Genomic DNA, 60,948 nt, shown 5'->3' on the forward strand with positions numbered 1-60,948 from the left:
TTCATGATCAGAAAAAATAAAAATAGCTTTGCTAGATGCGACAGAGGTAACGCATGTCTAGTAATGGCCTTTGCTACTGAACGTACAACTTGTATTTAAGATAGGCAAATATCAACCAACTAGCTAGAGACCTTCGTAACATGCATGGCAATATAAGTACTTACTTATCTTGATAAAGGTTTATTCAAATTAATTTAATAGTAGTCGGGTTTGCAATATATTATGTAAAAAATTTATCTACAAATATGAATTATTCGAGTAGTTTAATTTAGGATTTTCAAATATTATCTAGCGAAAATAAAATCATAAAATTCACTATAAAGAATTTTTAAGACCTCAAAATTCTAGGGGGCCTAAAGCAAAAATTTCATAATTAGCCTTTCTATGAGTTGCCCCTATTACGAGCCGATATACACAAACTATGTATTGATCATACATTATAATACATACATGCATACATATTTAATAGAAATGTGAAGCGGAAGACGATCAAGGGCAATTCAATAATTTTACTCAGTCCACGTCTTCCATCAAGTTGCACGCTATTGAATTTACATATTGCCATGTGTGTATCATCACGTTGGAGCAAATGAAGTTTGTGCACATTTCTGAAAATGTGGGCCCAACTTAGTAGCATCAAGAATCTTGACCACTTAATATTTCTTTCTTTCTTTCTAGGCTTAAGTCCTTAATTTTTCTTTTTCTTTTTAGGCTTTAAGTCATTTGCCGCCATCTAAATTTGTCCACAGATTCCATTTAGACTCCTCAACTCAAACCTGTACCTATTGAACACCTTTACTATGTCGGATTTAAACCACTTAAACACTTTTTGCTAATATGGAAAAATGTGTGTAATGCGCACACTTTAGGCGCGTGAAAGGGCATTATTTAGCCCAAAAAATAATAATCTCTTCTCTTCATTGTGTTATCTCCCTACCACCACTCCGTCACCGATGCCGCCACCTTCTATAGCTCCTTCCCCTTCTCCAGCCATTCATCTTCTCCACGTCGCAAATATCTTAGCAGCAAAGAAATTCCATTTTTTCCGGCAAAGTTCAATCCTGACATGTACTTTTATAATATAATCTAACAATAATGAATCACATGATTAAGCAAAATAAATTGATCCGCAAAAAGAAAAGAAGAGATCTTCAACGAAAAGGAAAATCAGATAGGGGGCCTAAAATAAATTTCCGATGTAACTCTATTTTTTCCGGCAAGATCGATAGAATTCACTAGTTTTTTCTGGTGAAACTTCACTCTTGCTTCTTGTACCAATGAAAAATGAGATGGGGAGGGAAATGGGTTGGGAATGAAGCTTAATAGTTGGGAAATGAAATGAGGTAGGAAGGTGAAGTCAGGGCTGTTGCGGTTGGGGAGTTCCCGGAAGACGGTGGGGTTTGGGTGGGATGGGTGTTCTAGAAAACAGGTTTTTTTATTATTAAAATATTTTTTAATTTGTTAAATAGATTTTAAATAATTTGTCTTTTTCTTCTTCTTATAATTAATTTTTAAATATTTTTTTGACCCAAATGCCACCTGTCATTATTTATTTCGTCAACTTTGCCATGTCACCCGCGAGTGTACTACACACATTTTATACTTTTTGGTTGATTATGGGAAAGGTGCCAAAGTAGTTCAAATTTCGGAATGGTAGAGGTGTTCAATTGGAACAGGTCTAAGTTGAGATATCTAAGTAGAATCTGTGGGCAAGTTTAGGTGGCTGCAGACGACTTAAGCTTTCTTCCTAAAATTAACGTGACATCTAATTAATTGTTCAATTTTGCTACTTTCAATTAAAGTAAACAACTATAGTATTTACTAAAATATAAAATTTAGTATTTCACCATTTCAATTTCAGTGTTCTAATATTTAATTAGGCAAGAGGTATAAGAAAACAAGACAGTTTTTTAAATCTTGTGATTTGAAATTAAATATTATGTAATGTACCTAAATACTCTTTGAATATTATGATATTAAACATGCAATGTAGAATTTGAATTGAGAAGATATCAAATATAAAAACAATCAACATACTAAAAAGAAAAATAAGGTGTTTGAATTGAAATTGAAGAATTAATTTATAAATTTAAATAGAATATATATTATGAAATAATAGAAGTTTGATTTATTTACAAACTTACCAAATTAAAATTTGATAAAAGTAATAAGTGTATTTTGGGTCCAATTATGACACCGACAATATAATCTTTTTACATTTTAAAATTAATCAAATCAAAACTTAATATGTTATAATATAAAACTTAAGATGTTAAAATATATGCTTGCATTATTTTTTAAATTAGTTCATAATTCTTAATGCTAATATTGTTTTGTCTCAAATAAGAAAGGGAAAGGAATCTCTTTTTATGCAAATTGTCTCTTCTTAAAATATATTAATGAATTCCATATGGTATTATATGGACAAGTTTAGTTTTCACAAGCTTTATGTTCATAGTCAAACATAATAATATTCCTTTTACTATTTGGGCCAAGAAATTATTTGTCTTAGTTAATTTGATATATAACTATAATTCATAAACAAAGAAAACTTCAGTAAAAGAACTTAAAATTAAATCTAGATAGGATAGTCTAAAATTATGCTTATGATTTGAAATTCTATGTAATATTTTTCATTATAGTGAACTAAAATTATGCTCCTTAGTTATAAATTCAACTACTACTCAAAAAGTTGGAAAGTAAGCTATTTAGGATAATAACGGGTAATAATTCATCCTCATGAAATTATAAATTCAACTTATGAGCAAAAAATTAGAAAGAATGACATAATGGCTCATCCTCGTGAATTTATATGATCATGTTATACAATGGTAAGAAGAAATTTGAATGTTAGGTTCATAGTGCTTTATATTTAAAAAAAAAAAGAATGTTATCATAATTAATAATAGGCTTAATACATCAAGCATATTCAAATTGAGGTTGATGAGGGTAGTGCATTTTAAATGAGGTGATATATTTTAAGTAGTTAACTTATTTATTTAATTAGCATTTGAGAATACTTGCAAAAAGTTTACCAAAATTTAAGTTTGAAGTATCTAATAGGAACAATTTATCACATGTTCAGGTGCTCAATTGGAACAGATAGTGTTTTGAGTGTCTAAATGAAACTTTTTGACAAGTTTAAAAAAATGTCGGTGTATTAAGCCTTAATACTAATAATTTTTTACAAAATTGTAGGATTAATTTACTTTATTACTTTAATTATTTTAAAGTTTTGTCTAGGGCCAAAAAAGTGTGGGTTAAAATATCTACCTCAATTTGTGAATTTATATCGACATTTTTTCTTTTCATTAAATAGGAAAAATAGCAATAGAAATTATTAAATTTGCTCTATTTGTAGTTGCTATGAAATTTCGAAAAGGTCATGTTAGGCCTGTGCGAGCACGGGCTTCAATTTATCTAGTACAAATATACAGATGGTCATTTTTGGTTTAAACGGTTAGGTGCATCCTATTTAGGTTAATTATTCCTAAAAAGAAATCATAGATATGTGGCAACGCTTAACTAGGCATGGTAATCAGGGGCGGAGTCAGGGTGACGGAAGGCGGTTCACCTAAACTTCTTTCGCCGGAAAAATAACATTGTATATGTAAGGTGAAATTTGATCTTTACGAGGATATAATTCATATTGAACCCCCTAGACACAATTGAGTTGCCAAGGGGGTTTAAATTTTCAATAATTAACTAGATTAACGACCCATATTTAAAATAAACCTATTTTTTAGAAACCATCTGACTTTAACTTTTCTTAGCCAAAAATAAACCTATATTTTCTATATCACTTAAACAACCTTCCATGCTTTAATTCAGGGATTTGTTTTTCATTAAGCATATACCATATTTCTCTCTCTTCGATTAAATCACACTTCTCACTTCACCCATTCCCTATAATCTCTCTTTCTCTTTGATAATTTGTGTCACTGTCGCTAACCTCCAGTCGTGTTTTTCTATTTTCTGCCCTATTGATTTTAATTGTACAAAGATGAAGAAGATGAAGCAAAAATGGAAGATTAGCGATTTTCTCCATCAAGATTTGTCGGTCTGTCTTCCCAGTCGTTTGTTACATAATCACTGTATAAAATATATATTTTAAAACGAAACAAAAGACAGAGAAAATAAGTCATTTATGCATTGTGTAATTCGTGTATAATCAGTGTGTGTGTGTGTGTGTGTGTGTGTATTTAGTGTATATATGCATTATATACTGATTATACACTGATTTATACATGTAATTGTTGGTGAAGTCATTTATACATAGTGTAATTCATATATAATCATTGTATAATATGTATATAATTAGCGTGTATACATTATGTACTGATTGTAATTCATATATAATCATTGTATAATATGTATATAATTAGCGTGTATACATTATGTACTGATTATACATTGTATATTAATTATACATTGATTTATATATTTGTTATCCACATTAATTTTCTGAATTTTTGGTGAACATGTGTTAAAAAAAGGTGCCTTCTATCTCCTAAGTTTTTTCAACGTTGGGAACAAATCTTTTGGAGATATGAATTAAGTAATTGTTGGAGAATTTTAGGAATTAATTTTCTTGGAGATAACATAGAAAACCTCCCTGATTATAGCTACAGTCTTAAGAGATTTCCATTTTTTTTGACTTCCTGGCTTATATAATTTATGGCTAAAGTTTGTAAGGCCACTAAAAGTAAACTATACTACTGGGCTCGGCTACTTGTGTTTTTATCCCTTAAAATTTTGTAGGGCAATTCGTAGTAATGCCCTTATTTTGGGGTGGTCTTTAATTTTTACCCATCAAAATGAAAGTATTTAACTTTTGCCCTTCGGCTAAAACCTCAGGGTCCCGGGTTCGAACCCCACTGCTCAGGCAAAAATTAAAAAAAAATCGCTAGGCAGAGGTTGCCTACAAATTCTTCCCCATCGGGCATAGTTTATATGCAAAACTCTACCTTAAGGCAGAGTTTTGCAGGCAAATTATGCCTAATGGGGCAAAGTTTCCCTGCAAACTATGCCTTAATGTAGAGTTTTGCAGACAAAGTATGCCTTGAGGCAGAATTTTGAAGGCAAAGGCAGAGTTTTGAAGACAAAATTCTGCCTTGCGAATCCAAACCTCTGCCTTGCGATTTTTTTTTTTTTTACTGAGCTGAAGTTCGAACCCAGAGCTTTGGGGTATTAGGCGAATGGCAAAAATTAAAGACCACCCCAAAAGAAGGGCAATCCGTGCAAAAAAATGAATTTTGTCAAGATCACGAAAGTCGCGAGTTCAACTCTCACTCCAGTATTATTTTCACTTTTTTAGCTTTGTCTCGTTTCCCTCTTCCATGCATGGAATACCCTTTTCCAGCACTAGTCCAAGTAAGGTCCAGATACCCTTTTCTAGCATTAGTCTAACTAAGGCCCAATTGTTTTTCTTTTAAATTAAGGCCGAAAGGGCTGTTTTATTAAATTATATAAAGTAAGTACAAACAAAAACGAAATAGCGACCTATTCTAGAAGGGAAATTTGCACGATTGTCCTCATTCGGGGGGTGGTTTTTAATTTTTTCCCCTTAAATTATTGGTCTTTAATCTTTTTCTTTGCCTAAAATATCCTGAGGTATTGGGTTCGAATCTCGACTCAGTAAAAAAAAAAAAACTTACATGGCAGAGTTTCGTATAAAGTAGGCCTATTCGAGCAAAAGCTAGGCCTAAGGCCTAACTTTTGCCTTGCAAAGTTAAAAAAAAAAAAAAAAGAGCCTGCCTTAAGGCAAATTCTGCATTAAGACATACTTTTGCCCGAATAGCCCTACTTTGCTACGAAACTCTGCCTTGCGAAATTCAAGACTCTATCTTGCCATTATTTTATAAATTTTTTAATTATGCGGGAATTTAAATCCGGAATCCATAAAATTTTAGGCGAAGAGCAAAAATTAAAAACCACCAATTTGAGGGACAAAATTAAAAACCAGTGTCTTCGAAGGAAATTCGCACAAAAAAATGATGCCCAAACAAAAACACCTCCAAATCCAAAGCCATAATTAGGAAAGTAAACGTGCGAGCTGGAGGTTCCAAAACTAAGGCCCGACTACCCAACTTTTCCTCAAGGCATAGTTTAGTTATGCCTTATGGGGCAAAAATTTTCCTTAAGGAACTATGCCTTATGAGACAGACTTTTAATTAAGGCATAACCAAAAGTATGCCCCATAAGACAAAACTTTTTCTTAAGGTATAGACTTTGCCTTATAAGGCAAACTTTTAGTTATGCCTTAAGGAAACATTCCGCCTTATGTGACATACTATAAAAGTTTGCCCATTAAAAGTATGCCCCCACCGGCATAAACTTGTGAAGGAATTACCAAAGTTATGTCGGACCCGACATACTTATGCCAAGTCTGCCCATAAGGCATAAGTATGTCGGGTCCGACATAACTTTGGTAATTCCTTCACAAGTGTATGCCGGTGGGGGCATAGCGAAATTTAAACTCTGCCTTGCGACTTTTTTTTAAAATTTTGACTGTGTGGGGGTTCGAACCTGGAACCCATGGGGTTTAGCCGAAGGGCAAAATTTAAATATTTCAAATATGAGGGGCAAAATTTAAAGACCACCCCAAAAGAAGGGCAATTCTACGAATTGCCCATAGGTATTTTGTAAACAAATGTTTATTTTAATATCATAATTTTGGATTATTTTAGCATATTTAAACAAAATAGTAAATCTTATTTTTTCTGTCCCAATTTATATGACATTTTTTATTTTTTAATCAGTCTAGAAACGAATGATACTTTTTATATTTAGAAATAATTTGACTCTAAAATTTTCATTTTCCCCTTAATGAAATGAGCCACAATTTTTTTTTATGGCTTGTGTTAGACCACAAAATTTAAAGTCTTTTTTTCTTTTTTTCTAATTTCGTGTCCAGTCAAACACCCTCGTACAAATTGGAATGGAGGGAGTGTCACCTTTATTCACATATTCTCTACCTTTTCCCGAAAATTAGGTATTACATTTAGATTCTTATTGTTTTTTCCTCTTTCTTTCTCATTTCATAAACCATACTCCCTTTGTCTCAATTTATATGATACACTTTTCTTTTTTGTATGTTCCAAAACGAATGATACATTTCTATAATTAGAAAATAATTTGAATTAAAACTTTCCATTTATCCTTAATTGACTGAATTACAGCCACACAAATATATATAGCTTGTCTTAGACCATAAGTTTCAAAGTCTTCTTTTCCTTTTTAAACTCAGTGCCTAATTAAACTATGTCACATAAATTGGGACGGAGGGAGTGTTATTTTCCCCATTAAGCCCTTGACGATTTTCAAAGATAATATATGATTGAAGGGGTACTAATTTGAAAGAAAAAAAAGAAGTTCAATACATAGTAGAAAATTGCAAAGTGAAAGAGAGAAAAAAAACCGCGACAAATTTTAAGTGGACTCGATGAGTTGGGCAAAAGTAGGAAGAAATAGAGCATAGGTTAATTTTGCCTTCGTCGCCCCACCCTGTTTATCATCCTTTAGTTTTCATGTTTACTTTTTTATATTTTAAATCCCCTACTGAAAATTCTGCCTCCGGTCACTAATATAATCTAAAAAATTATAAATATTTGTATGGTTATAAATTATATAAAATTAAAATATAAAAAATTAAACCATTTTTACAAAAAAAGGTACTATAACATTCTTTACGAGACAGATGTATGATGCATAGATTACGACAGATGGTGTATTACTTTTCTTCGGACTCAACGAACCTTTCAAGTAGTCAGTCAAACTTTAGACAACTAATTAAGAATTTTGTCTGATACTATAGTATATTTAGTCGTAAAATCCCAGACATAGTCACATCCAGGTCCAAAATATTATAGAATTATTTCTGATCAGTTACAACTAGCTTGAAGCTCACCAATCTATAATGTACAATAGCTTGATGTTCCCTGAATTTCTATAATTTTTAAGTACAAATAAAATACAGAACAAGTATTTGAAGTGTTCGAATATTCTCAAAATAAAATTAATGGGATCAGACTTGTACATAGATTACTGATGGTGGGATTAGGATAACAATTCAAAGGTCTCCTTTTAAGTCCACAGTAGTAAATCATCACGTTTTGCGAATAAATACCATCACTCGCCATTCAACGTATGATTTCATGTATTCATCACGTGTTGCGAATAAAGGCGTCACGATTTGGGGTATTGCAGGAGTATTAAGGTTGAGGAGGTTAAGGGTGCTGTTCGTAGGATGCGCAGGGGAAGAGCGACCGGACCTGACGAGATTTCTGGGGAATTTTGGAAGAGTGCGGGCCCGGCAGGTTTGGAGTGGCTGACTAGGTTGTTTAATGTCATCTTTAAGACGACAATGATGCCAGAAGAATGGAGATCGAGTGTAATGGTCCCTCTATACAAGAACAAGGGAGATATCCAGAGTTGCAACAACTATAGAGGTATCAAGCTGCTAAGCCATACTATGAAAGTGTGGGAAAGGGTGGTAGAGATGAGGGGGAGGAAAGGCGTGTCTATTTCAGAGAATCAGTTCGGATTCATGCCGGGACGCTCAACTACAGAAGCCATCCATTTTGTGAGGAGACTGGTGGAGCAGTATAGGGAGAGGAAGAGGGACTTACACATGGTATTCATCGACCTAGAAAAGGCTTACGACAAAGTTCCAAGAGAGATCTTATGGAGATGCTTGGAGGCTAAAGGTGTACCTGTGGCGTACATTAGGGTGATCAAGGACATGTATGAGGGAGCCAAAATCAGGGTAAGGACAGTAGGAGGAGACTCAGAGCACTTTCCAGTTGTGATGGGGTTGCATCAAGGATCATCTCTTAGCCCGTTTTTATTTGCCTTGGTGATGGATGGATTGACGCGGCAAATTCAAGGTGAGGTGCCATGGTGTATGCTTTTCGCGGATGACATAGTCCTGATCGACGAGACTCGTAGCGGAGTTAACGCTAAGCTGGAGGATTAGAAACAAACTCTGGAGTCTAAAGGGTTTAAGCTGAGTAGGACCAAGACAGAGTACTTAGAGTGTAAGTTTAGTGAAGCACCTCAGGAGGCTGGCTTGGAAGTGAGGCTTGGTACCCAAGCCATCTAGAAGAAAAGTAGTTTCAAGTATCTTGGGTCTATTATGCAAGGCAGCGGGGAGATTGACAATGATGTCACACATCGTATTGGGGCAGGGTGGATGAAATGGAGGCTTGCTTCCGGAGTGCTATGTGACAAGAAGGTGCCACCACAACTTAAGGGCAAGTTCTACAAAGTGGTGGTTAGACCGACTATGTTGTATGGGGCGGAGTGTTGGCCAGTTAAGATTTCTCACGTTCAAAAGATGAAAGTTGCTGAGATGAGAATGTTGAGATGGATGTGTGGCCACACCAGGAGTGACAGGATTAGGAATGAGGATGGCCTCGATGGAAGACAAGATGCGAGAAGCGAGATTGAGATGGTTTGGGCATGTGAAGAGGAGAGACACAGATGCCCCAGTGCGGAGGTGTGAGAGGTTGGCCATGGATGGTTTCAGACGAGGTAGGGGTAGGCCAAAGAAGTATTGGGGAGAGGTAATTAGACACGACATGGCGCAATTACAGCTTACCGAGGACATGACCTTAGATAGGAGGGTTTGGAGGACCCACATTAGGGTAGAAGGCTAGTAGATAGTCTCATCATCCTGTCTTATTAGTAGTCGCATTATCGTAGTATAATTTCTTGTGCTCTGATTTATGCTATTATCTGTTATTTCCTGTGCTTTGATTATTCTATGTTATCTGTGTCGCTTGCGTTACTTCATTTCCATATCGCTTTGAATCTCTTAGCCTTATCTGACCACTTTTTATGTTTTTTATTGAGCCGAGGGTCTTTCGGAAACAGCCGTCCTACCTTGGTAGGAGTAAGGTCTGCGTATACTCTACCCTCCCCATACCTCACGTTGTGGGATTTCACTGGGTTGTTGTTGTTGTATCAAGGACCGCGCACTCCCCTAATTTACTTTAGGCTAATATTTAATGGATCAAAGATCTTACAGTAACATTGGCCTAATAATCCATTTTTCATTTTTTCGTTGGGTTTTTGCATCAGTGTCCATATGCATCTGATTATAGCTTATATTTAGCTTAACAGTAAAGGAGTTTTTGCTTACCAGTTCCATTTGAAAAAAATACTGATAAAAGGTTGCTGTATTTGTAATTTGTAAGCATTAGAAGACTAGAGAATAGTAATGGATAAACAAAATTTTTGTTAGGTGCTTTAGGACTACTTGTGACAAATACTCTGTATTAAGACGCTAGCTTTTGGGGCTAATTAATTTAGAATTGGAACATTAGGTTAGTCATTGCAAGAACAACTTAAATTTCACAACTGACCAAATGAAATTTATTGCAGGAATTTGAGGATGCATATGTCTCATTTTAATGTGGAGTCCGACAGTTTGAATAATTAGTTCCAGTGTTGCTAATCATTTGAAAAAACAGCCAATCACAATTAGCTTAAGTAGTCAGTCTTTACCTGACTAACCAGACACATTTTTACATGTGAATTGTGAAGTCCAATCCTGGTATGGGGCACAAATTTCGTCCATAGTACAAGCATTATAGTGGCGTTCATGATAACAATTGACAAGCAATTCATCTCTTTATTTAATTTTGAACCTTTCCATTCGCTGGTCTCACTTTGAATTTTGGCAGTTTGGCACCAAATGTCAATTGCACATTAATAGATGCAAGACCAATATAGCCAAAGCAAGCAAGTTAATCATTTATTATCTAGCCTATCTGCAGAATTTCAGAAAAAAGATAAGGAAGCTGAACAAAAAGAAACACCTTTACGACAAATTGTTCTAGAAGGAGGAATATAGGATATAGTGGCCTGGATTTTCAAACATCAAATGATTATGAGGAAGATACAATTACTTTTGCTATGCCAATATTTGGTTTGACCGTTAGGAGGCAAACGAGTTGTGTTGAATACATGTTTGGAGTTTCTATAGTAATTTTAAATACTAACTAAGGTTTATTTTCTTCAATAAAAGATACTCCAAACTTCTCCTTTGTATACATTCTTATTTGCTTAATATGAATGAGTTGACTAACCACTTGACCAGATTACTCAATTTTAAGCTATTACCTAACTCATCCCACAAAAGATTACTATTTGGTAATTAAGTGATAAATATTCTCATTTTAATTTGCTACAATTATAGGTCATATTGTTTGTATTAACGTAAACACCTAACGCAAATAGCAGGTATTTTTCCTATTGCAACTTATAAGCAGATAAACAGTACCCTTGAATCAATGCGAAAATTAATGAGCATGACTTGTCTAAATTAGCCATTCTTCACTTGTAGTCTTGGATTCATGCATTTGTTCGAATGCTATAAGTCTAACTTCCACATAGGTTTTTAAAGTTGTCAAGAAAACGCTGAATCACAATCTTAGAAGATCTTGGTAAAACCCTTTTTTCCCCTCTTAAATTCCTTTCTTTCTTTTTCATGCGGCATAAAACATATTGTTTGCTTAACCAAGAAAATTAAACAAAAGGGGAGGAAGCAGTTTTTCAGAAGGCATTTTTGCTTTAGCAGCCGAAAGCGCTTAACGGGAGATCTTTTGACTGGTGGAAGATTTGCCTTTTTAACAACAAACATTCTTGTCACTTTGGTTTAATGATCTCATTTCTCTAAAGTATATATGGAAACATGACTTTTAGCTGGCCTTCCGGTCGGCGTTTAGTCAACTTTGGTAAATAGGTTGTTGCTCAATATTCTTTCCTCCAAATCTCTATTAATAAAGTACGTACGTTTTTAGTTATCAATTGATCAGTTAACGTATTGTATTTGAATATTCGAAGCTTTCCATCAAGTTGTACTTCCAGTAATTGGTGATGGTCATCTCATGATCATTAGAATAATGATTTATGTCTTAATTAAGTTAATTCAACCCATTGCTTAATCCGCGTTAATGCAGCCTTTGTGGTTGGAGATCAAAGACAGTGAATTGGATTGAATTAATTAATTAAACTTATTGAATTAACAAAGTGAACGTGATGGACTTGTATATTTTCTTGTAACCATCACCACCTTTATAAATTGGCTAATCCTAAAGCGTAGCCCCTCTTCCTTGCACCCTGCACGTAATCTTTTTTGTATGATAGTATTAGTATTAGTAATCTTAACTCCGCCTGTGTGAGGTCGCTCACATTGCCGGTCCCAAGCCCGGATAAAGGAGGAGGGTTGCCGAGGGTCAATCGGAAACAGCCTCCCTACCCAGGTAGGGGTAAGGCTGCGTACATCTTACCCTCCCCAGACCCCACTATTGTGGGATTACACTGGGTAGTGACCAAGTATTAGTATGTCTCTCTATCAAGTTACTAGTAATATAAACGATGAGAGTTACAAAATTATAGTCTTCTTGGAATTAGTTTTTTTCCAGTATCTGTAATTTTTTTGTACTGATTTGATCTCTGTTGATTTGCTTGGTCAAAAAACGAATCCCTTAAATTAGATGGTTATAAGCCAGTTGATGACCGTTTTCATTTTGAAATAGAAGTACCATATCATACGGGCCATGATTATCAAGAGACTGATAAGGAAATTGGCCTAAATCATAATAAATATGTAAGAATTGATTGTTCATTCATTAAGTATGTGAAACAAAATTGTCAAACTGTACTAGATATTCTTCAACAATTAAAAGGCGATTCTGCAACCTACGTCTTAGCGTTCTCTGAGCCACAACAAGTTCTTGCAGTTAGTTTGATGAAATAAATTCCCATATCCCCATGTTTCACTATCCTCCAGATATCCTATAAGACTACGTACAACAAACGGCACCATAAATTAAATAATCATAACAAGAAGACTACACAAAATTTAAGTTCCCCCTACCTAAAAAAGGAAAGTAATAACAAGAAGACTGTGATAATGAAGAAAACCATTAAAAGAGTATTCCTGGTTGTTCTAGAATGTGGAGTAGTATATGCTTTCCTGTCATGGAAAATTCTAAACCCACAGGCTAAGGTAAGAAAATTATATAGTGCCACTAGAAGCTTCAAAAGCCTACATTATCATAAAAACAAAATAAAAAAAAAAATCATAGGTATGTTGCTTGACAAAAGTGTAAATCCATCGAATACTCAAGCTTGCATCTCACTCTCGGAATTTTGATTACTGCATTAGTAAGTTTGTCTAGGATCATTTGTGGACTGTTCTTTACTGTTCCTACACATTCTAGTAGGGCGAGAAAGGAAAAAGGGAAAAAGGCTTTTGCCCCGATATTCAAACTTCCCGGCCTAGGCCAATTTTATCGCTCTAAGATTTCCTTCGTCCTAGGGCACAGAAGATGCGCTGGTGAGATAATTTTGAACACCCTGGACCACATGAGCTAACTTTTTGCATATGCTCAAGGTATTCAAAAGTTAGTATATATATATATAAACACAGAAAATCTATCCTATATACACTGTAATTTTTTGCCGAGGTGTTCACCTCTACTTAAATCCGCCCCTGGCAGAAACAAATTCCAAAGTCAATCTCCGGGTTAATGGTATGTTCATTTGGATTTTCCTATTCCTTTTAACTACTCGAAAATACAAACAATAATTTGCATTTAAGTGACCCCAGAAGGGGGTGATAGCCCAAAACTTGAACTCTTCTGCCGAACATAATCAGCCAGCAAGACAATGTCATTTTGAATTATGAGACATAAATAGTGGTACTTGCAGTCGGAACACGACTATTTAAACAAATAAAGGTATTATCTATTTATCTACCAGTAAATTTCTCTTTCATTAAATTCCCGTGGTCTGCTTAATTTACTGTCCTTTTGAGGATTCTTGTCCTTCGAATATATGTCCTCCTCTGATCATTTGTTTATTTCTGAAAAGGTTGGTGGTATTTACATACATTCTAGTCCACTTAAGATAAAATTTCGTCATTCCCCTGACATCGATGTATATTAAAAGTCACCCTTCCACTCATCCAAGTTCCCACTCGAACTTTGGGGTTGTCATTCTTTCCATTTCATTATAAATTGAAGTCACCACATAACACATAGTCCACAAAACTAGAGATAACATATATTCCCCTACATCTTCCTTAGAGTACTTTAATTAATCGTTTAGCTAAATTACCAGCCATGTCTAAAGCAACTGCAAGTTTTTTCTTCATCATCCTTCTCCTCTGTTTTACCCTGTCCTATGCTGCTCGCCCTCAGCCAATTTTTCACGAGGCTAATCTCAACAAGTTTCAACACCAGGTACTGCAATAGTTTGATTGTTTGAACTGTGTAACTACCTCATTTAAAATTTGAAGTTGCTAAAACGAACACACTTTTGATCGTTTAATTACATTATGTTTCAAGAGTGACCACATTATTACTATGGGAAAACTTTTGTTTTGTCTCATGTTTATTAAATTTGTAACATATATTTATTTATTTTTGAATTAATCTCAGGATGTTGTTGAACCAAAACAAGTTGGCAAGGAAGAGAGCTGCGTAGGAGTAAAGGAAGAAGAATGTTTGGAAAGGAGGACTTTGGCGGCTCATCTTGACTATATCTATACTCAAAATCAAAACCCCTGAAAGTATTCCCAAGGACGGAAATCAGTTTGTTTTACAATGATTAATTGACTAAGTTTTCCGTTAATTATTGCCTATATGTTGGGCAAAAGTAGTGATGGGACGAGTGAGTTATCACATAATATTGCTGTCGGTGTGTTTCTTTTTGATTTTTCCTTTACGTTAATCCCATATAAAGTTCCTGGTGTGTGTAAGCTGATTACTTACTATATTTATGTATTTGACCTGAGGTATTAACTCTAGTACTACCTTGTTCACTGGTCGTTGCAATGTGATAATTTAATACCGGTTTCTTACTTAATCATCGTATTAATTAGTACGTAAATTTTGGATTAGTTGTACATGCTGCAATTAACATACTCTCTTAGTTTTATTTTATGTGAACTTAATTGACTAGATATGTAGTTTGAGAATTAAAGAAAGACTTTTATTGTGGTCATAAACATGGAAGTACGACATTTGTGTGGCTATTATAAAAGCTTCTCATCAAATATAATGTGGCAAGTTAAATTAAATATTTTCTAGAATTTGGATTGAGATCATTTTTTCAGACAAACTAAAAGAAAACAGTTTCATATAATTAAAACGGCAAAAGCTCAAATATGCCCCTGAACTATACGAAATTGCACATATTTGCCCGTCGTTAAAAGGTTGGTGCAAAGATGCCCCTAACATTTTTTTTTGGCTATATATGCCCTTGAGTTAACGGAAAATATTGGAGGGCATATTTGTTCAGTTTCGCATAGTATAAGGGCATATTTGATCCATTGAAATTCGTGAATATTATGGTACAAAATATCATTGCATTCCAAAATATAAAAAAACATTTGCAGTTACAATTCATCCACCATTGCATTACATCAAAATTATACAACTAAAAGAGCAGATGCAATTATAACCATCTTTTAAAGACTGTTTTCACAAACAAGAGCACAATTTCCCCTTTTCAAAAGATTTTTTTTACTAATGATAATACCATTTTTATTTTTCAATTTGCTGATGATCTGGATAGTTCTTTCTGGATATTTTTCGTCTTCTCAGTCCCAATATCTACACGATAATGGATGCAACAATTGTCGCAATAAAACATAAACATAAACATAAAATAGGAGATAACTTACATTAGACTTATGACACATGAAAAAATGTCTCCTGCAGTGCTAAATTTTTTTATAATAATAATAGAAAGAGTATCACATTTTAAGCATTTATACGATTTCTTACATAACATTCAATGTGGTTTGACCCTTTCACGAATTTCACGCATAATCGAAATTTAGTAGAATTATTTGAAGTCCATAAGTGAGATGGAGTGCAGTAACTCCACGTCCACAAACCCTTCCACAACTCCACATCCACAAACCCTTCCACAACTATTTAAAGAATTCGAAGCTTCCGACATTTCATAAACAAGTGAAAGAATAAGAGAGAAAAGTGAGGGGTTGTACGATAAGTGTGGAGTTTCAAAATGCAGTTGCAATAAATCATTGACTAGCATAAAGTGCACTACAAAAAAAATCTAAGAACTATTTGTGCCATAATATTCACGAATTTCAATGAATCAAATATGCTCTTATACTATGCGAAACTGAACAAATATGCCCTCCAATATTTTCCGTTAACTCAAGGGCATATATAGCCAAAAAAAATATTAGGGGCATCTTTGCACCAACTTTTTAATGACGGACAAATATGTGCAATTTCGTATAGTTCAGGGGCATATTTGAGCCTTCGCCGAAAATTGAAACAGAGGGAATGGTAGTTTACAGTTTTACACCGATATCTATGAAGAATTGCACAGTATACTCCTCAGTTGTGCAGTTATTTTTTACTACTACTTGCCCAAAAAAAAAAAAAAATAGCACCTACTGTTTGTACCAACATATATACTCTCCCGTTCATTTTTAATTGTTCGGTATTTCAAAAATAGATTTTTACTTTTATTTGTCACTTTTAGTATATTAAGAGAGGACAATTCCTTTTTTCTTGTTTTACTCATATTATTAAATGCTCACTTCAAATTATTTTTCAAATTCAATAAAAATATGCATCAATTAATATGGATACATTGATAAATTATGCACTTTATTTATTATTTTTTAATAAATATGCATAATCAAAAGTGGATAAGTAAAAGTGAACGGATGGAGTATGTCTTTTACGTAAAAGTTACTCATCATTTACCGGATGTCTGTATTAATTATTAATCAAACTCATTGCATTACTCCACGTTAGCAATGAGTTTGCGGCCACAGGAGACAAGAGAAGATCGGTAGTTGAATTAATAAAAGGAGAGCGTTGGACTTCTATTATGTTTGTGTCTAAATCCTAATATAGTGATTAATATATTATCATGATTTCAAGCAACTACCGATAAGAATGACGACTTAAAGTTTAGCATACATTTCGTTTTATTCAGAATAGTTTTCTGGTAATATTCACGATATCAAATATATCCGTGCACCAACACAACTCTTGGACTAATATTTCAATTGGGGGTCCTCCTCCTACATATTCATGATGTCGTGATTAATAATTGGCATATAAGAAAACTGGACTATATCACAATAAATATGTACGAATTCTTTGTTCATCGATAAGAATAGAAATCGAAAATGTCAACCTGTACTAAATGTTCTTCGTCCAAAACGACTATTCTATTTCTGTGAACTCATGGTCATCCGACTAAATTCAGTATATTATGTACATAATTCTTAAAATATATTTAATATTAATTGAAGGAACACATTGCCAAACTAGACAAAGTGGAGCCCTAGTTAAGTGCTGAGTTTAATCCCTTAAGGTTGTGGGATCAAACTCTACTAAATGCACTTTTGCATTTTTTTTTTAAATTTTTTTTTAAGGTGAACTCATCCTCTTGAAATCCTAGATTCGTCTCTGATTGTACGAGTTATAACAAATTAGAGATGTTGGAATTTTAGAATTATTTTAATTGATTATAGCTTGAAAAGGATAAATGAATAAAATAAAAGCCCTAGGATTAATTTTATGTGTGACAATGAGCAAGGCGCAATAACTATTGGACTGTAATGAGTAAAAATTTTCTGTGAATAAAGGCCAACTTGAATAGGTGGTAACGGTTGAGCTACTGGTATACTTCTTAATACTGAATGGGCAATTTGCAGGATTGCCCTTCACAGGAGGCGGTCTTTAATTTTTACCCCTTAAAATAGTAGTCTTTAAATTCTGCCCTTCAAGCAGAATTTCAGCTTGTGCAAATTTCTGCCTCAAGGCAGAATTTGCATGGGCCCAAATAGGCAGAATTTTGCAACCTCTGCCTCGCGAAAATTCTATCTTGCATTTTTTTTTTTTACTGAGCTGGGGTTCGAACCCACAATCTCAGGGTGTTAGGCGAGGGGCAATACTTAAAGACCCTCAATTTGAAGGCACCCCAAATGAAGGGCAATCCGCGCACAAAAAAAAAAGATACTGAATTGATCAAAATTATGATTAATCTATACTATGAGCCCATTTGGATTAGCCGGAAAAAAGTGACTTTTAAGCATAAGTGCTTAAAGTACTTTTAAGTGCTAAAAGTTTGATGCAGTCACAAGTTTGATGTCACACCCCCAACTTTACTAGGGTGTGATGGGCACCCGACCCCATATTCGGAACCGAGCGAACCCGCTGACTCTTATTACATACATAATCGCTTAAAACTCTTACGTCGATAAGAAATGGAAAACATAGTAAAGCCTTCAGAACTTTTCTTTTCATTGTACTCAAATCAAGTAAAATCTATCATCACATGAGATTCGTGATACGAAACATAATAACATATCGGCTGGTGGAGCCGCTTACAATATCGACACTCTATGCCCACGACTCTGTCTGCAAAGTCTCTAACATTACTCAGACATCATAACACATATACTCTGACTCGACAGCACTCCAGGAGCAAGTGGAGCTTGCCAACTCCGCTGGAACATCTTCTATCATAGCCTCTACTCGTCTGGGTGTACCTGCGCGGCATGAAACGCAGCCCCCGAAGAAAAGGGGTCAGTACGAGTAATGTACTAAGTATGTAAGACATGAATAATAACATATGAGGAACAAATAGCATGGATAATGACACAAAGGAAATATAGAGCATATGATGAGATGAAGGAGTAACCTGTACGTATGAATGCCTTTTGGCGATACCATGCATGCTTAGTGCTGCGGAACGTGCAGCCCAATCCATACATATCATATTTTACTTCCTTTGAAAACATTTCTTTTCATATATATATAGAAAATAGAACATGTCATAGCGCCGAACAACGTCGGCTCGCCCACATAGCGCCGAACAACGTCGGCTCGCCCATATATATCCCGCGTCCGGGATGAATACGCCAGCTGACCAGGTGGCAATGCGTCTTATAGCGCAACATATCTCCCTCCCCATATCCCCATATACATATACATATGTCCCTTTCCCCCATATTCCCCATATACATATACATATAACAGCATGCATGAGAGCCCAAAGAAAGTCATATATCTATCGGAGTGACGTAAGGTCGGTAACCTCCGATTATATTATGGAATAACCATGGCTTTATCTCACCTCGAAGGAACAATTATTATAAGGTGAAACTAGCAACGAATGGTAGCGTTAAGACTCGATGGGTACGTACATAAATCAACATATGAAGGCTCAAAAACAAGTTTCGGGTCAATCCGACTTAGTATACGAAAGTTATGAGCGTTTGAAGTTCAGAACCTGTTATGAACATTTCAGAAGCCATTTTTGGAAAATCATTCTTATCATAATCATCATAGAATATTCTCATCCTTGACATCATCATTGTCATCGTGAAACATATCCATCGTTATTGCCATAAGAGCTTATGAAATCATAAACCTTTGTTTTTGAAAAATACAGACATTTTGGAAAAACATTTATGAGTTATTGGAAAGAAAATCATACCTTGAAATCGTAAACATCTAACTTTTGAAAAACAAGTAAGATATGGAAACAATTTTAAAATCACAACATCGGGATCATGCCTTTGAAAGAAAGGGACAAGCCTTAACATACCTGTTCCGCGTCCTATTAGCTACGCTTAATTGTCCAAGCTTGCTACCGCTAGTCTACATTCAAGAAGATTGACGCAATCATTAGATTCATTACCACACACACTTGTCTTAGTCTTTCAAATAAATTCACTTATGATCTGCCGAAATTTCGGCAGCATCTCCCCTGTTTATATGCCTAGCCCAAAATTACAATTCAGCAACCAATCAACAACAACAATAATACCAACATCAACAACACTATTATTCATACCAACATATTCCATAAACATCCCACACGATGTTTTTCAACATACAACAACAACAGACACTTTCTTCCGTCCCAATCCAGGAGTATAATCTCATCAACACACCAACAATGTTAAATACCGTTTTTATATGCATAAATCAGTCCATCCACACGTCCACAACATGTTCAAAATAGCCCGTAACACAACAACTTCAACACAACACTTTATGACCTTTTCTCCATAACTATTTTCATTTTTAAAGCTTGCTAGACCTTTAAATAAACTCAACACAAGAGATGGGATGAATAACATACCTCATATTTGAAGAAACTCAGCCACATCAACCTTTTTCCAACACCAAGCGTAAGTAGAAGCAAGAATAATCACCTTTCACGGACTAGTTTGGCGTAATCTTGTTAAATTCTTGATTTATCGGACTATAATATTTGGGAGATGTTTAAGAGGCTTCTAGGAGTTTTTGGAGTGTTAATATGCTGAAAATATGAGACTTATGGGGTATTTATAACCTCCCTAGGTCGGTTTCACCGACCTCCCCATGTGGGGCCCGCGGAGTTTTTTGTTTTGTTTTTTGGCAGCTTAAGGTCTTGCTCTTAAAATGGCCATAACTTTTGATCCCGACATCGTATGAGGGCCCACGACATATGGTTGGAAAGGTAATTCAATTATCTACAACTTTCATTCTTTGAGTTTTTCCAAATTCCGAACGTATAATAGCGCTTTAGCCCCTCGAAGTCGGATCATCCGAAAACGTTTTCTTAGATCGTCCTTTTGGAGGGCTTACACTCATTTTTGGCTTATGGGTCCTTCTTAGGACTTGCTCAACTTCACATGTAATACCCATATATCTCTTCATATGTCCTTTATAAAATCCCGACATGTGGGCCCCACCTTAACTTATCGCGGTTATCTTGAAATATCCGAATGTGCAAAATACGGGATATAACATTTGATGACACCAAAAGTACTACTAGGGGAATTATTCCTCAAGTCATTCACTTCTTCAAACTCTACTAAATGCACTTTAGCATTTTTTTTTTAATTCTAATGTGAATTCATCCTCTTGAAATCCTAGATTCGTCTCTGATTGTACGAGTTATAACAAATTAGAAATGTTGGAATTTTAGATTTACTTTAATTGATTATAGTTTGAAAAGGATAAATGAATAAAATAAAAGTCCTAGGATTAATTTTATGTGTGACAATGAGCAAGGTGCAATAACTATTGGACTGTAATAAGTAAACACTTTCTGTGAATAAAGGCCAACTTGAATAGGTGGTAACAGTTGAGCTGCTGGTATACTTCTTAATACTGAATTGATCAAAATTATGATTAATCTATACTATGAGCCCGTTTGGATTAGCCGAAAAAAGTGACTTTTAAGCATAAGTGCTTAAAATACTTTTAAGTGCTAAAAGTTTGAGGCAGTCACAAGTTTGACGACACCAAAAGTACTACCAGGGAATTATTTCTCAAGTCATTCACTTCTTCAAGTTGTTGATCACTGCCCAATACCCTACTATCCAGTTTGAACAGGAATGGATTCCAATCTATTATCACATTGAGAATCTCAAACCCAAAAATCAACATCAAATGCCTCAGATAGAGTTACCCAATCCTAGAAGATTCAAACTCAACATAGATGGTTGCAGTAAAGGTGATCCTAGTAATGCAGGTGGAGGGGGTTTCTTAGGGACTCTTCTGGCTTCATAATTATGGCTTTTACCAATTACTACATCCACTGCTCCAATAATATTGCTGAAGCCAAGGCTATACTCCATGGAATTCAATGGTGCATCAACAATGGTTACTGTGAAGGAGAAGTGGAAACTGACTCCCAATTTATCATCAACATTATCTGATAACAATCAACCTAGGGAAACTCTAAGAATTAACAAAACAAAGGAAATAAAAAGGATATAGGAAATTGGGGATGAGAAAATAGAAGAATAGATACTAGACCCAATTGGTAATGAAATCTATAGGTAAACTTAGGTATATGAAACCTAAATCCTCCTAAATGAATTTCAACCAAAGAACCTAATGTCACGCCTCGAACCTGGGCCTGGACGTAACACGGCACCCGGTGCCTGACTGTATGTGACCGAGGGAACCAACTGGCTGGCTGAATCAACATGTGATACCAAAACATAACTGAATTATAAAATAAAACTAACACATGCTGATTAACTAAAAGTCTGACTGAAATATCATAATGCGGAAATACTTAGACAATCTGAAAATATCTGAAAGTAGCCAACATGGCTAAACCAAAACAACTGAACAACTGAGCATAACTGTCAACAAGACTAACATAACAAATATCTGACTGTTGTCACACCCCTTTTTTGCGCTCCCGCGCTATAACCGCGCAAGTTTTTATTATTAAAGGGTTTTTCCATTTGAAGTGACGGTTTTGAAAAGGGAATATTTTATTTACAGAGTCGCCACTTGGAATTGAGTTTTGGTGTTCCAAGCCACCTTATGAATCCCTAATCAAAAGGAAGTGACTCTTTTATTATGGTCCGCGAAAATAGAAGACCGGGTAAGGAATTCTGTTGACCGGGGAGAAGGTGTTAGGCATTCCCCGAGTCCCGTGGTTCTAGCACGGTCGCTTTATCGACTTATACTTAGCTTAAATTAATTTTTGGATATATTACGTATCTGAGCCTTGATCTGCTCGTACCTTTTATTGTTGAACTTTTTATTGGTTTTAACTCGGATGCGTAACCGCATTCCTAATCTTTTAAGCGTCTCAAAGTAAGATGCGTAGCTGCATTCTTATTCGAAACAAAATTAATTATTAAAACGATTTCGGCCAAGGTGCGTAACCGCATCCTTGAGTTTAAAAAAAAACGTCTCGAAATAAGATGCGTAACCGCATTCTTAATCGAAACAAACGTCTTAAAACGCGCCTAAAGCTCGTCTAGCGTTAAAGACAATTATTTGTCTCTAAAATCCGAGACTTAAAATTATTGATTAATTTTCACTCTTTCGACAATGAATTTTGAATAAATTCGCAACCCATCTCGCTCCCCTATAATTGGTTTTTCCGCTCTTTTCTTTTATACTTGACAACGGTATGGAAATAAATTTGCATCTCGTCTCGCTCATCCCGCACTAAAAATTAATTAAATATCGGGCCTACTATGTCATGGCTGGCCCAATTAATGATAGTAATAAAGACCCAAATTTATTCTTTTCTTATCTCAATCCGCGATCATTTAATTCTTGAACCCAATCACTGCCAATTAAAATTTGCCTAACTAAGTATATTATAATATCCTGAACTCCAGAACAAGAATTCCAAGTAAAAACAAATACTTGCAATTTACTAATAACATGATACAGCTAATCATCAAAGATCATTAAACAAGATTATATGATTCTAGCCATTTAAATAAATAGGAGGCAGTAACTAACGATGAAAATAAGAGGAAAACCGAAAACAGAGTAATGGTACTAAATAGTCCCAAATCCATTTAATTAAGATTCCCATTAATGTTTAAAGAAGCTCAAAGCCATTTATTGTTATAATAAAAAAAAAAACATTGGAACCCAAGTCATCTTATTTACAACCCAACAACCACGGTCTAATGATAAGTATAAACCATAGCTTATGCACATTATTCATCTCCAATGAATTCCTATTTTTTTCCAGCAATAAAACAACAATGATGTTTAAAATCACTACTGAAACATTCCCCCATTCATAATGAAATATTTAATCACCCAAACTAATCACGAGAATTTACAAACGAGGCAACACTCCAAGAAATCGCAGATATAAATTTAACAGGACATAAATTGAAGAGAGAACTAAAGAATTGGACCTTAATATTTATAACTTCGAAACTCTTTTGATACAGAGAAAACGAAGCAGCAAGAAAATCCTCAACAGACCATTAACGCCAATAGGAATCTCGAACAAGACCCACCACGATTTTTCAACACTTAAAAGTGAAACGATAGTGAAAATGGTGTTTTTGATGGAGCTTACATGGTGATGTATCTCTCTTCACATGGGTTGTTGTGCGTATATATTTTTTGGTTTGGGGCTGCTCTAATTTCCTACAGAAAACTTAAAGTTGCTCAATGGTTTTTCTTTTTAGCAAAGGAGATCTCTCTTTTGGGTAGGGTGTTTTTTTTAGCCAAGGAGGTGGCGGCTGATTTTTTTTTTTTTTGGAGTTAAAAGGGTGAGCTGCTTATATGGTTTTTTGGTGTACTGAGTTTTCTTAGTTTTATATCATTCTTGAGTACACGTTTTAGCTACTAAAAAGAAAAAAAGAAAGATCTCCTGCGGCCCCTCTTTTTTTCTTTTTGTTATGGTGGCTGTAGGTTCCTATATTCTAGGTCTTTTTTTTTCATTTGTTTTTGCGGCTCAATCCCCTGATTCTCTCATATGCCTCTCCTTTTTGTATCATTATCTGTATTGCCCTATATAAAAGTAATGAATCCCCTTTTGTCACGTGCTCCCTCCCTCTTTCTTTCATTTTTTTTTTGTGTGGGCCTCACCTGCAACAATAATTTATTCCCTATCACGTGAACCCCTCCCCTTTGTGATAAGGTTTGTTACCAAACTTTGTCATTTTGTGGTGAGGTGGTACAATTCTATTTGTTCATTTTTTTTTATTTTTTTTAACGTAAAAACAAAAATAAATAAATAAAATAAATAAAAACAAATATATATATATATATATATATATTTAATAACTATTTCTAGATAACTGAAAAGAAAGAAAAGAAGAAAAAAAATCTTAAAATAAATAACTGTCTAAGTAAAATTAAAACCTACAAAGCATATTTTTTGTAATTTTCTTTCTTTAAAATACAAAACTTATACTCTAAAAATAGCAAATATTTTGTTCTTTTTTTATTTTCGCAAATAAGCCTACTAAATAAAAATAGAATAAAATCGACACGTCAAGAATTAAAATTAAAAGAAATATTTAAACACTATAAGGTGAAACACACGGGGAGGGTAAAAAATCACGTGTCTACAGCTGTCCCTGTTTGATTGGGAACACGAAGAGTTTTCAAACAAACAAGTAGACAAAGAGACTAGTTTGACCCTACCGTTGTTCTAAAAGGAAGGGAAAGAAAGAAGATAATGCAACCGAGCCCTGGTTTTGGGCATCCTATATATCCCGGGTTATAAGGGAATCAGGTTACGTGTAGTTCAAGAGTAAGAAGGGAGATGAAACATATTGAGGTGAATAGTCGAGCGAGGTCCTGTCGAGGCTCCGGTCCGCGGTCCTATTATTACATCAAATGAAAGATAAAAGTTAAAATGAAAATACAAGTACAAGACCCTATCTATGCAGCTTCTCTTGAATCTTGACTTGAACCTTCATGCTTGTTTCTAAACTTTAAAATTTAAAGTCATCCCTATTCTCCAGGCGGGACTCCTACTACTTCTGACTGAACTTGAAAGCAACTCAAAGTACACCCCATTCTTCAGGCGGGCTCCTGAGCTTGAGATTGAAAAGCAGTTGAATGTTGACCCTATTATTCAGGCGGGCTCCTGAACTTGAAATTGAACGGTGGCCCTATTCTCCAGGTGGGTTCCTGAACTTGAAATTGAAAGGTGGCCCTATTCTCCAGGCGAGTTCCTGATCATCCCATTCTTCAGGCGGGTCCTGACTTGTTTCCCATTCTTCAGCCGGGTCCTGCAAATTACCAAAAACAACGAACACGAACAAAATTTCCTGTCCCAGTTCATACCAGGAAATTTTTTGGTGAGTGTTAGCAAAATTATAAACTATAAAATAATTTAATTATGGAAGTAAAATCAAATGTACTAACTAGGAAGTGCGTCCCTTAACTATACCCCATTTTCCCAGGAGGGTCTTGATAAACTAGATCCCATTTTCCAGGAGGGTCCTGATGAACTAAATCCCATTTTCCAGGAGGGTCCTGACAACTAAATCTCATTTTCCAGGAGGGTCCTGATAACTAAATCCCATTCTCCAGGAGGGTCCTGATAAACTAAATTTCATTTTCCAGGAGGGTCCTGATAACCTAAATCCCATTTTCCAGGAGGGTCCTGATAACCTAAATCTCATTTTCCAGGAGGGTCCTGATAAACTAAATCCCATTTTCCAGGAGGGTCCTGCTAAACTAAATCCCATTTTCCAGGGGGGTCCTGATAAACTAAATCCCATTTTCCAGGAGGGTCCTGATAACTAAATCCCATTTTCCAGGAGGGTCCTGATAACCTAAATCCCATTTTCTAGGAGGGTCCTGATAAACTAAATCTCATTTTCCAGGAGGGTCCTGATAAGCTAAATCCCATTTTCCAGGAGGGTCCTGCTAAACTAAATCCCATTTTCCAGGGGGGTCCTGATAAACTAAATCTCATTTTCCAGGAGGGTCCTGATAACTAAATCCCATTTTCCATAAGGGTCCTGATAACCTAAATCCCATTTTCCAAGAGGGTCCTGATAAACTAAATCCCATTTTCCAGGAGGTTCCTGATAACCTAAATCCCATTTTCCAGGAGGATCCTGATAAACTAGATCCCATTTTCCAGAAGGGTCCTGGGTTTTGTCCTCGTAATACTTGCGCCTTGCATTTTTCAGAATGTACCTGCAGGCAGCGAATAAAATTTTATGTCCCTGTTTCAAACAAAGAAAAATTTGTGAGTTTCAAAACTTTGTGGTTGGTTTGCGGCTTGTCTGTGAAAGCAACTGCTTTTTGCACTCATCTTGTTTGGCTTCGCTTTTAGACAGTTATCGCATCCTGTTGACCCACGGCATTACTGACTCAAACATGGTTTCCAAAATGTCTCAGAAGTAACTTCAACACCAGACCATACATCTCTTGTTTCATAATGTCCGTTAACTCAAACTTTATTGAACCTTGTATTTCACTGAATCCGAAACCTATTAATGGTCGACAACTGGTTGAGTACCTTACGCCGACTGAATTATGTTACCTTCATATGCTAGCCAAGATGTTTTGCTTCGCAATTGGGAAAACTGGTAGCAAGTTTTGTGATCCTTTCTTACTTATCTCACAACAGAATGACTCAAAGAAAAAGCATGAAATCCAAACGACGAAAGCAAAATAACAGATAAAGATGAAAAGAGGTTAACAGAAGGATGTCCCCTCCGAGAAAGAAAAGAATGGGGAAAACTTATCTGAATGTTGTAGCCAGCTCCAATGATATGACATGCATTTTGGCTTAATCAGTCTGATTTGTCCATCCTAATTATTCATAAACTCTTACTAACCCTTTGACTTCGAAACCGAATGTCTACACCCAACAACTGCGTCAAAATCAAGGCCTTCATACAATTAGTGGACCAACAAGTCTCACTCATGTTCAATTCTCTCAACTCACCATCGCCTTATGGTGCTCGTGAGGGTTTTCACCAATAAGACTCTCTCATTTTCATTTTTCTTCTATCTCCCTTATGTTGATGCCACAAGTGATGTCAATGATGCAAATGCCTTATAATCATAGCTTGCTCAGCCTTGACATTCTTAATGATTGATCTGAAGGTCTTTTATTTGGTTGTAACGTGGCTTTTGGATAGGGTTGGAAATAAAGGATGGCATGGAGGCTCAAAGACAATACAAAAGTAATAAGGGATGAGACTTACAACGTTTGGAATCGACTCAAAAGAAAATAATAACTTCTGTCCCAGTTTCTTCGAAACGGGAAATTTTGGATTTTCTTTGGTTGGACCGAACCCCAAAATAGGGTTGCCTACGTATCTTGTCTAGACAAGAATCAGGTCAGACGTAGTTCCGAAACAATTTTTTTCTTCCTTTTTTTTTTTTTTGATTTTGTTGTTGTTGCTGTTTTATATATATATATATATATATATATATATATATATATATATATATATATATATATATATATATTGTGTTTTTTGTGTTTTTTTTTTTTATAATAATATTTATGAAAAGCTTGATTCCAAACGAGGGTTGCGAAAGAAAAATAAACTATGGCTCAAAAGGGGTAGCAAGGGATGACATAATGTATAGGTAGCAGAATAGAATGCCTTCGTCATATCAACCCTTAAAAATATCAAGCACCCAACAAGTAAATCAAAGGTAGGGAGATGAAAATCATACATAATATCTTTTCACTGCATCTGCATTGATGGCAGTTTCAGACATTGTGCCTTCTATGTCTGTCAGATACAAAGCACCATTGGGCAAAACCTTCTTCACCACGAATGGCCCCTGCCAATTTGGGGCGAACTTGCCTTTGGCCTCGGCCTGATGTGGAAGAATCCGCTTTAACACTAATTGACCCACTTCAAAATGTCTGGGGCGCACCTTTTTGTTGTGTGCTCGTGCTATCCTCCTTTGATACAGTTGACCATGACATACCGACGTTAATCTCTTTTCGTCAATCAGACTCAATTGCTCTAAACGGGTTTTGACCCACTCATTGTCATCAATTCCAGCTTCCTCAATGATTCGAAGGGACGGGATTTCAACTTCTGCAAGTATAACCGCTTCGGTCCCGTATACCAACAAATAAGGAGTTGCACCTACTGAAGTGCGAACAGTTGTGCGATAACCCAATAAAGCAAAAGGCAACTTTGCATGCCATTGTCTCGAACATTGCACCATTTTGCGCAGTATCTTTTTAATGTTCTTATTAGCAGCTTCCACAACCCCATTTGCCTTCGGACGATATGGAGTTGAATTCCGATGTGTAATCTTAAACTGCTGACATACCTCACGCATCAGATGACTGTTGAGATTCGCCGCATTATCTGTAATCATTGTCCTCGGGATCCCGAACCTGCAAATAATGTTGGAATGAACGAAATCCACCACGGCTTTTTTAGTCACCGACTTGAGAGTTAATGCTTCCACCCACTTTGTAAAGTAATCGATGGCCACCAAAATGAACCTATGCCCATTGGACGCTTTCGACTCAATTGGCCCGATCACATCCATCCCCCAAGCTGCGAAAGGCCATGGAGCAGACATTGTGTGTAATTCTGAAGGAGGAGAATGTATCAAGTCGCCATGTACCTGGCACTGATGACACCTACGAACGAAACGGATGGAATCCCGCTCCATGGTGAGCCAGTAATAGCCTGCTCGAAGAATTTTCTTTGCCAAAACATACCCGTTCAAGTGCGGTCCACAAACTCCTGAATGGATCTCAGTCATGATAGTTGCAGCCTCTTTAGCATCTACACACCTCAAAAGTCCTAAATCTGGAGTCTTTTTATACAAAATTCCTCCACTTAAGAAAACTCCGCTTGCCAATCGTCGAATAGCTCTCTTCTGGTCACTGGTAGCATGTGCTGGATATTTCGCCGACTCGATATATTCTTTAATATCATGGAACCAAGGCTCACCGTCAAGTTCCTTTTCAACTGTATTGCAATAAGCATGTTGATTGTGAGTTTGTATATGTAAAGGGTCAATGTGAGCCTTGTCTGGGTGCTGGAGCATTGAAGACAAGGTGGCCAAAGCATCAGTAATCTCATTATGAATCCTAGGAATGTGCTTAAATTTTACTGTTATGAACCGTCTGCAAAGATCCTGCAAACACTGGTGATATGGTATAAGCTTCAAATCACGGGTTTCCCACTCTCCTTGAACTTGGTGGACTAGCAAGTCTGAATCCCCCAATACCAATAATTCTTGAATCCCCATGTCGATAGCTAACCTTAAACCCAAAATGCAAGCTTCATACTCCGCCATGTTGTTGGTACAATAAAATCGAAGCTGGGCTGTTACAGGGTAATGTTGTCCTGATTCTGAGATAAGAACGGCCCCTACCCCAACTCCTTTCTGTTAGCAGCCCCATCAAAAAACAACTTCCAACCCGGATCGTTATCCAAAATGACCTCCTCGAGGCATGACACTTCTTCATCAGGAAAGTACATTTTCAATGGCTCATATTCTTCATCCACTGGGTTCTCCGCCAGATGGTCTGCCAAGGCTTGGGCTTTCATCTCGGTCCGAGTCACATACGAAATATCAAACTCCGTGAGTAATATCTGCCATTTTGCAAGCCTGCCCGTGGGCATGGGTTTTTGAAATATATACTTCAAAGGGTCCAAGCGGGAGATAAGATAAGTAGTGTAGGACGAAAGATAATGTTTCAATTTTTGTGCAACCCAAGTCAAAGCGCAACACGTCCTTTCTAGATGAGTGTACTTAGCCTCATAAGTAGTAAACTTCTTGCTGAGATAATAGATTGCCTGTTCCTTCTTGCCTGTAACATCATGTTGACCCAATACGCAACCAAAGGAATTGTCCAGAACTGATAGGTACAATATTAAAGGTCTCCCAGGCTCGGGAGGAACCAGTACAGGTGGATTCGACAGATACCTCTTGATTTTGTCAAACGCTTCTTGGCATTCGTCAGTCCATTCAATCGCAGCATTCTTCTTTAACAACTTAAAAATGGGCTCGCAAGTTGTTGTGAGTTGAGCAATAAATCGACTAATGTAATTCAACCTCCCAAGTAGGCTCATTACCTCGGTTTTGTTCTTTGGCGGTGGTAACTCCTGATTAGCTTTGATCTTTGCAGGATCCAATTCAATACCACGCCGACTGACTACAAACCCCAAAAGTTTCCCTGACGGGACTCCAAATATACATTTCGCTGGATTGAGCTTAAGATTGTACCTACGAAGCCTTTCGAAAAATATCACCAAATCCTTGACATGGTCAGACTGCTTTCTTGATTTAATGATCACATCATCCACATATACTTCAATTTCTTTATGCATCATATCGTGAAATATGGTGGTCATCGCTCTCATATATGTTGCCCCAGCATTCTTCAAACCAAACGGCATGACTCGATAACAATATGTACCCCATTCTGTGATGAAGGATGTCTTCTCTGCATCATCATCATCCATAACGATCTGGTGATACCCTGCGTAGCAATCTACAAAAGACGCAATCTCATGGTTAGCACAGTTGTCTAACAAAATATGGATATTGGGCAATGGAAAGTCATCCTTCGGGCTTGCTTTGTTTAGATCACGATAATCCACACACACACACGTTTTGCCATCCTTCTTCGGAACGGGGACAACATTGGATAACCAAGTAGGGTATCGAGCGACTCGGATGACTTTGGCCTCAAGTTGTTTTTCGATTTCTTCTTTAACCTTCACACTCATGTCTGATTTTAGTTTCCTTAATTTTTGCTTCACAGGAGGGATTGTGGGGTCAGTTGGCAATTTGTGAACCACCAATTTAGTACTTAAACCCGGCATATCATCATAAGACCATGCAAAAACATCCTTATATTTAAACAAAGCCTGGATTAATTCTTTCTTGGAATGTGGTTGAACATGCACACTTAGCTTAGTTTCCCTGACATTATCTTGATCTCCTAGATTGATTGCTTCGGTTTCATTCAAATTAGGGTTCGTTTTATCTTCGAAGTGTTTCAAATCCCTGCTTATTTCCTGAAATACTTCTTCTTCATCATATTCAACATCTTGGTTCATTGTTTCATGGTTAGGTCGGATTTTAAGATCTGGCTGAGAATTCCGCATGCATTTCATATCATTAGAACCAGCACAAACAGAACTGTACAAAAGAAAATAAACAAACATATTAGAATTTACGGAAAAAACAAATTGCATTTCATTGAAAGGAAGGATAGAAGGGTTTGAACATTAAAACAAGCGAAAGATAAAAATCCGAATTACAACCCTGGAATAACTCGGATAAAGGAAAGGAAAACAAAACAAACTACCAAAACTCCTTCCTGGTTAGGAGATGAGTGACTTCCCAATTGTTGAGTTGGACATCATGGCCAATGAACTGCACATCCGCGTTACTGGGACCCCCTCCAATTTCAACCATATCAGCTTCAACAAACAAGTTCTGGAAACACCCAATCAACCCAAAATCCACATCCAGTACTGGCTGGGAAAAACTGCTGGTATTCTTGACGAAGGACTTGTAGATTGGTGGCACAGGCTTAGTAAGTGACCATGCTTCTTTTTTTCGCTTTTTAACCCTCTTTCTATCTTCAGCCGTTGGTTTGAACCCCAGACCAAATGGACTTGGACTCTCACGTGGACACACCGGATAAACCATACCTTGTAGAGAAGCCCCCAAGCCTTTTCCTGGCTCAAAACCATATTTCAACATTTCATTTACCACCATAACAGATGTTGGAGGCAACTGCGGTCTCAGAAAGGGTTTCCCTTTAGGGATCTGCTCAGCTACCACTATCTCAGAAGCTTGATACACCAGTGTTTCATCAGCATTATCCACTTCGATAAAGGGAACAGTGGAGTCTTTATAAATGGACAAATCCCCTTCACCGTGAACGATCACTTCCTGCCTATCATATTCAAACTTGATCATCTGATGCAATGTGGATGGGATTGCCCCAGCCATATGTACCCACGGTCTTCCCAACAACATATTATAGGAGGCATTGATGTTCAATACTTGAAAATCTATGGTAAAATCAGCAGGCCCTATTGTAAGCACAAGATCTATCTCACCGATGGCGTCAGTTTTCGCTCCATCAAAAGCTCTAACACACACATTATTTGGTCGAATTCTTTCAGTACTTACATTTAGTTTTTGTAAGGTTGACAGAGGACAAATGTTTGCACCAGAGCCCCCATCAATCAAAACTCTCGTGACATAGGAAAGCTCACATTTTACAGTAATATGAAGGCTTCGGTTATGTCCAGTACCTTCAACGGGTAGTTCATCATCTGAGAAAGTGATTCTATTCACCTCAAAGATCCTCCCAACAATTTTCTCCAATTGATTAACTGTAATCTCAGTAGAGACATGAGCTTCATTCAAAATCTTCAACAAAGCTTTGCGGTGTTCATCTGAGTGTATTAATAAAGACAACAAAGAGATTTGAGCAGGGGTTTTCCTTAATTGCTCCACAATGGAATAGTCTGGCAATTTCATCTTTTTCAAGAACTCTTCAGCTTCTTCCTCTGTTACTGGTTTCTTAACGGGTATTTGGCCTTCCCTCACCTTCTTGGTTTTCCTTAACTCTTCCGGAGCGAAGCATATTCCTGAACGAGTCAGGCCCCCTACTTCGTCTACTTCTTTGATGATTTCCTTCCCTTGGTAAGTAACCATAGTCTGATTATAATTCCAGGGAACCGCCTTAGCATCAACTATTGAAAGTTGTGTCACTGGCTTAATAATGATAGGAGCGGTGAACGCCCCTTTGACAGTTAAAATAGGCCTGCTCGACACCCCTGGCACGATCAACTTTGGTTTTCCCTGACTTGCCCCAACCTTCTCTGGAGCTCCCTTCACAATCAATAAGGGTTTCATCGCGTCTGATTGGATTGGTCTCTTTGTAACCTCATTTAACCCCAAAGGTGTTGTTTTTGCGGAATCTGCCACATTTACTAATTTCTCCAGGCTTGCTTCAATCTTCATGATAGGCTTGTACGGAACATCAGACCCATCACTACCATAGATCAACTCCAACATGTTTGTTTCTTTATGATTTGGTAGTGGGTTTTGATTGATATTCGGTATATCTGCATTTTGCACCACAATTTGTTGTGTATCAATCAAATCTTGGATTGCTTTCTTCAAATACCAACATTTCTCTATATTGTGTCCCGGGGTATCAGAGCAATAAGCACATCTTTGAAAGTAATCAAGATTTTTCGGAGGAGGGTTTGGGATCCTTCCTTCAATTGGGCTTAAAACATTTAATGCCCTCAACTTCTGAAACAAATCAGCATATGATTCCCCAATGGGGGTAAAGTTATCCTTGACCGTATTTGCCTTTTTGTACTCTGGCCTGGGCCGAAAATTGGTTCTGGGAGGGCCTTGGTAAGTGTGTGGAGGTGGAGGACGGACTTGCGAGGTTGGTGCACGCCATTGCGGGTAACAAGGGGGCTGGGCATATGGCTGCGCACTGTATATGGGGTACTGAGGGGGCGGAATAGAATATTGTGGGTTTTGGGGAGGGAAGTAGTGTTGTGGGTAATTATATGGATCTTGGGTGTAGTTTTGGGGTTGGGGTTGGGGTTGGGGTTGAGTGTATTGGCGAGGCGGGCCCCTCGGGTTTCGTCGTAGCCCAGGCGCAACCGTAGCTACATTTTCCTTTTTCTTCTTTCCACCAAAACTCCCTGAACCATTTTGAATGGCTTGGGTTGTTGCCTTCAACGCGGCAAAGCCGACAATGCGTCCTGTTTTGATTCCTTCTTCTATTATTTCTCCCATTTTAATGGCCTCAATGAACGGTTTTCCTAGGGCTGGGATCATGTATTGATAATATGTCTCATCTTGTTCTTGGAGAAAAGTCTCCACCATCTCTCCTTCTCTCATTGGTGGCTTTACCCTTGCAGCTTGTTCACGCCAACGAACCGCAAACTCCCTAAAACTTTCGGTAACTTTCTTCTTCAGGTTGGTTAGAGACTTTTTATCAGGAACCAGATCAATATTGTACTGAAATTGTTGCACGAACTCATTTGCCATATTATCCCAAGTATGCCATTTCACAATGTCCTGATCAATAAACCATTCCGAAGCTAAACCAGTCAGACTCTCCCTAAAGTAAGCCATGAGAAATTCCTGATTACCCCCAGCTCCTCTCAGTTGGTTGCAGTATCTCCTCAAATGAGCTATGGGATCACCGTGCCCATCGTACTTGTCAAACTTTGGTGTTTTAAACCCCGGAGGTAAGTGAACACTCGGGAACATACACAAATCACTGTATGAAACGCTTTTATAGCTTCCTGATCCCTGCAAGTTCTTCATAGCTTGTTCTAGACTTTTCATCTTCCTAACCATTTCGTCATGCTCTACATTCTTAGTAGCAACTCCATACTCAGCGCCAAGATGCGTAACCGCATTCTTAGCAGGACCTCCATATTCATGGCCAAGATGCGTAACCGCATTCTTAGCAGGTCCTTCAGAATCGATTAGAGGACTAAAATGTAGGGTTTGATGATAAGGATCAGGAGCCCCAAATGCAAAATCGGGTGCAAAATGCTGCTCTTGACGGATGTCAGATGGTGGCACAAGGTTTGACCTTTGCATAACCGCATGTGGCGGTATTGTGTAAACGGGTCTTACATTTGCAACATGATTGGGGTTAGACAGTGGGTATGTGTAGGCAGGCCCAATGGTTGCAATCCCGAAATGATCGGTCCTGATTGGTACCTTTGGAGGACGACCTACAGAAGTTTCCGCCGTATTGGGCAAATTGGTGTAATGACCGAACCCAGGTGGGCATACCGGGTCTTCCGCAGTAGATAACGGTGCTTGTGAGCATGCCTGTGCGGCAGAAGTGATGTCGGGGAACCCAGGGATTGACTGAGGAGGTTGCTGACCATTCGACCACCCTTGCAACATCTCAATCATTTGTTGCCTGAGAATTCTATTCTCCTCGGCGATGGCAGATTCTTGTTGAGCCACCCGTTCCGTTTCATCCCCCATGTTAATCATTGGTAGCGAAGTCCCTTCCGTCATTCCGATACTGCCCTTTGACCTTGTGAAATAATGATGCGTTGCCAGTATGGCCACAAACCAACCACTTTTACCTTAACTCTTCTCTGTAAAACAGCCAATGTTAGGGTTAAGCAATTCATAATCACTCATTCATATGCATGTATCAATTCTACCATGGCAGGCCCTATGTCTCATCCCGGCTTATCTAGGTGCAACCTCGTTTTTTTTTTTCATCGCTCATTTCTCTTTTCTTCTTCTCCCTTTCTTTCTTTCAACCTCTCCTTTCTCTTTTTTTTCCAGGTTTTAGAAGCTTCGATCGAACCCGTTGGGGGTTGCCTACGTATCATGTTGAAAACATGAATCAGATCGTAACGTAGTTCGTACAAATAGCTGGGTTATTTTGAAAACTAAATTTTTCCATTGATTTTCAACTTTCATTCCATCATTTTTACAAGGACAAAAAAAAAAGATGAAAAATGAAATGAAATCGACTCCACTAGCACTAAAGACAACGTAACACTGACTCAAAGGAAAAATGAAAGAGCAAAAGGTAAAAGACGAACACGTTGACTGCATCGACACTTCTATTCCTTGTCCTCTTCATGATGAGTCTGATTCAGCTGGCCACCCATATCCTTATATAAACCTTGCAGTGTACGGGTGAGATGATCGACAAAGGTAGGTATTTGCGAATGAAACTGCTCGTAGCCCAATCTTTCATATTCCAAACCTGCTTGTGAAGAGAGAATGGCCATACCTCGGACCCTACCTCGAACCGTCCCACATTTGTACTCTAATTCTTTTATCCTTAACTCACGGGCAGCGGCCTCTTCTCTCGCTTTTTTCTCACGCTCGGTCACTGACTCTAATTTCTCCTGCAACATCTCCCTTTCCTGAATTAACTGAGACATATCAGAGCCTACATTTTGGCGAGCCAAGTTCCTTTTTGCTTCCTCTAATTCTTCGTGAAATTTATCTTGGGAGCGTAACCACTCAGCCTTCTGTCTTTTAAACTGTTCTTCTTTTCGTTCAAACTCATTCTGTTGCTGGTGCATATCCTCTTCAAGGATGCTCAATCTCTCTTGCAAACCTTGTCTAACAATTTTAGCACGTTTCGCTATCTGTGACCCCCTAATCGTGGCCAGTTGAAGCTTTCCCTGTAGTGCGGTTGTTTTGGCCCTTTCCTCGGCAATTTCTGCATCCCGTTGCTGAATTATAGCCTTAGCGTGCTCCAGGTCTGTGTTTATAGTTTGCACTGTGGATTGATAATCTGCTCCTACTTCTAAACGGGCTTGTCTGATCTTTTCCTCATACTCCCTTTGTTGTTGGGCCAAGGTTGCTCTAGCACGCTCTAAGTCTGCTTGTAAGAGTAGATTGGCGGCATGGTGCTCCTTCATCGCCATCGCGATTTTTATGTCCATTTCGGCTTCATAATCTACTGGCCCTTTTGCGGATCTCTTGGGTTGAACTTTCACAACTGGTTGGTTCTCGAGCCATATAGGGTATCCCGGATGCACTTCCCCCGAATGACGCTCGGTAACCATTGTATCGAATGTCATTACCCGACAGCCATTCCAAATCTCCACAACCAATCCTTCAGGCAAGGGGATTTCTGGTCTTACCTCAAATACAAAATTCGTCATGTCTTCTACTACAGGTATTATCTGGCGCCGACCCAATTGTCATAAAACTCGTAATGGTACGTACGGTTGAACACCCCTTATACCCATCAATAAGAGGAATGGGCGATGCGTAGATGTGTATATGACTTCTCTCCAAGGGAACCAAGGGAAGTTCCAAGTGATCTTATCTGACGTTAATGAACGAAATTCTCCAATCCATGCCTCCATACCGTCCGGTTGCTTATAATCCTTTACCCTAGTTTCATAGCTTGAAATGTAATCACTCCGATCATGAACAAATCTAGCCACGTGACGGGGTCGGAAAAGATGCTCCACTATCCACATTTGCAATAATATGTTACACCCTTCAAAGTAACCCTTTCCCTTTTGGCAAACCGTCAAGGCCCGATAAATATCTGCTAAGATCATTGGCACAATGGTATGATCCTTCTTTGTGGTCAAGACGTCTACTATCCCGGCTAAACGGATGTTGATTTTCTGCCCCCTTCTTGGGAAGACCATTATTCCTAAAAATGCCACCATGAAGGCAAAACGACTGTGGTCTTTCCAAATTTCAAAATTTCCTTTATTACTGAGCCTCTTTCAAAACCTCTCAAACCCGTCTCTTCTCCCGTACCTCTCATACAAGAATTCTAAAGAAACCCAACCTTTGTCCAGGGATTCCCAACCCTCATCCAAAAATTCTTCCTTGCCCTTTTTCTTCTCACCCTCTTTGCGCTTAGCGATGTTCATTTTTGTGAGGAAACTGTTCACAGAAATAAGTCTTGGGGCTACAAGCTTTTGGCGGTGTAGGTTCTCACCAAGTCCGGTATAGCCAGCAATTCCCTCTAAGGTAGGGGTCAGCTCGAAGTCTGAAAATCGGAACACATTCTTTGTAGGGTCCCAAAAGGATAGCAAAGCATCAATCACGTCCCTTCTAGGGTCGATTTTCATAATGTTGGTCAAGAACCCCATATGCTTAAAGATCTTTGTGTGAACTAGCACATCCATTTCATTCCACCATGTCCAAAGTTTCCAAGGGACCTCATGAACAACCTGAAGTGGTATACTCCCATCTCGCTTCCTCTTTTGACACTTTCCACAGCCCGGATAAAACATGTTGTACCTATGGATGTAAATACATGGTTAAGACTCATATAAACCTGTTGGATATGAAAGTAATGACCTTTTTAGACTTGGACTCATGAATGCACGTGGACGACAAATAAACTTATAGAAAAATATGTGGTTTTAAAAGCTAAGGCAAGAAAAATCACAATCAATCTCCGTATGGTTTTTTTTTTTTTTTTTTTTTACAACAGTCTACCGTGACCCAGATAGCAAAACTCAACAAAGTTTCCCAACAATGGACTTGAAAACCAAACCTAGAGTGACTTGTCTAAATACCCTGTCACCGATTCGTGGGTACGTTTAATTTTATGACAAGGACTCGAGTTCTGCGTTTTCAGTTTTGCTAGGTTTAAGACCTAATGGCAAAGGTGTCTAGACTGGGTCACCCGAGCGGACAACTCGAGCCGGGGAGGGGCAATACTGTCGGTAGCAGTGCTATTCCGACTTCATTGCTTATCCTGTCCCGCCTAACATGTGTGACTAAAATCCTCCACCGGGCGCCAAGACGCTCCGGCTTTATCTAGACAGAAAGTTAGGATGCATAACTGCATTCCTGTGCCCGTGTGTGAAGTGTTTCAGAGACTCAAAAGGGTGCGCGAGAGAAGGCATTTTATAATACAGTTCAGCAATATCAAAGCGGTAATTGAGCGGCAATTAGCACATTAGGCCAAAAACATAATAAATCCAAATAATAATAATAATAATAATAATAATAATAATAATAATAATAATAATAATAATAATAATAATAATAATAATATAAAAGCCAAATATAAGGCAATATCACAAAGCTCGAATTCTGGTTACAATCCCCAGCAGAGTCGCCAGAGATGTCACACCCCTTTTTTGCGCTCCCGCGCTATAACCGCGCAAGTTTTTATTATTAAAGGGTTTTTCCATTTGAAGTGACGGTTTTGAAAAGGGAATATTTTATTTACAGAGTCGTCACTTGGAGTTGAGTTTTGGTGTTCCAAGCCACCTTATGAATCCCTAATCAAAAGGAAGTGACTCTTTTATTATGGTCCGCGAAAATAGAAGACCGGGTAAGGAATTCTGTTGACCGGAGAGAAGGTGTTAGGCATTCCCCGAGTCCCGTGGTTCTAGGACGGTCGCTTTATCAACTTATACTTAGCTTAAATTAATTTTTGGATATATTACGTATCTGAGCCTTGATCTGCTCGTACCTTTTATTGTTGAACTTTTTATTGGTTTTAACTCGGATGCGTAACCGCATTCCTAATCTTTTAAGCGTCTCAAAGTAAGATGCGTAGCTGCATTCTTATTCGAAACAAAATTAATTATTAAAACGATTTCGACCAAGGTGCGTAACCGCATCCTTGAGTTTAAAAAAAAACGTCTCGAAATAAGATGCGTAACCGCATTCTTAATCGAAACAAACGTCTTAAAACGCGCCTAAAGCTCGTCTAGCGTTAAAGACAATTATTTGTCTCTAAAATCCGAGACTTAAAATTATTGATTAATTTTCACTCTTTCGACAATGAATTTTGAATAAATTCGCAACCCATCTCGCTCCCCTATAATTGGTTTTTCCGCTCTTTTCTTTTATACTTGACAACGGTATGGAAATAAATTTGCATCTCGTCTCGCTCATCCCGCACTAAAAATTAATTAAATATCGGGCCTACTATGTCATGGCTGGCCCAATTAATGATAGTAATAAAGACCCAAATTTATTCTTTTCTTATCTCAATCCGCGATCATTTAATTCTTGAACCCAATCACTGCCAATTAAAATTTGCCTAACTAAGTATATTATAATATCCTGAACTCCAGAACAAGAATTCCAAGTAAAAACAAATACTTGCAATTTACTAATAACATGATACAGCTAATCATCAAAGATCATTAAACAAGATTATATGATTCTAGCCATTTAAATAAATAGGAGGCAGTAACTAACGATGAAAATAAGAGGAAAACCGAAAACAGAGTAATGGTACTAAATAGTCCCAAATCCATTTAATTAAGATTACCATTAATGTTTAAAGAAGCTCAAAGCCATTTATTGTTATAATAAAAAAAAAAACATTGGAACCCAAGTCATCTTATTTACAACCCAACAACCACGGTCTAATGATAAGTATAAACCATAGCTTATGCACATTATTCATCTCCAATGAATTCCTATTTTTTTTCCAGCAATAAAACAACTATGATGTTTAAAATCACTACTGAAACATTCCCCCATTCATAATGAAATATTTAATCACCCAAACTAATCACGAGAATTTACAAACGAGGCAACACTCCAAGAAATCGCAGATATAAATTTAACAGGACATAAATTGAAGAGAGAACTAAAGAATTGGACCTTAATATTTATAACTTCGAAACTCTTTTGATACAGAGAAAACGAAGCAGCAAGAAAATCCTCAACAGACCATTAACGCCAATAGGAACCTCAAACAAGACCCACCACAATTTTTCAACACTTAAAAGTGAAACGATAGTGAAAATGGTGTTTTTGATGGAGCTTACATGGTGATGTATCTCTCTTCACATGGGTTGTTGTACGTATATATTTTTTGGTTTGGGGCTGCTCTAATTTCCTACAGAAAACTTAAAGCTGCTCAATGGTTTTTCTTTTTAGCAAAGGAGATCTCTCTTTTGGGTAGGGTGTTTTTTTTAGCCAAGGAGGTGGCGGCTGATTTTTTTTTTTTTTGAGTTAAAAGGGTGAGCTGCTTATATAGTTTTTTGGTGTACTGAGTTTTCTTAGTTTTATATCATTCTTGGGTACACGTTTTAGCTACTAAAAAAAAAAAAAAAAAGATCTCCTGCGGCCCCTCTTTTTTTCTTTTTGTTATGGTGGTTGTAGGTTCCTATATTCTAGGTCTTTTTTTTTCATTTGTTTTTGCGGCTCAATCCCCTGATTCCCTCATATGCCTCTCCTTTTTGTATCATTATCTGTATTGCCCTATATAAAAGTAATGAATCCCCTTTTGTCACGTGCTCCCTCCCTCTTTCTTTCATTTTTTTTTGTGTGGGCCCCACCTGCAACAATAATTTATTCCCTATCACGTGAACCCCTCCCCTTTGTGATAAGGTTTGTTACCAAACTTTGTCATTTTGTGGTGAGGTGGTACAATTCTATTTGCTCATTTTTTTTATTTTTTTTTAATGTAAAAACAAAAATAAATAAATAAAATAAATAAAAACAAATATATATATATATATATTTAATAACTATTTCTAGATAACTGAAAAGAAAGAAAAGAAGAAAAAAAAATCTTAAAATAAATAACTGTCTAAGTAAAATTAAAACCTACAAAGCATATTTTTTGTAATTTTCTTTCTTTAAAATACAAAACTTATACTCTAAAAATAGCAAATATTTTGTTCTTTTTTTATTTTCGCAAATAAGCCTACTAAATAAAAATAGAATAAAATCGACACGTCAAGAATTAAAATTAAAAGAAATATTTAAGCACTATAAGGTGAAACATACGGGGAGGGTCAAAAATCACGTGTCTACAACTGTATGAGCTGTGTCTATGAAGCCTCTAAGAATACTGAATAATAGAGTTGTCTATAAACTGAAATAACTAGATAGCTAACAACGCCCCGAAGGAATTTGGGGCTCACCAGTAGCTGATACGTGCTCTCCTAAAGAGCTGAGTCGTCAACCTGTATATCGTTGCCTGCATCGCAAGATGCAGGCCCCCAAGCAATAAAAAGGGACATCAGCACATTTGAATTGTACTGGTATGTAAAGCAACTGAAGCAATAAAATACTGGAACTGAAACTGAAACTGATAACTGTAACTGTAATAGCAAGGAAGTAGAGGTATGAATACCCCCTGCTCTGTATCTGAATCATCTGTATTATCTGTGTTTGTATATGTGGGGCCTCGACCCAATAATAAATGCACGCTATGGCCTCGGCCTAGTAGTGCGTCAGTCAATGGCCTCGGCCATGTATACGTATACACAAGACTGTGCTGTGCCCTTGGAAAAAATCACATATGTTTAATTATGGTTAATTAATAAGGACTGATACCATAGTAACAATGGACAATGCTTAACTGAAATAGACATGCTGGACTGAATTGAAAACACTGACTGTTTCTGAGTATACTGAATTTCTAGACCGAGACTCATGTGGTAACAATACATAAGTCTATAAAGATTACGTGTTGAGTTCATGATATTCAAATTGACAACCATGAACGAATTATGTAACTGCAACCCTAGAAGATAACAGTTCTACAACATATCATGAAACTAGGGCTAAACTGTACTTTGAGTCAAATTACCTACAAGTATGAAGAATGAGGCGTAGGGAGAATCATGAACATTCCCTGACGTAGATAGTTAGCCTCACATACCTTAATTCCAGCCTTTGAGCGTAATACAATGTTCGTCAACCCTTTCAACTTTGATCTATATCAATACAAGTCAAAGAGATTCTATATTAGCAATAATATTCATGCTTTGGTCATCTAAGCATTTTATCAAATACTTAGTGGGCATAAAGCTCCACAATCTCCATTAATGGTGTTTCTTCACCCAATTCCCATTCTATTACTTCTAGGTGATTCTACAATCTCAATTAGGTGTAATTAACATCATTCTCCATCACTCATATCATTATAACAATCTCAAGTCAACAATCCAAAACCCTACTATAGTTCGTGTAATTCTCTTTACTAAACCCATTTACTATTCTCCCAAGAACTCATCAATTCACTATTATGAATGATTAGAGTATAGAAGCATTACCTTTTTGACGTTCAATCCTCTTGAATACGAGGTCTAGGGTTTCCACACCCAACAATAATGTTCCACTCACAACTCTATTGATTAGAAGAGTTTACTCAAGTTAGAAAGAGATTAGAGACTTGAATTCAATCTAGAATCATGATAAAACTTACCTTGGAGGGTTCTTGAGGCTTGAGACTTGTTCCCTCTGACTTTAGGGTGATTTTTCGTGACTAGGGGTGTTAGGGAAATAAACCCCAAGCTTAAATATAACTTAAAACGCGAAATCCCGACTTTTAACCCGAAACCCGACCTGTTACGTGATGGGTCCGCGATGCACGTGCATCGTGCGACATTCTACAGGTCGATACTCAGAGTTGTCCAATCGGCCCGCGATGCAGGGCCATCGCACGCGCCCTCACGCGCCCCGAAAAGCGGCGTGTGTCGGTTCTATGCAGTGTTTGGTAAAATGGACATAACTTCTTGTACAGAGCTCTGTTTGGTCTCCACAATATACCGTTGGAAATCTATTTCAAAGGGATACAACTTTCATGTTTTAAGTTTCCTCAAACTCCCAACGGATTTTCACGAAATTTTACTGGAAGGCAGACATATCGAAAACTTAGCCGATTCTATAGAATTTTATGTGCCTTACTATTAGCCATATTAAGACGATCATATCTCCTTGCTCCGATCTCTGATTGGCCTGGTCTTTATATCGTTAGAAAGGTATTTCTACATACTACAACTTTCATTAAGGGTACTTTCCCAAATTCCCAACTAATCAAGGAGTTATGGCTGCCCGAAGTAGGCCTATCAACTATTTTCACAAAACGTTCAACCTTTCAGTTTTTCCACTAGAACTCTAACGATACGGGGTGTTACACCTAAGTAATTTGAATTCAAAGGAGAAGACTCAATTTGAATCCACAAATGAGCAATCTAGATGAATTCAATGGATAAGCAATTCACTTCACAACTTGGAAATCACACTTGAACAATAACCAAACAAACTATATTAAAATCTCTCAATTTGAGTTTATCATCAATATGCAAGCTAAGTCTTCCAAATGGATAAAAACAACTATTTATACTAATGCCTATTACATTAAAACGTTCTAAAGTGGCTCTTTTGCAAAAATTCCCACATAGGTCTTCAATTGCATCCAAAGTCTCATAACTTGCAATTATGACCTCTAATTGCCATTCTAGCCTTATAACTTGTAAGTATGACCTCCAATTGCAATCTTAGCCCCATAATTTCACTTTTAGCCATTTTGCGCATCTAGCCACTTTGCAACACTTCCAATGCCAAGCTATCTTCCAAACATCATTTGCTCTCTTACGTGGGTCCACAAGTGTCTCCAACGTCCTCTTCCATGCCCTTGAGCCATTAGCATGAATCATGCCCTCTAGGATCACATCATGATCAATGCCTCCACTAATGTCACTTGGCAAGTCAAACATATCATCAATCACATCAACTCCCTAAAGACTCACGGAAATTTCAACTTTAAGCACTGTTACAGGGAAATTAACAACATTGCAGATGGACTAGCTAATTTGGGTGAAAGCACAAGGCGGAATACAATCTTCACACAGGATTTGAATCTTCCTTTGAGAATAAAAAGCTGGTTGAAGAATGATATTTTCAGATATCTAACCTTCAGAATCCGAGTTCAAAAGAAGCACTTTACTCTTAATTATGATTAACACTTTATGCTGCTTTTGTAGGATTTGGTCTATGCACAATACTGCTTTCTGCATTTTCTCTTTTGCTATTTCTAGCATAGGAAGACTTTTGTGTAACGATGAACTTTTTATCCTTCTGATATCTCAGGGTGACATTGACAAATGTTCTCACCCCTTTTTTGTAACTGGTGTAACCACTTTTGAAAGCAATAAAATGATTAGGGCTGAGGCCTAATCCCACCATTACCATGGTTGAACAAAAAAAAAATATATTAAAAGTTATTTTATAAATAAGCAGTTACGTGTTTAGATAAAAGTGCTTGAAGGGTTTTTAGAAATAAGGGTAGTATTGGAATTAACAGAAAATATAAGGGATAAAAGGGTAAAGTTGTTGATCAAATCAAAATGACTTTCAAGTAAAAAAAAAAAAAAGTTGGGGTTGAACAACTTCTTAACTTTGACTTATTTTAAGTACTTTTTAATTTAATTTAAAATATTTTTTATTTTTACTAAACACTCAAATAAGTTTAAAATGACTTATAAGCTGGTTTAACCAGCTTATAAGCCAATCCAAACGGGCTCTATGACGGTTAAAATAATTTCTTACAAAAGATGCATGCATCTCAGCACATTTCGCTTTCCTCCAGAATATGCATAAGACTGTGATGATAACACCAAAATAATACTATAACGAGAAGACTAGGATTAAATTTTAATTTCTATATATTCTAGAATGTGGGCCGTTACGTGCTTTACTCATGTGGAAAATACTCAAAAATAGGCCATGTAGAAAAACATAACGCCCGTGTATCAAAAAAATTCTTGACCATGTGTAAACCAAATACAATCTTGCATCTTATTCTCGGAATTTTAATTACTTATTGCTCGTTTGGCTAAATTTTTAAAAAGCCTTTTAAAAAATATTTGGAGAAAAACAGTTTGTGTTTGATCAATTGATTTAAAAATACTTTTGAGCAAAAATTATATTTTTGACCAAGCTTTTAAAAGTGCTTCTAAGTGCATTTTCTCAAAAATGCTTTTAAAAAAAGTGTTTTTGGGAAAATTTATTTTTTTATTTAACTTTTGAAAACAACTTCTACTATTCCCGCAAACACTTATTTTCTCACAAAAGCTTGACCAAACATGTCACTTCTTAGAAAAAAATAAGCACTTTTAACCTCTCAAAAATTTGACCAAACATGCTATTAATTTGTTTGAGATATTATGCTCCTAACTGATCTAGTGGTCTTTCCTGTTCCTTCAAGCTCTAGAACTCGGGCAAAGAGAAAAAATTAGAAAGGCTTTTTACCCGGTAACAATAACTAGTGGCGGAGCCACCCTTGTCCGCAGGCAGTCAATTAACACCCTTTGCACAAAAATTATACTGTGTACATAGGTCAATTTTTTTATGTATATGCATTATATATTTAATTCCCTGACTTCTTCAACTTTTTATTTATTTATATTTTAAATTCTCTTAGTGAAAATTTTGACTCCGCCAATTTGATAATAATGATCTAACTTCGCAGCTTAGACAAAGAAAAAGGCAGTACAGGAATTCTTGATATACAAACACAATCTTGGCTTGTGGGACAACGCTTTATTTTGCCTTTAATTACGCTCATCACAAAAGAAGTCTCAACCAATTTTGCTAAATATATACTGTCAGCAAAGCATAAATGCCTTCTTATAATTGGAAAAAGGTGAACACTACTACTTGCAATAGGAACGTAACCCATTCAACAATGGCGTTATATACCTGTAAACTTTTCTTTCATTAAATTCCTGTGGTCGCCATTAATTAATATCCCTTTGAAGATTCTTTGTTCTTATACGCTTTATTGCTGAAAGACTTACTACATACTTATAAATCCTAGTCCACATTGAGATAAACAATTAATTTCCTGATTCTCCCATTACCAAAATATGTTAAAAGTCGCCCATTAACTCATACTAGTTCACACTCAATCTTTGAGATTGGCCCTCCATTTCGCAGTATAAATACACCCCACCACATAGCATGACACATAGCTTAATATAGAGCTAGAGTTATAGTGCATTCACCCGTAACATCTCTTCCTAATAGTACTCGAAGCATCTAGCAAACATTTAACCAATTGACAATGTCTAAAGCTAGTACCAGTTTTTTCTTCATCTTCCTTGTCCTCTGTTTTACCCTGTCATATGCTTCTCGACCCGAGCCAGCTTTTCACGAGGCCACCCTCAACAAGATTGATCAACACCAGGTAATTCTTAAAGCTCAAACTAAAGTCAGACCATACAGAAGTCTCAAGATAATATGTTTGTGGACAGTTTTTTTTTTTGTTTTTGTCTCATGTTTGTTAAGTTAGTTAATTTGTGATGCCCACAGAAGTGATATTTAATTTGTTATTATTACGTTTCAGGATATTGTGGAATCAAAACAAGTTGCAACTGAAGAGAGCTGCAAAGGAGGCCAGGATGAAGAATGCTTAGAAAGAAGGAATTTAGCTGCTCACCTTGATTATATCTATACCCAAAATCAGAACCCCTAGAAGTGTTCCATACCAAGGGACCTAGCTAGTTTGCCATTGATACATGAAAAGTATTGAATCTAATGATAGGATGAGGCAGCCATATATCACAAATTAGCCTTCACTAGCGCTGTGCTTCTGGTTGATTTGCCCTGTACGTTAAAATGTAATTGCACACAAAGCTTCCTCTTCCATACCACATGCTTCATTCTTGCGACTTGGCTCACTGATCTTTGAAACAAAAATATGATATTCTCTTCATTTTGCTCTACATGTATCTTCTACTATTTGAAAGAAAAAAAACACTTTTCAACAGTAGTGTATATTACAGTTAAGTTTGCAAGAACTTATGACTCTTAAACATGTTGTCAGAGCATGCCATTAATTGAGAGTAAAATAAAAATTAAATATTAAAGAGTTTTCATATGTAAAGAGATATAATATCACTTTTTCTTTTCTGCCGATTAAAAAGGAAGAGTGTCATGGATTGGAACTTAGAAGAATGAATTGGTACCCAAGTCGGTCAAACCGAGTCTGATGTAGTCCCCTAATGGTTAAAGTTTTATCTCTAATGGGTCAAACACTAAGGTGGCTGTGAAGAAACGAAAAGTAAAAGCAGCAACTACACAGAAATAGCTTGAACTATATGGGACCTACTAGGAGTAGGAAACTGCAGAAATTAGAACGTTATAGAACCAGCTGATCTGATGACGCGGGTCGTTGACGCTTGGGGGCACAAGGAGCCCGTTTGGATTGACTTATAAGTTGATAAGTCATTTTTAATTTATTTGGGTGTTTTATAAAAATAAAAAAATAATTTAAATTAAGTTAAAAAGTACTTAAAATAAGCTAAAATCAAAAAGTTGATCAACTTCAACTTATTTTTTTTGCCCATTTTGATTTGACCAACAACTTTATCCTTTTATTTATTATATTTTCTGTTAATTTCAATACTACCCTTACTCCTAAAAACCCTTTAAGCACTTTTATCCAAACACATAACTGTTTATTTATAAAATAATTTTCATCACTTAAAAAATACTTTAAGCACTTATGCTTAAAATTCACTTTTTTTTCATCTAATCCAAATGGGCTCAAGTCGCCTCTGTAATTGCTGAAACGAGTTGTGCGTTACATTCATACATCTATTAAGACATACATTTCTTGGTCTTTTGGCTAAGATTAAGTGTCAGTATATGTTCTTATTAATTTAAAATCTGATATGTGGGTCATCGGAGGCCTGACGCACCCCACCTTAAAAAATACTCCATAATTAAGACTTACCATCTTAAATTGTCAGCTAGTTGAATTGGTTGCATCTCAAGGTGGATTTATTTCCTCGTGGTTTCAGGCTTTCAGCAATAAAATCCGCGTAACAACTTTCAGCAATAAAATCCGCATAACTTTAACGAGAATGATTTATTTTATTTAAGAATTTTTGTACAATAAAACAGAAGTTAAGCTAATTTTTTTACTACGGTAGCCTAATAAATTCATATATTCATTAAATAATCAATTCATATATTATAATTCCTTGTGTTCTCTGCATATCAATCCACATATCGTGTTCCATATGACTAGTCTAACTCATGTAGGAACTCTTCAATTTGGGTGGGGGAACAAGAACTCTATAATTTGGGTGGGGGGAAAAAGAACTCTTTAATTTGGAATATTTGCAATTAAATGTGTTCAAAATAGCATACAACAATTCATAATTTTACAATTAACAATCCACCAATATGTTCCATTGCAGGACCATCGTCTAACAAATTGAATGACAAAGACTAATATTAGTGGCAATGTTTATAATTTCGAGTTTACGTTTTTACGGATTAAACGAAAAAAACTTGTACAAATAAGTTATGTAAAAACTAATTGTAGATAAAATGTTACCAATTGGTAACTAAGCTAACATTATGAATAAACTTTTGGAACAAAACTAATTAGATTTTATAAAATTATACCGTCTGTCGTAAATATTTGTTAGTGGATGTCCACAAGAACTTGGCCAACAAGGAACTTGGACATCAAGTAACGTGGCCACCAAGTTTCCTTCTTAAATGGCTTGGTCATTAAGTATATATTTTTTCTTATAAATAGTGGTCATTTGTAGAATTAAAATATACAATCAGTTTCTCTCTATATACTTCTTTCTGGTGTATTGACTTTTTTTTTTTGTTAATTAATGGTGGATCTTTCTAAATTGACTTTTTTTTTTAATTAATGGTGGATCTTTCTAAACGTGAATTTATTGCCTTGGGATATATATGGCAAAAGCTATTTGTCTTGGTTCTTGATGCCTGATTTTTATCTTTGATGGTATCTGCCAGACCCATCGCATCAAGATGAATTTCGGCATCAAGAACCTAAGACAAGTAGCTTTTGTCAGATATATCCAAGGCAACAAATTCACTTTTAGAAAGATTTGTCATTAATTAAGAAAAAGAAAGTCAATACCTTCGAAGTTTTCAAAGTATTTGAGCAGAGTCTCATGCTGATAACGTGTTATAAAATAAATACACTAGAGAGAAATATATAGAGAGAAACTAATTGTATATTTCAATTCTACAAATGACCACTATTTATAACGAAAAATATATGCTTGAGGGCCAAGAACTGATTGTATATTTTTATGTGGCAGCTCTTAAAGCGTATTACTCGATATGTGTACTTTTTTTCTTTATTAGAACTTTTTCTCATTGGATTTTTCCTAATAAAGTTTTAATGAGGCACATCATCTATTAATGAACATCCAAGAGGGAGTGTTGTAAAGATTTTTTAGCAGATGTCCACAAGCCAACAAGGAACTTGGACACCAAGTAAGGTGGCCACCAAGTTTCCTTCTTAAATGGCTTGGTCATCAAGCATATATTTTTCCTTATAAATAGTGACCATTCGTAGAATTGAAATATACAATCAATTTTTCTCTATATACTTCTTGCTGGTGTATTTACTTTATAATCTTTATTTTATTTCTCTATATACTTCTTGGTGGTGTATTTACTTTATAATCTTTATTTTATTTCTCTATATACTTCTTGGTGGTGTATCTACTTTATAATCTTTATTTTATAACACTATCAATATTCAGTACAAAGAAGTTAAAGGTGATTTAATGAACCTTATATAGAAGTTAAGGTAGTTTTCAAAAGTATAAGGGAAGTTGTGGAGGAATTTTCTTAAGTAATAGAGAGCTGAATGTAATTGATCAAAACATTATCGCTCCGATCTCTTGAGGGAAACTAGTGAACCAGGAGAAAAAGAGATACAAGCCAAGGAAGATGTTCAGGAGAAGATTTTTGTCGTTTCCGCTGGTAATTGGCGCAGTTATGTAAGTTCTTTGTTACTCTTCCTCCATACTAGTGTACCGTAACATTAACATATCATATGCATTAGTGTCCAGTCTCCCAAAAGCGAAGAGGAAAACAAGCCCATTATACTGTCGTGCTCTAGGTTCTGTTTTAAAAAAATAAAATAATGATTTGGGGTAAAGGTGTTTGAAGAAATGTCTAAATAAAAACTGCCCTCTTCCCCTCTCCTAAGAAGCAAACCCAAAAAATAGTCATATGCTGGAAGCTCCAGTTCTTAATTATCATGGATTGAAGTGGAAGAAATGTCGTAATAATTGTTTTCATTAAAGCGCGATATAGAATTGAAGTTCCCGATTACCTACTGATTACTAAAAGATAAAGAAATACCTATGGTTGGTCCTTCAATGTTTGTGTTCTGTTATTTGCTGATAGCTTTAAGTATGCTATATAGGTTCAAGTCTCAAAATAGACCATGGTTGACTTGTCCTAAATCTAGCTTGCTGTTTGTTTTCTCATGATTTATGTGATTTCTATTCTTCTCCAACAATGAAGTCTGTGTTTAGCTCGCTTCACCTGCCGAGACAAAATTCTGAACTGAAGATACTACCACTTGTAGGTGCTAACAATCTATCCTTTAGAGCAACTAAAACTGAGCCTAAAACCTCAGGGAAATAGCTAAGCGTTTTTGGGGATTGATGAGACAATCCTCTAGATCTGGCTCCTCCTTCCCTACATACAGATGGCCCTTATCAGTGGATCAATGAATTTCCTTTCACCATTGGCGAAAAGTGAGTTGGAGAACATCCTCTATATCAAGCTCCCCACCAACAAAATAGAGAGACTAAAAGACAAAAGTAAAGAAAAAACCTGTTTTCGTTCGTTCATTTACCCCTTTGTTTTGGTAGCTTCTGGTATATATGTACCTTTTGACATGTTTCTGCTGCTATGGTTATCAAACAAGGCGAGAATGTGCTTTTTGATATATTTGGTGTATGGTTTCCAAGTCTGCAATTTTTGCATCTGTGGTGTATTTACTCCTGTGCATTTTGTCATATTGATAAGTTAGAGACAGAAAAGGGGTTTAAAAGAAAAACATGGAAGAATCATTAATAGGATGCTCCCTGTGCCCTTCACAGGTTGGGCTGCCGCATCCTTAGTACTGCATTGTAAATCTTCACCATATACTCTGACATAAGTAAATTGTGTTTTCCATTGTTCCATCTGATTATTAGATAGAAATAGAATGGGGTTATCTCTGAGTGTATGTTGTGGCGCATGCATGCAGGGAGGGCCCGGGGGGGAGGGGAGGGGTGGGGGATTGGGTTGCTTAGCTTGGAATAGGGGTTTGTTAACTTAAGTTTAGGTGAAGGATTAAGAGGCAGATGGATTCCTCTTTTCTTCAAGAGGGGAGTGGGAAAATCTGCTTTCACATTGACACCCAAAGTAACTGTATAATCCCAGCAGTATTTTAGCTCTTTTCTGTTGAACCTTCAATAAACATTAATCTAAGAAAGCCAATGTACTCGTATACTCCATTTGAATAGAGATCCTTAAATTTGTCAATTGTGGTGTTTCATTTTCCTCTTTTCTTGCCAACATTTTGATTTTGAGGGACCCCACTTGAGAGAAGGCTGTCTTGTGTTTTTAAGAGCTATTGCTGCCTCTTTTAGCACTTCAAGATACTTGACAGTGCATTTGTTAGTAATCTCTTGTAGCACTAGCAAATAACTGCTGCTTATGTCCTTTCTATTCCTCTTCTTCCTGGTAAGTAATTGCTGTACTGGTACTTTTTATCATTCTAATCTCTGGAAAAGACTGCTAGCCTGCCTTTTCTTGAATCATTACCTTTTGATGAATTCTGCGCCTTTCTCAGCTTGGTATTTGTGAAGCATGATTAACCTCTTTAAATAAAAGATAACTATGCAGATGAACAATGTGTATGCGCTGACTTTGTCGGAACCTAAGTAAAATTTCCGGAATATATAATTCATAATAGAAGTAACAATTATGGGAGATTAGATGTAGTTCATCCTTCCAGTATACCAGCTTCACGCCTTTCTTGACCAGACCAGTTGAAGACACGCTTTTGCATCTGCATGTTCGTTCTCCACAATTCAGAAGTTACGACTTACATCCTCTGGACTTCAGTCAATAATTTAGCACCTTTTACTTGTATTTTGTTTTTTACTTCCATTAACTTGATCTTTTACTTGGCCAATCCGTAGAATTGGAGTTGTATCTGGAAAAGCTATATTTGCACAACCACTTGATGAATACTGGAAGAAGAAACTTCAGGAGGAACCAGCAGCAAAAGAAAATGATGTAAGCACCTCATAGTGTTTGATCAGACGCACATCTGAGCTGAATATCATAGTATTTTTTCTGTTGGCAGTTACTCTTTAGAAATGCTTTGTCCATCCACATCCACATCTTCATCCAAATAGTTAATGACACCATCCTTTGGAAATTTTATCTTTCAGTTGCTTGTATGAGACTGTCCATCAAACTTATCCACTTCTTTTCTTGTTGAAGTATACGCACAAAAGCAACCACTGTGGCAATACAGTTAAGGAGAAATATTGCATATCAATAGGGATAAATTTATGCCTTTGTTACTTTACGTCTCTTTTATCTTTTTCCCTTCCTCTGCTTACTGCATCTGACTGATGCATTTACACGTCAATTGCGATAAATTTGTGCCTTTTTTACCTTACGTCTCTCTTATTTTTTCCCCTTCCTCTGCTTGCTGCATCTGACTGTGCAATTACATGTCAATTTGGATAAATTTGTGCCTGTGTTACTTTACGTCTCTTCCCCCCCCCCCCCCCCCCCCCCCTTCCTCTGCGTACTGCATCTGACTGCTGCAGCCTTAAACTTGAAAGTCATCATCTTGAGGTATTTGGATTAAGAATCAACTTATTCAATACCAAATTTAATCATCCACACATCATGGTGGTTACTGAATATAATATCATGAAGGATCTCTATTTGTTATGCACTGGTTTAGCGGGGGCAAATGGAATGAAAAATTTAAAACTATATAACATCAGTGCTGAACGTCTGAACTTACAGTTCAGACTTCTGCTTATATTTAGTGCTAAAATGTGTGTCGAAATCGCAAATCTTTAGGAGGGCCACCAATACAAGGAGTTTGTTTCAAACGGATATTTCATTCGTTCGTCAATGTTTTGGTCTACTGCTGCTTTGTTAAGCCAGTAGGCCTAGATTTTTGCAGCCTGCTTTGTTGCTTGGTGCAACAATGAAGCTGTAAAAGACAGGTTATCAACTTGCGGCCCTGTTAGTCTCAATAAGAATGCTAGTTCTTGCTGCTAAATGTGCTTTTGAAAGAAATTCAAGAGCTCATATGACTCGCTTTTCTGCCAATTATCTGGTTGATAATGGGGACATACCATTATCACAAGCTATTCTGTTATTCCTTTTTACGTTTAAAATTTTTAGCGCCAGCTCATGCAACAAGCGGCCTTACCAAATATAAAAAAGCACCTGACTAGAGTTCAAAAACTTCAACTGTTGTCCTGAAGTTTTGGAAGAGACTAGACATGAGCATGGGCAGTGCAGCTGTTCATCAGATTATGGTCTTACAGGTATCTCCACAAGCGGAAAAGCCAGTCCAGCGTTTGAGGGTTCTCTTTTATAAGTTGTGCAAAGTGAATTTCTTCGTTTTCTCGAAGCGAATATATGTTCTGATTGATTATATGCAGTACTTATATGAAGTAAATAGCACTTAATATTTTATTTTCTTAATAGAGATCACATCAAATGAATGAAAAAAAGGAAAAGAACCCAGGAGACTAGAGAACAACACGGGGCAAATTACATTCACTTTAACAAACTTGAATTAAAATACAATCAATCGAGAAGTACAGACCAACTATGTACAGTTATACCATCCAAGATTCCCTTGGAAAAGAATATAATAGGAAGTTTAACAAATAAAAAAGTATCCTCCCAAGATTCTATATTGAAACTTCTAATTTGGAACCAAGATCCAAGGACCATTAAGTATGTGCAAACACAAAGTGAGGCATACACTAACAGCAGTTGAAGATTTCCCACTCACATACCTGCAAGCCTCAACACTCCTATCAACCACCTCCTCCTGAATAACATCTACACTTCTTCTCAAAGTAGTCTCAACTTCCTCCTGGACAACATCTATGCTTTTTCTCAAACACTCGCGCAACTTCTCCAGTACGAACTCAAGGAAAGATCTAACACTCTCGAAGGTGACCCTCCCAGTCAAATCAAGAATAAACCTCCTATTTCTTTGCACTGCCAAAGTAGAAGATACTTTCTTCGTCCACCCGGTGTACATGTTCTGATCTTCGTCTAAAAATTTCTTGGCTTTGAAACTAAGTGGCAAAGAAGAGTATATTTTCGAAGTTGTATCCATATCCATATCGATATCCATGTCACTACTCGTCAAAACTTGATGAGAAGTTTTCACAAGAGTTCCAATTGCACCACTACATATGGCAACAATCATATCTCTCATTTTGGTTTCATGATTGGGATTAGTCAAACCAGAAAAGATTTCATTGTAAGTATTGATATTCATTGTCTTGTCAAGATAAACAGCAACTGCAGTACTCACAAACAATTGTACACAATTCCCTATGAGTTCTCTGCACTTGTCCTGGCACAGAACATCAACCCATCCTGGAACAGGGTATTCAATATCAGAATCAGTACCATTGCCTTTTTTGACCGAATGAAAAGCAAGAACCAAATTCCTCGCGAAGCTCCCAACAATTACAGAAGCAAAACCAGACCCTGCATCAGAAAACAACTTATCTAAAACATTGTCAAAAAGACCAGAATTTGCAGCCCCAGACACACAATTTTTCGCATTTTCTTGCTGGTAACCTCGAACAACTCCCACGGTCATCGCGCTTGTGACCTTAACTATAGATTGTGAAAACTCATCTGATTTAGCAATCTTGGAAATTTGTTTCAAACTTCTTGGAATTTGATCAGTGTCGGAGGAAATAAACTCCTTCAGATCTTTAGAGACAATCCCAATTACATCAGCAGAATCAGACACCATCTCAGCTAAAGAAACAAAAGCACCTATGAGCTTCAAAACTTTCTCCCTTTTTCTAACCATAGAAGGTGAGCAATAAGCTCTATAAGCTCCATAAGTGACACCAAGAGCTCCCAAAACAACAACCCAGTTCCTTTTTCTCCTAGTATAGTCCAAACTTTTACGTACTAATTTTAAATCCGCATAATTCAAAGCCATATAATCACAACTCCTAAAATCTTGGATTTTGCACTTCAATTCTCAAAAAGGGGTTGGAGGAAATGTTGAATAGATCCAAAATTCAGACAATTTGTTTATAGGTATTGTATAGTTTAAGGTTGAAGAGATGTATACCAACCTGAATATGGGAAGAAAAAAGGCTGACGTAGAAGCAGTTTCTGACTATCTAGATTCTGGTGCAGTGAAAATTGGGAAACAAAAAAAGGAAGCTGATCCACTACAGAAATATAATTATGCATTGTAGTTTTGATAAGAACGACTTAAAATACGACAGCTACTACGACTACTCAGTTCACGCTAGGTCGCTGTCTACATTTATTTCATAGATATATCTTTATAATATGATTGAATAATGATTGTATGGGTCTGAATGGATGTGGATATAGGACTAGTTTGGAAAATTTCCAGTTAGGTATTCTGTTAAATGCAAGAAAACTGGTGTTATTAGGAGGATATAGATGACGGGCATTATGGTCCCACTATTTATCTTCAAGGCTGGTCCAGTCAAAAAGCGGTGTAGATAATTAGCTAGAAACTTCGTGACCTGGCTTTGTTTTCTGTTGCCACGTGTTAGCAACGAACTGGCTCCTCGTGGCGCGAGTTTCATACTTTCATATACGTCTTTCCTTCTCTCTTTTTCCTTTTTCTTTTTGTCCTCTTCAAGTATATTATTCATGCAATGCAATTATTCTCGAGATATTTGCATATTTTCATATACGTCTTTCCTCTCTTGTTCATTTTTCTTTTGTCCTCCTTGAATTATTGTTCATGGCATTATTCTAGAGATATTTATTTGCATACAGTTGGTCGTTTGGTTCACGTAATAGTTATGTGCGCATTGAAGTATAAAAAGTAACTTATATAATGGTCAGGCTTTTGAATTGTTAAACAATAATAATTCACATGGATTGTATCTGATCGAGAATTGCTTGTTCAAAGCTCATATGTCTTACTCCATGTGCTATGTATTGTTAATATTAGCAACTAGCAAGGGGTGTTCAAAGCTTATGTCTTACTCCTTCCGTTTCCTAATAAGTGTGTTTTTAGTTTGGATAGATTCCTTAAGAGAACTACTCAATTCGAGAAAGTAAGAAGTATTTTTATCAACTTACCCTTAATCAAATGCCATGAAAAAGAAGTAGTTTTTTAATGGTTTGGCGAATATGTAAAGCTCTATTTATTTAAGGGTAAAATTAAAGAAAAAAATCAATGTCTCCTTGATTTTGTAGAACACCGCTTATTTTGAAAACAAAATGAAAAGATAAAAACAACACGTATTATGAAACGGAGAGAGTATTCAATTGTGATAGCATCTCATCGACAACTTTAAAAATAAACGAAGCATATCATTATTTATGCTTCATATGTAAATCATCGTATGTAAGATAGCACATTGAGTTTGATACCCTATATTGAAGTTTATGTGGATCGGAGTCATATGTTTATCTTTTAAATTGTTAAAACTGAGCTAAGCTCGAAACATATGTTAGTATAAGATCGTTGTTAGATTGATAAAAGTGAAAGTTGCCGAGAAAATTTCTCATATGAGGAGAACAAAGAAAATCTCCGAACAAAAGCGAGCCTGGAGTTATTTGCAAGATTCCGATCCCTATACTTGAAAGTCTGAATGGTCTTTATGAAACTTAAAAAGGATTTCAAGTCTCAATATGTAAACAGCCAATATTTGACTTGAACTGGCTGGATAATTTGCCTTGCCGATGCAGGCCTGGGTTACCTAACAGAAATGGGCAATTTACATAAATAACTATCTTTTAATGCTTGCTTTTAATCCGTAGCTATCTTTTTACTATTTACAATTCGTAGCTACATTTAGGCAATTTCATTGTATTTAGTGTATTTCAGTGTATTTGAATACATTGTTCAGTTGTATCCGACCTGATCTGATGTCACATATATTTGGATACATGCAACCTTAGCTTTTTTTGAATACATATGTATTCAAAATGATATATTTAAGTGCATTTAAATACAGGACCTATGTATTTTATTGTATCCTTTTGTTTTGGATGTATTGGAATGTATATAGATCATTCAAACAACACAGACAATCAAATACACCTAGTTTTCCAAAAATGCAATCAGCCAAATATATTAAACTTATATTTACATTAAAAAAATGACGAAAATACACTCAGATTATGAGCTACAAGAAGGAGAAGAAGTCATAGATTCCGGTCAAATCTTCGATCAAATACAGAAAAATACACTAAAAAAATGACGAATACACCCAGATCTGATATATAAGAAGGAGAAGAAGCCATGAATTCCAGTCCAATGAACTAACAATAAACCTGAGCTTCCATCAATTACATCATCCAAACTAGTCAACCCTTTACCCGATTCAAATCTTTTCCACAAACCCTTTCGTAAACCACCTCGCCGGAAAATCAAGAACTCCGATGTCGGTGCCGGAGTAATGTTAAACAAAGGTATTAGAGGTGCTACAGGTGACAAAAGGAGCAGACCTAATACACCTTTGCTATGTTGGAAGTATAATGAAGATGTAAATGACCGTGTTTGCTCCTTGAAGGATAAGTTCACGGTGGAGGTTGGTTGGAAATCTGGTCGGCAAGTTAGAAGTTTGATTTCTACTAGGAAGTTAGCTGCCGGAATATGGAGGCTTCAGTTGCCAAAATTTGCGGCTTTAGGGTTTTTCTAATTTTGGAGGGGAAAGAGAGGGAGGTGAGGGAGAAATATAAGCCATAAATTTAACGTATTTGGTATAGCTACGAACGGTAATTTACAAAATTACTATAGCTACTAAATATAAATAAATTAAAAGGTAGTTACTATCAATAATTATCTTTTAAAGGTAGCTATGCCAAATAATAATGGGAAAACTACGTATATATACATGTTTAGGAGAAATATTAACAAAACGTGATGATAGTTTTCCTTATTTACAAAACATAATGATATAGTACGAAACATGACGGATTTTCATATATTTTTCATTTTTTATTTTTTTCCCAGAAAATATATTATTATTTAAAAAAAACATTTTAATATTTTTTTAAAAAATATTTTTTATATATATTTTTTTAAAAAAATAATTTATTTTTTTGCTCAAAGGTTTAAAAAATTACCTCAAATTATTGTGTATGAAAGTTGTATGAAAAATATATGAAATGTGTATGTGTGAGCGAAATTTTTAATATAATTTTCGTACACAAAATTGTAAGCAAAACTTTAAGCCTTGAATATTGTATGAAAGTTGTTACAACATTGTTGTAGTTGTATTAATTTTCCAGAAACCTAATATGAACTTTATATATGAAAAATGTGATTGAAATTCTAAGTCTTGAGCGAGATATATGTTGACACCCAATTTTGTCCCTCCTTTATTTAATTTTATTCACTCGGACGTCTAAATTTATTGACGAGCTAGATACTTTATTTTCACTGCTATTTATATTCGCTACTTTTATTTTAACATTACAAGTATTAATTTATCACAAATTTTAAATGTTCATCGTCATTTCACTTTCGGGTTTGGGATCGTTAAATTAATTACAAGACAACACTTTGTAAATCCTTACTTTCTATATACTAATTACTATTTATCTTCACATAATAAATATTGTACTAGTTACTAAATTAGAAGCCCGGAAATAATTAAAATAGCGGAGGAAGGACCAATATTTTCAGCAAATTAATGGCTTAAAATACAAATACAATATTATTTCCTACCCAAAACAAACAACCCACATTTTCAACCCATATTTAAATTAATGGGCCAGCCCAAACGGACCAGTCCAATTCTATTTTTTACTCGACCCGGGTCCGGCCCAAATCTTAAATCCCTAATCTCTCTTTCTTTTTCTCCCTCAGCTCATCTCTCTCTCTTTCTCTTCCTCTTTCAGCCGCAACTCACTCCCTGTCTACCCTCTTCCCTTCCCTTCCCTTCCCTTCTCTCCCACGCTCCTCACCCGCTCCTCCCCACTCAACACCGACGACCCCACTCCTCCACTTCAGCCGCCTCCCTCCTTTCTACCCTACCTCTCTTTCTTTTTCCCTTTTTTTTCATCACCGCCGCTACCCCACTCAACGCCGCCGCTCCCCACTCCCGACCCTACCTTACGCTCCTCCACTCACGGACGAACCCACTCCTCACGCTCCTCTCTTTCCCTTTCATCATCACCACCGCTCCTCTCTATGAATCAAAACCCTATAAATAATCCTAGTTGAATCAGGGAAAAAAAAAAGGGAGGGGGCTGAAAACGAAAACCTCACAAAACACAAGTTTTAATCAACAAAGACAGCGAACAATTACTCTATTTTCCTTTCATTTTCTGTTTAAAACTTTAGTTTCTTTAATCGATTTCGAGTTCGTCGCATTCGAGTGTAGATTCGAGACCTCGTCGATCCCCACTTCACTGTACCACAAAAAGGTAATGACGTCTTCTGTTTAGTTTCTTTAGCTGATAATGTTGTGTTGAAATCATGTTTGGACTTGAAATTGTGTATATTCTGCTGCTGTTCAGATTTATTGTCTTGTTAAATTTCTGTTAACATAGAGAAATCATGTTTTAATGCCTTGTTATGACCAGTCGTGATTCAAAAAAACCTGTTTGCATTTCTTATTTCGTGTAGCTGTTATAGTTGTTGGATGATTTAATTTAATCTGGGAGTCTGATTTATGTGTAAGGGTTAAAAGGCGATACGAATAGATATCATGAATTCGCGTATGTAGCGCTGTCCCTCTTTTGCTCTATTTTATTCGAGATAATGTATTCGGTCATGAATGTAATTTATTTGGTTTGAGATAGGACGGAATGAATATACGACATGTCGATATTGGTTGTTGATTTTATTTTGTCTACAAAGTCGTGGCTGTTTTGTTTAAGCTGATAAGATTAATGTGGAATAGTCAGTTTGAGACTTAGGTTAGCTTATTACGTCATTACTGCATGGTTTAAGTCGAATTCGATTAATGCTAGATGGTAGTCGCATGTCTGTTTAGTTGTGGTTTCCTCCAGCTTGCATTATCATGATTGTGTTTGTTAAAAGAAAGAATCTGATTGATGTTAAGAGATAATGATATGCTTTTATCTGTTCAAATGAGTTGGTGTGATTTTCTTTAAATTATATGGTTTGGCCTTCAAAGGCAGAGGTGTTTGGTGTTAATTTAAAACTTGATTGTCGTATAAGTTATTTGGGTTAACTGTCTGGACACATGCTAACTGTCACATGACTCATTTCAAAATTTTGTGTGTGAAAGGGACTTATTTAAATGCTACTCTACTCTCAACATGTTTGATCAGTGTGTTTTAAAGATATGTAAACCTTCCCTGTTTAAACTAGCCTACTTGTTTAGTTGACTTACCCCTCTATCTATGATTATCACACTCTGCGAACGTGTTAATTTACCTT

General features: G+C 36.5%; 4 protein-coding genes, 2 long non-coding RNA genes and 2 pseudogenes across 7 annotated transcripts; 4 read left to right on the top strand and 4 right to left on the bottom strand.

The window, feature by feature from the left end:
- Nucleotides 1-13,789: 13,789 nt before the first annotated feature.
- On the top strand, nucleotides 13,790-14,880 carry LOC132623608 (phytosulfokines). The gene is made up of 2 exons (XM_060338381.1): nucleotides 13,790-14,255; nucleotides 14,454-14,880. Exons 1-2 carry the CDS (start codon nucleotides 14,136-14,138, stop codon nucleotides 14,580-14,582), a joined length of 249 nt encoding a protein of 82 aa, XP_060194364.1. The 5' UTR covers nucleotides 13,790-14,135; the 3' UTR covers nucleotides 14,583-14,880.
- A 3,412-nt stretch (nucleotides 14,881-18,292) lies between these two features.
- LOC132624890 (uncharacterized) lies at nucleotides 18,293-24,419 on the bottom strand. Of its 2 annotated transcripts, none has more exons than XR_009576558.1 (3): nucleotides 20,164-24,419; nucleotides 19,624-19,676; nucleotides 18,293-18,562 (listed from the first exon to the last, which is right to left on the bottom strand). It is a non-coding gene; the product is annotated as an uncharacterized LOC132624890 (long non-coding RNA). The 2 variants fall into 2 exon arrangements; XR_009576557.1 differs by having other exon boundaries at nucleotides 23,702-24,390.
- A 3,366-nt stretch (nucleotides 24,420-27,785) lies between these two features.
- On the bottom strand, nucleotides 27,786-35,677 carry LOC132623807 (uncharacterized; annotated as a pseudogene).
- Nucleotides 35,678-35,776: 99 nt separating this feature from the next.
- On the bottom strand, nucleotides 35,777-40,728 carry LOC132623806 (uncharacterized). The gene is made up of 2 exons (XM_060338622.1): nucleotides 40,368-40,728; nucleotides 35,777-38,030 (listed from the first exon to the last, which is right to left on the bottom strand). Exon 2 carries the CDS (start codon nucleotides 36,923-36,925, stop codon nucleotides 35,867-35,869), a length of 1,059 nt encoding a protein of 352 aa, XP_060194605.1. The 5' UTR covers nucleotides 36,926-38,030; nucleotides 40,368-40,728; the 3' UTR covers nucleotides 35,777-35,866.
- A 5,489-nt stretch (nucleotides 40,729-46,217) lies between these two features.
- On the top strand, nucleotides 46,218-47,230 carry LOC132623245 (phytosulfokines 3-like). The gene is made up of 2 exons (XM_060337974.1): nucleotides 46,218-46,692; nucleotides 46,852-47,230. Exons 1-2 carry the CDS (start codon nucleotides 46,570-46,572, stop codon nucleotides 46,978-46,980), a joined length of 252 nt encoding a protein of 83 aa, XP_060193957.1. The 5' UTR covers nucleotides 46,218-46,569; the 3' UTR covers nucleotides 46,981-47,230.
- Nucleotides 47,231-48,114: 884 nt separating this feature from the next.
- Nucleotides 48,115-48,340, top strand: LOC132625274 (U2 spliceosomal RNA; annotated as a pseudogene).
- A 516-nt stretch (nucleotides 48,341-48,856) lies between these two features.
- On the top strand, nucleotides 48,857-52,890 carry LOC132623303 (uncharacterized). The gene is made up of 2 exons (XR_009576191.1): nucleotides 48,857-50,290; nucleotides 52,496-52,890. It is a non-coding gene; the product is annotated as an uncharacterized LOC132623303 (long non-coding RNA).
- Nucleotides 52,891-54,083: 1,193 nt separating this feature from the next.
- LOC132623333 (protein PHLOEM PROTEIN 2-LIKE A10-like) lies at nucleotides 54,084-56,013 on the bottom strand. Its single transcript, XM_060338077.1, has one exon. The coding sequence runs from the start codon at nucleotides 55,531-55,533 to the stop codon at nucleotides 54,262-54,264; it is 1,272 nt and encodes a 423-aa protein (XP_060194060.1). The 5' UTR covers nucleotides 55,534-56,013; the 3' UTR covers nucleotides 54,084-54,261.
- Nucleotides 56,014-60,948: the final 4,935 nt, after the last annotated feature.

Source organism: Lycium barbarum, chromosome 12, assembly GCF_019175385.1.
Source record: "Lycium barbarum isolate Lr01 chromosome 12, ASM1917538v2, whole genome shotgun sequence".
In the NCBI taxonomy this organism is placed as follows: domain Eukaryota; kingdom Viridiplantae; phylum Streptophyta; class Magnoliopsida; order Solanales; family Solanaceae; genus Lycium; species Lycium barbarum.

Excerpts from the sequence above, each read along its gene's own strand:
- LOC132623608 (XM_060338381.1), top strand. The coding sequence starts at position 14,136 with ATGTCTAAAGCAACTGCAAGTTTTTTCTTCATCATCCTTCTCCTCTGT. Across the intron at positions 14,256-14,453 it reads TCAACAAGTTTCAACACCAG|GATGTTGTTGAACCAAAACA; the intron begins GTACTGCAATAG and ends AATTAATCTCAG.
- LOC132623806 (XM_060338622.1), bottom strand. The coding sequence starts at position 36,925 with ATGACGAATTTTGTATTTGAGGTAAGACCAGAAATCCCCTTGCCTGAA.
- LOC132623245 (XM_060337974.1), top strand. The coding sequence starts at position 46,570 with ATGTCTAAAGCTAGTACCAGTTTTTTCTTCATCTTCCTTGTCCTCTGT. Across the intron at positions 46,693-46,851 it reads ACAAGATTGATCAACACCAG|GATATTGTGGAATCAAAACA; the intron begins GTAATTCTTAAA and ends ATTACGTTTCAG.
- LOC132623333 (XM_060338077.1), bottom strand. The coding sequence starts at position 55,533 with ATGGCTTTGAATTATGCGGATTTAAAATTAGTACGTAAAAGTTTGGAC.